The sequence below is a fragment of the Schistocerca nitens genome, chromosome 6 (genome assembly GCF_023898315.1).
Source record: "Schistocerca nitens isolate TAMUIC-IGC-003100 chromosome 6, iqSchNite1.1, whole genome shotgun sequence".
Lineage (NCBI taxonomy): Eukaryota > Metazoa > Arthropoda > Insecta > Orthoptera > Acrididae > Schistocerca > Schistocerca nitens.
Window position 1 is genome coordinate 30429518 of NC_064619.1, and position 72089 is coordinate 30501606.

The window sequence follows — 72089 nt, forward strand, 5'->3', positions numbered from 1 at the left end:
CACTGTATCACGGAATTGACGTGATCAGACAAAATGCTCACATAATTCTTGGCAGTGAAGTGACCTTGCAGAGAAAGCATAGGCCTATGGAATAACACAATATGGCGGCCCATGCCATCATGGAACCCCTGCCGTGTTTCTCACTCTTGGGACGCAGACTCCGCTAGAAGTTGGAAACATTGTGAAACAAGATTCAGCTTGCCATAGAAATTTTTTCCATTGCTCCATAGTCCAGTTTTTATACCTTCAGTACAACGTTTTGCCGTAATGGGTATTTGCATCACTGGTGAGTAATTTTGGAATTACAGGCTGCCTTGAAATTCCCTGGTTATGGAGCTCCTTCGTGTTCCTTTTTTTTCTTTCTTTTTTTTGCGCTGGCAGTGTTCTACAGTGATTTTTGGTGATGCTTTTCCCCTTTCTCTATGTGCGGTATAGATCTACGACACGGTACCTCAACAAACACCAACCACTTCGATTATTTGGGTTAAGGAAGCACTCACTAAATGATCGTTCACAATTTTCCGACGTTCTAATTCACTTGGCAATTGAATCTCAATGTAGACAAGTGTAATGTACTGCGAATACATATGAAGATAGATCCCTTATCATGTAGCTACAAAATAGCAGGTCAGCAACTGGAAGCAATTAATTCCATAAATTATCTGGGAGTACGCATTAGGAGTGATTTAAAAAGGAATGATCACATAAAGTTGATCGTCGGTAAAGCAGATGCCAGACAGATTCATTGGAAGAATCCTAAGGAAATGCAATCCGAAAACAAAGGAAGTAGGTTACAGTACGCTTGTTCGCCCACTGCTTGAATACCGCTCAGCAGTGTGGGATCCGAACCAGATAGGGTTGATAGAAGAGATAGAGAAGATCCAACGGAGAGCAGCGCGCTTCGTTACAGGATCATTTAGTAATCGCGAAAGCGTTACGGAGATGATAGGTAAACTCCAGTGCAAGACTCTGCAGGAGAGACGCTCAGTAGCTCGGTACGGGCTTTTGTTAAAGTTTCGAGAACATACCTTCACCGAAGAGTCAAGCAGTATATTGCTCCCTCCTAGGTATATATCGCGAAGAGACCATGAGGATAAAATCAGAGATATTAGAGCCCACACAGAAGCATACCGACAATCCTTCTTTCCACGAACAATACGAGACTGGAATAGAGGGGAGAACCGGTAGAGGTACTGAGGGTACCCTCCGCCACACACCGTCAGGTGGCTTGCGGAGTATGGATGTAGATGTAGATGTAACACAGACATAATTCACTCACAATTACACAAAAGATATCTTGTGATCACGACAGATACTTGTAATATATTGAGGACATTGCAGAGATGCCGTTAGTGGTCAAATACAAAAGCGCAAACTGCAGTTATGGCAACATAAGCATCTTTGGTGAAGGCTGAATTTCTCCCTGTGTTTCCATACTTTTGTCCAACCCCTGTAATAGTACTTCGTAAATGAAACTAAAGCACTCCGTCTTCAGGCCAAAAGTGACCCATCGGGACCATCCGACTACTGTGTCATCCTCAGCCGAGGATGTGGATAGGGGGGGGGGGGGGGCGTGTGGCCAGCACACCGTTCTCTTGGTCGTTATGATGGTTTTCTTCGACCGGAGCCGCTACTATTCGGTCGAGTAGCTTCTCAGTTGGCATCACGAGGCATAAAAGAACCACTCAGTGCAGAAGTATGTAGCGGGACTTAGAATTTCGCCGCGCTGCGCGCTGCACTCGTTCCCTCAGACATGAATTGTGCCGTCGCAGCGGTATGAGCGCTCGACGGCAGAGAAAATACTAAAATTGTAACTCTTTTTTGTTTTTCTATTCGTTTCTTGATTGTCTCTTGACAGCCGAAGCTTAATGCAGACGTGATCTGATGAAGACGTTAAAAAAACTTATTAGCTAGTCTTGATCTGATTGTAATGTGTAGACATTGTGGAAGTTGTTAAGAAATTCGGAGGATGGAAGTAGCAAAGTAAATTAAATTGCATACAGTATCAAGATGATTTTAATTGATATAAATTAGTGATTCCTGGACGATTGCAAGATTTCGGAGCAGACTTTTCACGCAGAATTGAAGGAGATTTTTGAAGACCTGGACGCCGCACGAAAGAAGACATGTTAACCTGGTAAAGAATGAACTCAAAGCTACGCCATTTCCCTCTGTCAGTTACATTTTGTTATTCTCTGTTCTTTTTCAAAAATGTTTGTAGTAAAAATTGGTTTAACCTTTGCTCAAAAACGCCACAAGGACCACCCCAACAATAGCTTTTCCGAATAACGAAGTCCGATAGCTTTTCTGTAATAAAAAGTCCGATCTGCATTTCTTTCTTTCTTTCCCTTTTCTCACGGTCATTTACGATTTTAAAACCCCCTTTTTATTCACGATTTCTTCCACATTTCAACCTTTTTTTCTCTTTGTTCTCTTCTTTTTTTTCTTTTTTTACTAACCAATACAAGTAGGTTGTTGCCCCTGCTGTACTGCAAAAAGTGCTGCAGTGTGCAGTCTGTGTATATTCCAACTTGTATTCACATGATGTCGATAACGCTGAACCTCAGTACATATGTGAAAAGGCTCTACTCTTGGGAGTTGTCATGAAGTCTCAAATATAACGTTGAGAAAGAAGCTGCGACTTGGCACGTCTGTCACGATGATGATCCTCTTTTATATATTCAGTATCGATTGTGACAAATTCTCCCAATGATGAATGACTTGACGGATATCTTGGTAATGTAAGACTGCGTCGTGTCTACTCGGCAAACGTTCCACTACGAAAATCTCCTCGTCACTGTTCTGAATACGCCTGCTATGGAAATGTTTCTTCGCCCAAGGAAGATAGCACTGGTTATGTTTCCAGTAGACTATCCAGTTGTATTACGTTTAAAAGACATGAATCAGAGCCACAGATGGTGACACATAAGTATCGAAACATGTCTCGTGAATAAAAAGAAGTAAACAGTCTTTTGCATGAAGTGGAGTACACAATAAAACCAAAAACAAATGGTACCTTTAGAAATCTCGCTGTTTTGAAATTGTTTAATATCATTCATGTTTTCGCGAATTATGTGGATTTCCATTATCAGAACGACTACATGTACAGACAAAAACGAAAGTTTACAGGTGCGAAAGCGGTAATGTAATTTGAATGCATGGTGTTTAATGAGTGTCATATACTGTGAGAGGTGGTAGTACTCATCGTAACAAGAATAATAAGTCCAGTAAACCTGATTTCCGAAGAGCATACATTCTGAGAAGTCCAATAAACATGGGTCCGAAAACGAATACTTTCTGCGATAAACACGTGTTTACAGGACGTGTTCCACGTGGCGTCCAATCACGGCAATGCACCACCCAGCTCTCAGGCGTAAAGAGTTGCACACCATTTGAGGCGCACCTGGCTGCAGTTGCACCTACTGGCATGCATTGAAGAGGCCACTCTGTAGTGTCCGCACCTCGTTGATTGACGTGGGATCGAACAACACGTTCAAATGTTCCCATAACCAAAAGTTTTGGGGGTCGGTGAGGTCTGGGGAACGAGCTGGCTAATGTGTTGGACCCCCTGACCAATACGGCTGTCGTGAAATGTCTGCGTCAGATGTTCGCGCACACTGTGATGAAAGTGTGCTGGTGCCTCATCAGGCATGAAATACATTTGTATTTGTAGCTGCACTGTCACACCCTCCAGCAACGTAGGCAATACATTAATGTTAACTTCTGTGGTAGCAAGAATGGCCCTAATAATCAGTGGCCATGTACGCCTGCCCATACGTCGATTCAGATTTACATCTGGCTCATATGTGACCGGTATAGGAATTCACAGCATCATCTCTTGTGAATACTGCCTCATTGTTAAATAATATCGTGGATGTGAAGTGCGGATCTTCGGCACACTTCTGCAACAGCCATTGGCAGAACCGCCATCTGTCATGATGATCCAGTGATCTTAGGGCCTGAACGCGCTGTAGATGATGTGGATACAGTAATTGTTCGTGAAGTACACGCCTTCTGCTGCTGCTAGTCGTTGCACACTGCTCCCAAGGGTTTCTTCGACCAAATGTAGCACACGCTTCTCCATGCTAGGCATATGGGCTGGAACACTGCCAGTTTTCCCAGGTGCAAAGGTATCTGTGTACCTCTGTCCCTGAGGCACGGGAGATACCTGACAAATAGCTTATCAGAGGGCACTCTGGGCTGTGGTTACTTATCAGGGTAGGGGGAGTGGTTATGTCCGTTTGATAAACCATAGAACAATATCATACGAGGTGTGGCTAGAAAAAAACCGGACTAGTACTGGTGAAACAATAAAACGAATGCAATAAGGCTGAAAGTCGCGTGGCCTGTCACGTGACTCTCGCTGCGCCTGCTGCTCGAGTTTCATCTGCCTCCTGCACTCAGTCTGCCCGTGGGGTCTGTTTTAAGTAGATGACGTTTTGTCTGTGCGTCGGAAAATGTTGAGTGTACAGAAAGAACAGCGTGTTAACATCAAATTTTGTTTCAAACTAGGAAAATCTGCAAGTGAAACGTTTGTAATGTTACAACAAGTGTACGGCGATGATTGTTTATCGCGAACACAAGTGTTTGAGTGGTTTAAACGATTTAAAGATGGCCGCGAAGACACCAGTGATGACACTCGCACTGGCAGACCATTGTCAGCAAAAACTAATGCAAACATTGAAAAAATCGGTAAACTTGTTCGACAAGTTCGCCGTTTAACAATCAGAGCAGTGTCTGAGTTAACAGGAGTTGACAAGGAAAGTGTCGAACCGGTTTACCGATTTTTTCAATGTTTGCATCAGTTTTTGCTGACAATGGTCTGCCAGTGCGAGTGTCATCACTGGTGTCTTCGCGGCCATCTTTAAATCGTTTAAACCACTCAAACACTTGTGTTCGCGATAAACAATCATCGCCGTACACTTGTTGTAACATATCAAACGTTTCACTTGCAGATTTTCCTAGTTTGAAACAAAATTTGATGTTAACACGCTGTTCTTTCTGTACACTCAACGTTTTCCGACACACAGACAAAACGTCAACTACTTAAAATAGACGCCACGGGCAGACTGAGTGCAGGAGGCAGATGAAACTCGAGCAGCAGGCGCAGCGAGAGTCACGTGACAGGCCACGCGACTTTCAGCCTTATTGCATTCGTTTTATTGTTTCACCAGTACTAGTCCGGTTTTTTGCTAGCCACACCTCGTATGCGTCATTTCACTTGCCGTGTAGTAGGCTTCCACGTGGTGGAAGAGAGAAAATATAAATAATGCACCATTTGTAGAGTGCAATAATAATAAACACATAACTGAGTCAGGATTTGGAAGAAGGTAAAACGCTATGACAGAGACTGAGAATTATTATATAACCATATGAAATAAAGGGAAAGCAAAAAGGTGGAAGCAGTATATAGAGGGTCTATACAAGGGAGCTGTATTTGAGGACAATATAATCGAAATGGAAGAGGACGTAGATGAGGGTGAAATGGGAGATATAATACTGTGTAAAGAGTTTGACAGAGCAGTGAAAGACGTAAGTCGAAACAAGGTCCCGGGAGTAGATAACATTCCATCAGATACGCTTGGGAGAGCCAGCCCTGAGAAAACTCAACAATCTGGCGAGCAAGATGTATCAGATAGACGAAATACCCTCAGATGTCAAGAAGAATATAATAATTCCAATCATAAAGAAAGCAGGTGTTGACAGATGTGAAATTACCGAACTATCAGTTTCATAAGTCACGGCTGCAAAATACTTACACGAATTCGTTACAGACGAATGAAAAACTGGTAGAAGCCGACCTCGGAGGCGATCAGTTTGGACTACGTGGAAATGTTGGAACACGTGAGGCAATTCTGACCTTACGACTTATCTTAGAAGAAAGATTAAGGAAAGGTAAACCTACGGTTCTAGCATTTGTAGACTCAGAGAAAGCTTTTGACAATGTTGTCTGGAATACTCTCTTTCCAATTCTGAAGGTGGCAGGGGTCAAATACATGGAGCGAAAGGCTATTTACAATTTCTACAGAAACCAGATGGCAGTTATAAGAGTCGAGGGGCATCTAAGGGAATCAGTGGTCGGGAAGGGAGTGAGAAAGGGTTGTAGCCTCTCCCCGATGTTATTCAATCTGCATATTGAGCAAGCAGTAAAAGAAACAAAAGAAAAATTCCGAGTAAGAATTAAAATCCGCGGAGTAGAAATAAAAACTTTGAGGTTTGCCGATGACATCGTAATTCTATCAGAGACAGCAAAGGACCTGGAAGAGCAGTTGAACGGAATGGACAGTGTCTTGAAAGGAGGATATGAGATGAACATCAACAAAAGCAAAACGAGGATAATGGAATGTAGTCGAATTAAATCGGGTGATGCTGCGGGAATTAGATTAGGAAATGAGACGCTTAAAGTAGTAAATGAATTTTGTTATTTGGGGAGCAAAATAACTGATGATGGTCGAAGTAGAGATGATATAAAATGTAGGCCGTCAATGGCAAGGAAAGCGTTTCTGAAGAAGAGAAATTTGCTAACATCGAGTTAGATTTAAGTGTCAGGAAGCCGTTTCTGAAAGTATTTTTATGGAGTGTAGCCCTGTATGGGAGCGAAACATCGACGATAAATAGTTTGGACAAGAAAATAGAAGCTTTCGAAATGTGGTGCTACAGAAGAATGCTGCAGATTAGATAGGTAGATCACGTAACCAATGAGGAGGTACGGAATAGAACTTGGGAGAAGAAAAATTTGTGGCACAACTTGACTAGAAGAAGGGATCAGTTGGTAGGACATGTTTTGAGGTATCAATGGATCACTCCTTACAGAAAAAAATACATTCACCAGAAGGAAGCCTTTCATTTTTGATCTGAAAATATGGGGTTTAGCATCCACATTTTCCTGCTCTGAAGGAAGTATACTGGTAATGAAATAAACAGAAAAGTGCCGCTTTTCTGTACAGTGATTAGACGAATGGTATGCAAGTGTGCATCGTTTTTCCAGCTAGCGTTCATTGAGTGCCGAAGGAAGTTTTTTTTCGAATGGGTCCATACTAATAGCAAGATATTCTATGGGGAAATATGAATGTAGAATAAAGGAACTTAGAAATCCTGGATGCTTAAACAACGCTTTGCACCAAGTTCTAAAATTATATAAAGATACGTTTATGGTCTAGACTCATAGACAGTGGAGATTGCTTTTGGAATAAAATTGGGAGCATTTAATTACTCCACAACATCCGAAGCAAGTGCTTACAAGCCACCTTTTCATCTTATCTTCAGTCCTAATAATTTACGATGTTCGGCATTACGAATTATTTGATCATATCGACACCATAAAATTTTGCTTCTACACGAATTTCATGCCAGAAACTGCTTGCACTAACATTTGAATACACCGAATGCAGGATATTTTGTTAGAGATAAGCGTCAATACATTTCCTGTAAGACATACTTCCTAAATCATTTATGCCACATGACATAGAAGGAAGCTGCGTATGGGAACTGCAACTGAAGGGGCATCAGTGTGTGACATCACTTACGACAGCGGCTAATTACCGAACTGCAGTAACAGAAGAAGAGAATGAATAACAACACCGAGACGAAAGGGCAGTAGTTACGGGGCGCCGAAGTTTCTGATGTGGTGTCACACAGACACTGCAAAATACACTCCTGGAAATTGAAATAAGAACACCGTGAATTCATTGTCCCAGGAAGGGGAAACTTTATTGACACATTCCTGGGGTCAGATACAGCACATGATCACACTGACAGAACCACAGGCACATAGACACAGGCAACAGAGCTTGCACAATGTCGGCACTAGTACAGTGTATATCCACCTTTCGCAGCAATGCAGGCTGCTATTCTCCCATGGAGACGATCGTAGAGATGCTGGATGTAGTCCTGTGGAACGGCTTGCCATGCCATTTCCACCTGGCGCCTCAGTTGGACCAGCGTTCGTGCTGGACGTGCAGACCGCGTGAGACGACGCTTCATCCAGTCCCAAACATGCTCAATGGGGGACAGATCCGGAGATCTTGCTGGCCAGGGTAGTTGACTTACACCTTCTAGAGCACGTTGGGTGGCACGGGATACATGCGGACGTGCATTGTCCTGTTGGAACAGCAAGTTCCCTTGCCGGTCTAGGAATGGTAGAACGATGGGTTCGATGACGGTTTGGATGTACCGTGCACCATTCAGTGTCCCCTCGACGATCACCAGTGGTGTACGGCCAGTGTAGGAGATCGCTCCCCATACCATGATGCCGGGTGTTGGCCCTGTGTGCCTCGGGCGTATGCAGTCCTGATTGTGGCGCTCACCTGCACGGCGCCAAACACGCATACGACCATCATTGGCACCAAGACAGAAGCGACTCTCATCGCTGAAGACGACACGTCTCCATTCGTCCCTCCATTCACGCCTGTCGCGACACCACTGGAGGCGGGCTGCACGATGTTGGGGCGTGAGCGGAAGACGGCCTAACGGTGTGCGGGACCGTAGCCCAGCTTCATGGAGACGGTTGCGAATGGTCCTCGCCGATACCCCGGGAGCAACAGTGTCCCTAATTTGCTGGGAAGTGGCGGTGCGGTCCCCTACGGCACTGCGTAGGATCCTACGGTCTTGGCGTGCATCCGTGCGTCGCTGCGGTCCGGTCCCAGGTCGACGGGCACGTGCACCTTCCGCCGACCACTGGCGACAACATCGATGTACTGTGGAGACCTCACGCCCCACGTGTTGAGCAATTCGGCGGTACGTCCACCCGGCCTCCCGCATGCCCACTATACGCCCTCGCTCAAAGTCCGTCAACTGCACATACGGTTCACGTCCACGCTGTCGCGGCATGCTACCAGTGTTAAAGACTGCGATGGAGCTCCGTATGCCACGGCAAACTGGCTGACACTGACGGCGGCGGTGCACAAATGCTGCGCAGCTAGCGCCATTCGACGGCCAACACCGCGGTTCCTGGTGTGTCCGCTGTGCCGTGCGTGTGATCACTGCTTGTACAGCCCTCTCGCAGTGTCCGGAGCAAGTATGGTGGGTCTGACACACCGGTGTCAATGTGTTCTTTTTTCCATTTCCAGGAGTGTATTTCGAGTGGAGAAGCAGAATCGGGCGCAGGAGAGCATGAATTATGAGAGATATTAATGACCTTCAGCTTTCCGCAGCGCGACGGCAAACACTACAAGGTACAGCTTTCTGTCGTAAGGGAGACCCAATGGCCGCTGCAGCATTTCGTCTTCCACATCGTATCGGGATTTCTGGAACTGTCTGCGCCATCGTGCAGCCATGCTGTTCGTTGAGCATGAGGAACGGCCCCGACCACACGCGCAGCCTTCACAGTACCTCGGTCACGGAGGGTGCCCTACTGGGTAACGTCATGAAGGTCGCCAGCTCCAGAAGGTCATCTCGGATGTCGCTTCTGGCACTGTTCCCGAACTACTGGAAGTAGAGACTCAAGAGGATTACACGCCGAAACCGAGTAACGTGGAAAGCCATTGTTTCGTGGCATGAAGACGTACTGTCGGTAACCTGCTAACAGATTAACGAAACGTTTAAACCTTCGTGTGTATCGTAAGTCATGAAGCGTCAACAATCGGCTATTTAATTTGCCATATATCACAGTATCAAGCAGTATCATGCTATAGGATCGTGAAAATGCTGACTTTCTTCCGCTTCGTAATCTACGTACGGCATGAAAACTCAGTTAAGACATAGCTGATTCAATCGTGTTGTAGGTACATTTTCCCTCAACTGCCTGGAACCTGAGCTTCTTCAGCCAGTTAGATTTTCAAATACTTTATGGGAATGCATCTGGCTTACATCTTCACTAATAGCCGATATTTTGACTGGTGCACTAATGCAACAAGAGAACACTGTGCTAGGAAATTTACAATTTCATTACGTAGAGCACAAGACGAAATCAAGCGCGCGCGCACACACACACACACACGCACACACACACACACACACACACACGCGCGCGCGCGCGCGCGCGCACATACACACACCATAAACACTAGTGCCATAACACATCAAAAAATGACCAAAATCACAACATATCGGTAGTTGGTATTAATAACCAACGGAGAGGTAGCATTAACTCTGTCTCGCTGTTGTTAGACCAGGTAGAGAAAGAGAGATAGAGAGCAAGACTCCAACCAAAATATGAGCAAAAGCTTCAAACTCTGTTTATAAGGTCGCCTGCTTCCTTAATAACGCTATTATAATTGCTGGATCTGCGTTCCAGAACCATTGCGTTGTTGAATGCCATATGTCACTGAAATGTTCTGCAAGAGCAGATTTGTTCGACTGCTATGTGACACTTATGCTTACTACACTGGACAACCACGGTTCTGATAGACTGACTATTGTATGAAATGCCACGAGTCCAATTGATACTGTAGACACCGGCTTCTAGCAGATCAATATCATCCTTTGTTTAACGTGAAAATGTCTTGCATTAAATATTAAACGGAAAACGGATCATCCTTCCGCAGAAAACAACCTATCTTGCCGGCCGCGGTGGCCGATTGGTTCTAGGCGCTTCAGTCCGGAACCATGCGACTGCTACGATCGAAGGTTCGAATCCTGCCTTGGGCATAGATGTGTGTGATGTCCGTAGCTTAGTAAGGTAAAACTTTAGAGTATTGCACTGTAACTAATCATACATAATTTTAATAGACTTCTCTTCTGGTTTTTCAATTTTTTACTAGCTTTCCATACAATACCTAGTTACTGACTCACTGTCAGTCCTTGGGTTTGCTCCCGTCGTGCCTCAAACCTGATGAACTAAAAAATAAAATTTCTTGTTTGAATCTAAACGAAAGGCAGTTTTTTTTTTTTTTTGCCATACCCTTTTCGGTCCTAGTATTTGTGAAGCGTCTTTAGTGTACTATTATACACGTTTCTTAATTGTACATGACAAATGCGTTATGAAGTAGCTACAAGTATATTGTTGTATTACGTTGTCTCTTGGTATTCTCTTGTTTTCCACGATAAAATCAACTTAAGCAGTTTCGTGATATTAAATTATCGTTTGGTGTTTCAATTTCCGACATTTTCAGTCCATTTGCGTCGTCCTGGAAATGTAGTTACTCAGCCTGCGTTCTCCAGATGGCTAAAATTCGGCGTTTTTACGAATACATTTCCTTACACACTTCAGATTCCCACTGTGTACTGAATATTCTTGTGTACAATGTTTAGAGTTGCCAGCTGTCGCTGTTAACTTATCAAAAATGGCTCAAATGGCTCTGAGCACTATGGGACTCCACATTTTAGGTCATAAGTCCCCTAGAACGTAGAACTACTTAAACCTAACTAACCTAAGGACATCACACACACCCATGCCGGAGGCAGGATTCGAATCTGCGACCGTAGCAGCCCCGCGGTTCCGGACTGCAGCGCCAGAACCGCACGGCCACCGCGGCCGGCTGTTAACTTATCCTTCGGTTTTTGTGTTCTTGTGTGTATGTCCTGTTTTATATTTGATCATTTGTTGTGTGTGTTTATGTGTGTGTGTATGTGTGTGCGTGTGCGTGTGCGTGTGCGTGTGTGTGTGTGTGTGTCAGTGTGTCTGTGTGTGTGTGTGTGTGTGTGTGTGTGTGTGTGTGCGAGAGACTGAGACAGACACAGAGACAGAGAGAGAGAGCAAGAGAGACAGAGACAGAAAGAGAATAATTTTTTATTTCGTCTGGCTACGATATTTCATACCTTTTTGTTGTTGATTTTGAGGCTAACATGATGAGTGAGTTATTACGTAAATTAATTTGGTTATTAATCAGTTTCCTTTTCTTTGACAGGACTCTATGCATGAAAAAAAAATTTTCCTGTAGTATCAGGAGACTATTGTTGTAATTGTTCACTCAAATAAATATCATCTCTTCTTCGATGTTGGGTTGTTCATGTTCATATTAATCAGGTATTCAGCGAAAGTAGAATGAATATTTTCATATTTGTAGCTTCTTGTATGTTCTTTATATACAGTTTTGAAACTCATTCCTGTCATTCACAGATAGGCAGAATCCCCAACTTGACGTTCTAATTGGTAAACACCTGCATCTTGTTATTTATCTGATTTGCCTATTGCTGTTTGTGCGTATGACTCTAGTGTGTTCTTTGTTCTGTAAGAAATCTGCAAATGATGTTTCTTTAGTATACTGAAATTCTGAGTGTTATGTTTGTTCGTTAGGTTCGATTTCTTTCTCTTAGTAACGTCGCGATTGTTATTGAAGGGACTAAGAAACGACGGAAAACGAAAATGAAGGTCCCCCGAAAACCTTTCGTCAAATGCAGGATAGCTAAGCCGTTAAACCTGTCCTAGCGTTTGAGTTAATACGTGCACTTCGATTACAGATGTACCTTTTAATTTGTGACCTTATATGTTTGTGATCTCATATGTTTTTGTTCTTTTATATTTGTCTCCTTTCTCGGAAGAAATAAATCTTTGGAAAATAGTAAATTGTAGATATATTGATTGTAACCGTAATTTAATTACTTAAATCACCTTAAATGACAGGCGAGAATTATCGTATAAATGTTAAGTGGGTCTGACTAGAGTTTAACCCTTTCCTACGTCTTTAATAGATCTTAGTGCCTCAACATTTATATGTTTAGTTATATCCATATGTTAGTCATTCTATGAAGGATTCTGCCAGTTCACAATAATTTTGGAGTGTTCTCCACAGTCTTTTTATTTAAACAAGTGGATCCTTTTTCGGAATAAATACACACAGTGTGAGTCTCTAGGTACGACTAGAACAAGTTTTCTACAATTTTATTCGACATCGAAACATCTATTTGAGACAGACCTTGCATAAAATTACTATGTTAGGAAAATATGACACGACACCCAGTATAATACAAAAATTTTATGTAACTTTCAGTTTGTTTATCCCTGAGTAATTATCATAGTTGCTACCAGCTCGTTCTACTGAAATGAATACAGCTGAAAAGTTTCAAATTATCTGTATGTATTTTCCCATACTGATGAGACAGGTTAAGGAGTTTGAGCATAGGAAATTATCTCCATATTTTAAGAAGCACTTAAGACTGTCTGTTAACTGGACTGTTTTTTGACAACTATAGGATAATTTTATTATTTCCTTCTTGTTCCTCTTCTTCGTCTACTGTTTCCTGTTGAATAATTCAAAAATTATGGCAGATTAAATTTAAATAAATTACACCTTTCTGTAGTCCAAACTTCATTCATCAGTCATTATCTCAGGTACGATATTCCTCTGTTTTTCCACCACCGTTTTTACTAGGTTCTGTCATCACCACGGTTGCTCTATATGCACGACCATTATTTAGTAAACGTCAGGTAGTCGTCATAAGATACCTCAGCTGAAATCGTATACTCCTCACTCTTGTAGCCGCTTAATGTCAACGCCCATACAGTTGTATTACTTTTCTGAGGCACTATTAATGTGATCACGTACAGGACGTAAAGGAAATATTACGCATACAGCTATTTTTCGTAAGTTCAGAGGAGATTAAAACAAATTTTTTATCTGATAAAGAGGTTCCGACAGGGGTCCATAGAGGTTTTGACATTGGAGAGTTTCAGAGACGGTATTCAAAATGCTGGGTGCTAAATATTATTTTGGTGAAAATGCCGTTTCTTATCATTAATTGCCAAACCCCATATTTTCAGATTGTAAATCAAAGGCTTTCTTCTGGTGGAAGCATTTTTTCATGTAGAGAGTCTCTAGCAATACCTCTATTGTACCATAACTAATCTTATATACATACGAATTACATTTAAATAAATAACACCTAATTCTAGTCAAAATGTGAATTGCATGCTAATGATTGTCTAACACCGTCGAAACTAGCTAGATCGGCATCACCTCTTCCAGAGTAGCTAATGGTGTCTCATGTACCAAATGCTTCATCTCCCCTCCGAGAAGAAAACGCAATCAAATCCTTAGGACACCAGCAATATCAACAAAACAATATACATCTTACGGCAGTTTCAACACCGTCTCTGAACATCAGTAGTACCGTAGCGTTCATGGACCCCTAATGGGGAAACAGTGCCCCTGTAACATTTTTGTCACACATCAATGGTTTCATTTTATATCCGTTAAAGCTTCTGTAGTTCTGCATGAGTAGTTTTTCCATCACATTCGTAACGTTACCTTACTACACTTCCGCACGTAACAGAAAATACCTTTTAGATCAAAGAAGGATGTTACACACAGAGTAAAGTAACTCAAGACGTTCGGAATCAAGTATCGTACATGTCAATCCAGCAGGAGACGGCATAGTGTATGTGCTCAGATCCATGGTGACAGAGGTCTTCCATATAACGGTTCAGACCGTGTGTTGTTTGTGTTCGCCACAAAGTATCCCGTCGCAGAAAAGTGGAACGGCACGGAGATAGCGTTCCGTTTGCATTACGCTTGGCTGTGTGTGCGGCACATTACAGGCTACTCAAAAGCATAAGGTAGGGACACAGCTCTAGTTACGGGGGACATCTGGGTAAAGCGCTGTTCCTCACCAGCCTGGAACACACACAAACCCCTTGACCAAAGGGGACTGAACTGACCGTGAACGCTCCATGAACGACTGCTGTAGCTATTCGCCTCGCTGTACAGAGCGATATTGAACAATGGGGAGTAATTCCCGCACTCAGTTCCGAGGGTCAACTGTAGCTCGGCAATACAAATGTTCTATTGTCACAAACTTTGATCATAAGTCAGTTGAGTTTCTTAGAGATTTGTAAGTCGTGGGCAAAATAATACACTCCTGGAAATGGAAAAAAGAACACATTGACACCGGTGTGTCAGACCCACCATACTTGCTCCGGACACTGCGAGAGGGCTGTACAAGCAATGATCACACGCACGGCACAGCGGACACACCAGGAACCGCGGTGTTGGCCGTCGAATGGCGCTAGCTGCGCAGCATTTGTGCACCGCCGCCGTCAGTGTCAGCCAGTTTGCCGTGGCATACGGAGCTCCATCGCAGTCTTTAACACTGGTAGCATGCCGCGACAGCGTGGACGTGAACCGTATGTGCAGTTGACGGACTTTGAGCGAGGGCGTATAGTGGGCATGCGGGTGGCCGGGTGGACGTACCGCCGAATTGCTCAAGACGTGGGGCGTGAGGTCTCCACAGTACATCGATGTTGTCGCCAGTGGTCGGCGGAAGGTGCACGTGCCCGTCGACCTGGGACCGGACCGCAGCGACGCACGGATGCACGCCAAGACCGTAGGATCCTACGCAGTGCCGTAGGGGACCGCACCGCCACTTCCCAGCAAATTAGGGACACTGTTGCTCCTGGGGTATCGGCGAGGACCATTCGCAACCGTCTCCATGAAGCTGGGCTACGGTCCCGCACACCGTTAGGCCGTCTTCCGCTCACGCCCCAACATCGTGCAGCCCGCCTCCAGTGGTGTCGCGACAGGCGTGAATGGAGGGACGAATGAAGACGTGTCGTCTTCAGAGATGAGAGTCGCTTCTGCCTTGGTACCAATGATGGTCGTATGCGTGTTTGGCGTCGTGCAGGTGAGCGCCACAATCAGGACTGCATACGTCCGAGGCACACAGGGCCAACACCCGGCATCATGGTGTGGGGAGCGATCTCCTACACTGGCCGTACACCACTAGTGATCGTCGAAGGGACACTGAATAGTGCACGGTACATCCAAACCGTCATCGAACCCATCGTTCTACCATTCCTAGACCGGCTGTTCCAACGGGACAATGCACGTCCGCATGTATCCTGTGCCACCCAACGTGCTCTAGAAGGTGTAAGTCAACTACCCTGGCCAGCAAGATCTCCGGATCTGTCCCCCATTGAGCATGTTTGGGACTGGATGAAGCGTCGTCTCACGCGTTCTGCACGTCCAGCACGAACGCTGGTCCAACTGAGGCGCCAGGTGGAAATGGCATGGCAAGCCGTTCCACAGGACTACATCCAGCATCTCTACGATCGTCTCCATGGGAGAATAGCAGCCTGCATTGCTGCGAAAGGTGGATATACACTGTACTAGTGCCGACATTGTGCATGCTCTGTTGCCTGTGTCTATGTGCCTGTGGTCCTGTCAGTGTGATCATGTGATGTATCCGACCCCAGGAATGTGTCAATAAAGTTTCCCCTTCCTGGGACAATGAATTCACGGTGTTCTTATTTCAATTTCCAGGAGTGTATATCTTGTGAAAAACTGCTAAATACTACCGCTGAACATATTTTGGAACAAATTGTTCTGAACCCCACTCACGACCGAAAGACATAGGACTAAATGACAACAAGTACAGCTGACCTCTTTGAATTCGTCCATATTGAAGCTAGTACCTGTGACGTGTCAGTCGTCGCATTGGTGATTACTAACGTAAGGAGATCAGGTAAATGTAAAGAAGGCTTTCCATGTAAGGTAACGCGGCAGTAGTTTCACATTTCAAAGTGGAACTTAAATCATTTCGCTCAGTACAAAGGCATATAGAACAATTTTGGCACGAGTTTAGAAGAATAGTTGACCATACAGTGGAACGTACTGTATGTAGGCAGCGAAATAGTTCATGATGGGATGGATCCTGCGCGGTATACACGGACTGTTAAGTAACTTAGAAAGAAACGGCGACTGTTGTATAACAAATGTAAACGAAGTATATGGATGTAGAAGCGCGACCCTTTCAACGACTGCCGGAGCAAAATTTTATCCATGTATCTCTTACGTAACACAAAGAAATTCTAGTCATATATGAAGGTTGTCGGTGGCACCAACGTTACCTTCTAGACCTTCACGGATGATAAAAGAAGTTGCTGAAGTCTGTTTGCAAATATTCCGTACTAGGAAAGATTCATAAATTCTCTCACACATAGTGCAAAGTTGAGTGATATGTGTATTACTGTTAGTGTGGTTTTGAAACAGCTGAATTAACTATAGTTAAATGTGGCCCTAAGGTCTTAGTAATACTGTCTAATCTGAACTGATTTTACAGCTGTTTTAGTACCTGTTTTAACGATAGTACTCTATACCACAGACACCTCGAATCAATAAAATTGTGCCCATTAGGCGAAAAAAATAGAGGTCACTCTCATATACAAGAAGGGAATCAGAAGTGATGCACAGAGCTATCGTCCTATATAATTACAAATCCAGCTGTAGTAGAATTTTAGAACATATTTTGAGCTCCAACACAATGAGGTATCTGGAACAGAATGACCTCCTCCATACCAGTTAACAGGGATTTCAAAAACCTCGGTCATGAGAAACCTAACTCGTGCTTTTCCTGTACGTCACGAATGCCTTATAATGTGGAGGCTGCCCTTTGCGTAATTCTGAGGAGAGTGTAAATCTGCAGCAGATGACTCTGCGGACTGAGGACACAAACAACAACAAGAACATATTGAATTTATTTAAATATTATTTCAGACTGACTCAGTCCCAAGCGCTGCATTTCTATCTAAGAAAATGTTCGTTCATCATCTACTCGCTTGAACTAACGCAATAAGGTACCTAAAGAAAAGTTCGCTTCAAGAATTAAGTTTCCACAATAAAACCTCCAGCTTAGTCCCTGCGTATAGCATTCTACTGCAATAAAATGTTTCACCACTACAGACGCCACTAAAAGAACAATTGAACACGAATCGTTCATCCTCGAAATAAATAACTATAGCTCGGCGTACCATTCATAAGCCGCAAACTAATCTGAATTATTGGAAATTAAATTGAGTTCAGTTTCATGCAAAATATTCTATCAGTCACATATTCGCTTAATAACATTACAAACGCAGCACCTATATGCCCTAACAGCTTGAAAAACATTCACTCTGTCATAGCGCGTTTACAAAAAAGTGATACCAAAAGGAATACAGTACAAAGTTGTCATATTTGTCCTGATTTTGGCTAAGCAAAGGCAGGTTTTGGAAATCGCTCTTCTTGTTCACTGCTCGTGCTCCGGTCTTCCACTGCAGTCACACCTCTACCCTGAATGCTTCATCCTTCGGAACCAGACACTTCTTGGCGACTCGGACGTTCTTCACAGTACACATGCATCACATCTTTCACAAAATTCTTAATGAAATGTTTCCATCGCACCTGTTATCTTTCTCTAATCAACAGCCACAGTTTAGCATTCTTTATCTCTGGTACGGCATGGATTGTGCTCTTTTTTCATGGAAAAATTTCAATTAATCATTTATTAATAAAATACCATGTCTAAACATTACACGTGATCATAGAAGCGGCTAGCTCATCATAACAGTTTGATCGCAAAGTACATTTTATCACATTTTGCCACAAAACAAGACTATTAACAACATGACTTCCAGTCAAGAAATTCTTAGTGATATTTAAACGTAGTAAAAAGAATTTAGATTTATAATTTGTAATAAAATGTGTGGCTGTAATGTATCATGTAGAAAACATAACAAAACACAGGCATGCATCCTATTAAGGAACAATGATTCACCAAAAGCGATGACTAAACTGAATACCACTGATTAGTATAAGACAAATATTTAAGTTTACAGTTACTGCAGCTTCGCAACCAGTGATACTTTCTGCTTGTCAATCGAGAAAGTCATTTACAAGCAGTCACCAAATCTTTGAAATAAATCTTCATGTAGGAACTTCACAGAATTTTGAAAGCGTGTAAAACACAAGTACATCAGTTAGATAAATCAGAGCGTAACTGGTGCAATAGACGTCAATAGTAAAATGTTGACACATTTACAGCGAAAGAAGAAATTCTTTAAAATAAATATCCAACATAAAATCCTGCAAAAAAGGAATATGCATGACATCTCCATCAATTAGCTTAAGACACATCGGTGCCTTGACCACCTTCACAATTCCCTGGTCGGGCGGAAGCGTTCTCGCTTCCCGCACCCGGGTTCCTGGGTTCGATTCCCGGCGGGGTCAGGGATTTTCTCTGCCTCCTGATGACTGGGTATTGTGTGATGTCCTTAGGTTAGTTAGGTTTAAGTAGTTCTTTCTAGGGGACTGATGACCATAGATGTTAAGTCCCATAGTGCTCAGAGCTATTTCAACCATTTGAACCACAATTCCCTATTTTTCCAATCTCATATATTGCGCGGAGAAAACCAACTCCTATATCTTTCCTTGCGAGCTCTGATTTCCTTTATTTTATTATGGGTATCGTTTCTCGATTTGTAGCTCGGCGTTAACAAAATACTTTCGCATTCGGAGGAGAAAGTTGGAGTTAGAAATTTTGTGGGAAGATTTCTCCGGTACAAAAAACACCTTAATTTTAATGATATCCACCACAAATCCTGTGTCATTTCAGTGACACTCTCTCCCCTATTTCGCGATAGTAGAAACCGTGCTGCGCTTCTTTGAACTTTTTCGAAGTACTCCGTCAGTCCTATCTGGTAAGGATCCCACACCGCGCAGAAGTGTTGGTACAGAGGACGGACAAGCATAGTGTAGGCAGTCATTTCAGTTTATCTGTTACATTTTCTAAGTGTCCTGCCAATAAAAGTCTTTGGTTAACCTTCCCAACAACATTTTCTATCTGTTTCTTCCAAATTAACTTCTTCGTAATTGTAATTCATAGATATTTAATTTATGGTTTTTATATTTGACTGATTTATCGTGTAAAGGAAGTGTAACGGATTACAATGGCATGCACATACTTTACTAAACTTGTAAACGTCGCTACAGGTATTAGGTTATGACATGTTCGACATGCCTGCCGTCATTGGCCATAATGTGACGTAGGCGAATAGCGAAATTCTGCATGACCCGCTGAAGTGTCGGAACATCGATGCTGTCGATCCCCTCCTGGATGGCTGCTTTCAGCTCAGCAATGGTTTTGGGGTTATTGCTGTACACCGTGTCTTGAAGATGACCCCACACAAAGGAGTCCCGTGTGTTCATATCCGGAGAATATGACGCCCAATAGAGGCCCATCCCAGTGGCCTCTAGGACTCTAGGTGCCCCAGAGCCAGAATGCGATCCCCAGAGTGTTCCTTCAGGACGTCAAACACTCGACTGCTTCAATTGGGTCGAGCTCCGTCTTGCATTAACTACATCTTGTCAAAATCAGGATCACTTTCAATAATATGGATGAAATCATCTTCCAAAACCGTTCGGTGCATCAAGGATTATCGCACCGTCCTTTCCGTGATTGGATATTGCACACCACAAAGTCACCCGTTGAGGGGGAAGAGACTTTTCGATCGTGAAATGCGGTTTCTCAATGCCCCAAATGCGCCAATTTTGCTTAATGACGAACCCGTCCAAATGAAAGTGGGCTTCGTCGCTAAGCCAAATTAAACAGCGCACACAAATTACCACCATGTCGCGCGGCCAGCCAAACACCTTGAGCGTCCGTAACGCAAACCGTTCAGATGCAATGACGATTTTATTTCATATAGTTCAATAATTGTCACCCAATATTTGGAAAGAGTTACTAGATAACCTCAGTAGTTTCTGAGCAATAAATATTTAACGATATCGGAATTGCAGGAAGCTTCACAATTGAACCTGTAAGTGAAACGTGACTCTTTTACAGCACGCAAAACACAGTTACGGATACAGGTAGACAGACGACAAGCCAGGCTAAACGCTAACTTCAATCAGCACTGTAAATGAGAAGAAAGTTTCAAATTCAAATACAGGCCACAAACTTGTAAGACAGCCGCTCGCACTAACAAGGGGAGGCCGCCAATTGTGAAATTCAGATTCGATTCATACTGCGCATAATAAAAGCTCATGGCCAGAGGTGTAATGTGGCAAAGCACCAAGATGCACTTCTCAGCCGTTGTCGAGAAAATCGACAGTTAAAAGAAACCGTTGCGGTGAAATACTCTCTACGATTACTAATTTTCTACAGCGTCGTGGCGCAGCGGTAAGCGCTGGGGTCCGTAATGTGAAGGTCATCGGATCGAATCTCGCGTCATGCAACCTTTTTTTTAGTATTTGTTTTTTGTAATTCATATATATATATATATATATATATATATATATATATATATATATATAGGTAAAAAGACGATGGCTGGTAGAAATCCTTGGGTAACAGAGGAAATGTTGAATTTAATTTATGGAAAGAAATAATATAAAATTGCAGTAAAAGAGCAGGCAAAAAGGAATACAAACGTCTCAAAAATGAGATCTACAGGAAGTGCAAAATGGCTAATCAGGGATGGCTAGAGGACAAATGTAAGGATTTGAAGCTTATCTCACTAGCGGTAAGATACATACTGCCTACAAGAAAATTAAAGAGACCTTTACAGAAAAGAGAACCACCTGTATAATTAAGAAGAGCTCAGATGGAAACCCAGTTCTAAGCAAAGCAGGGAAAGCAGAAAGGTGGAAGGAGTGTATAGAGGGTCTATACAAGGGCGATGTACTTGAGGGCAATATTATGGAAATGGAAGAGGATGTAGATGAAGATGAAATGGGAGATATGATACAGCGTGAAGAGTTTGACAGAGCACTGAACGACCTGACTCGAAACAAGGCCCCGGGAATAGACTACAAATGGTTCAAATGGCTCTGAGCACTATGCGACTTAACTTCTAAGGTCATCAGTCGCCTAGAACTAAGAACTAATTAAACCTAACAAACCTAAGAACATCACACACATCTATGCCCGAGGCGGATTCGAACCTGCGACCGTAGCGGTCGCTCGGCTCCAGACTGTAGCGCCTAGAACCGCACGGCCACTCCGGTCGGCAGTAGACAACATTACATTAGAACTACTGGCAGCCTTGGGAGAGCCATTCCTGACAAAACTCTACTATCTGGTGAGCAAGATGTATGAGACAGGTGAAATACCCTCAGACTTCAAGAAGAATATAATAATTCCAGTCCCAAAGAAAGCAGGTGTTGTCAGATGTGAAAATTATCGAACTATCAGTTTACTAAGTCACGGCTGCCAAATACTAAAGCGAATTCCTTACAGACGAATGGAAAAACTGGTAGCAGTTAACTCCGGGGAAGATCAGTTAGGATTACGTGGAAATGTTGGACACGTGAGGCAATACTGACCCTAGGACTTACCTTACAAGATAAATTAAGGATAGGCAAACCTACGTTTCTAACATTTGTAGACCTTAGAGAAAGCTTTTGACAACGTTGACTGGAATTCTCTCTTTCAAATTCTGAAGGCGGCAGGGGTAAAACACAGGGAGTGAAAGACTATTTACAATTTGTACAGAAACCAGATGGCAGTTATAAGAGTCGAGGGGCATGTAAGGGAAGCAGTGGTTGGGAAGAGAGTGAGACAGGGTTGTAGTTCCTACCCGATGTTATTCAATCTGTACATTGAGCAAGCAGTAAAGGAAACAAATGAAAAATTCGTAGTAGATATTAAATTCTATGGAGAAGAAGTAAAAACTTTGATGTTTGCCGATGATACTGTAATTCTGTCAGAGACAGCATAGGACCTGGAAGAGCAGCTGAACGGAATGGACAGTGTCTTGAAAGGACGGTACATGGTGAACATCAACAAAAGCAAAACGAGGATAATGGAATGGATAAAATATTCCGGAGGTAAAATAGTCCCCCGGAATATTTTATCCAAGAGGACGCCATCATCATTTAACCATACAGTAAAGCTGCATGCCCTCGGGAAAAATTACGGCTCTAGTTTCCTCTTACCTTCAGCCATTCGCAGTACCAGCACAGCAAGGCCGTTTTCGTTAGTGCTACAAGGCCAGATCAGTCATTCATCCAGACTGTTGCCGCTGCAACTACTGAAAAGGCTGATGCTCCTCTTCAGGAACGACACGTTTGTCTTGCCTCTCAACAAATACCTCTCTGTTGTGGTTACACCTACGGACAGCTATCTGTATCGCTGAGGCACGCAAGCCTCCCCACCAACGGCAAGGTCCGTGGCTCCTGGGTTGGGGAGGGTATTATATCTCTTAAAAAAAATAATGAAACTATTTATTTTAGAGGTAACACTCTCCCAGTAATTTGTGTGTCCTTTGATTTATCGTGATCTGTTACTGATTTTTAGTGAAGTTAGTTTATACTTTTAGCTTTCAAAAATATACAAAAGAGATATAATAAGCAAAATAATGAATTTCGTAGGTTTCCAATTCCGTATTATATTAGCGTTTATCGAGCGCCAGGCTCCCTACAAATTACTGTAAATGCAATAGTGTAGTATTACTCAGCTCCATATTACTATCACAGAAAATAGACAAGTTTTAATAAAATTATTTCACTGGATTCCTTCAATTAACCTCACTGAATATTTTTACATAATTTCTTTCGCTCCGGCTATCAGACATTGTGCTGTGGAAAAATATTTTAAAATGTACCGCGTAATGGGGGCTAATTGCTAACAGTCAGAGATCACTGTTACTCGCTCCGCAGCAGCTGGAATCATGCTAAATAATTTTTATTAAATATTCTTTTCATAAGATAAATGTGGCGTAGGTTCTTGAAATAACACAAGGAGATCACTTTATACTAATATATTCTTACTCGGACACAGTTTACACTACTAAATATTTGCAATTACGTTACTACAGAAACAAATGCTAGCGCAGCACAATAGCTTGCTTACCTTATTCCAGCTAACACCAGAACGAACAGAACAGGACAGACTAGACAGAAGAATGAACATTGCATTGTGTTTTATACTCTTACAAAGATGATAATACTTCTTTTAATTACTTACACATTATAATCTCATACAATAAAAATAATATCTTTTCTGCATCTATCGATCTATATTGTATATTTTTACAGTTAATGTTATTACCTTTCGCAGATAAATCGATGTTTTGCAATTCATTTTGAGTCACATACAGTCATTTTTATTTATGTTTCACCTCGATAACGGTGAATATTGCAAAATGGACACTACACAGCCCCCTGGGCTACAAGGAACACACTACTTAATGTTTCGTCCTTGTAGACCACGAGCGTCACTTTTCTTTCGTTCGTTGGTCACTTTCAGTTCACTTTACCGTGTATTAGGTCATGGGTACACATTCATTTTGGGTCTTTTTACATAACATGGCTGGGGACAGTTACAATATAACAAGCTCTTCCATTTGGACGAGGGCCGCAGGGAAACCCCAGAAAAACCGCGGCAGAGCTGATAGATTTAGCCCCTTGTGTTACTTACATACGTTGGTTCTACATGTTTTGGTATTACAAGTATTTACATCAAATATAAAATTTTCTGAAGAAGAAACAAATATATAGTTTTTATATGAAAGTGTTCATCAAATTTTTTATATTGTGTTGGTAATATTTTGAGTTTCTTTTATTTTTGTCGGTGAATTTCTCGTCGTGTGGTGTGGATGACGCTGTATGTCGCTACCGCGATGCCTCGTGCCCCTTGTCGTGGAGCGTCGGCTGGAAACTGTTGTCCTCTTTCTTGTCCGTAGCCGGCGGTCAGGATGTGGAGTACGGATCGACGTTATTTTGTCTGCGAGGTGCGTCTGCATATTGTTGTGCACCGCTAGTTGAAATTTTCAGCACTGGAGAGGATGTTGACTCGTGCAAATCACGATCAAATGCACATATGTTACAGAACGGATATTGTAAGATGTTATGGCTGTGGGTAAGAATTGATTAGTGAACATTATTGCATCATCGAGGCACAGGCTCAGTTACTTGGTATTTTCGTGTTCGTTTGGACGTAGTGGTGCTGAATGATGCAGGATATATGATGCTGAAGTAAGCACTGCACATCCCTGTTGTCATCACTTCGTATGGAATATTTATGTTTCACAGTTTTTGTTTGACAGCGTTCCACCGTAGTTGCCGTTTCAGTAAGGTCCTACGATGTGGTCCATGACGTTATATTAATTGTTGGCGCACAGGTGGTAGCGTCCAATCTAAAAATGTTGTCTGTACAGTTTAGAAAACACACTGATCACAGTTTTGTGTTTTCGGTCACTGCACACAGATATGTTTTGTTAATGGTTCTACCTCGCGTTTCTTCAGTTCTACAGCACGTAAGTGTTCATTGTCCAAGTTGATCACTAATACAGTTCTCAAAGTTCACACTTCCTACGCGAATACCAACACACTATTATAGTTCCTGTTAGTATTGCTTACAGCATGACTTTGATACAATTGTATTACATGATTACTGGTTTTTTTATATCACATAGTGACACAGATGTCTGTTCGTTTACACAATATGTTACAATGAAATTTCACAGATCAAAATCACTTTTGTTCTGTTATTCCATACAATTAAGTGTTACATTATACATGCAACGGATTCTGGCCTGACTTGCAATACTTTTATATTTGAGCATTAATAAATTTGTCATAGGGTATATTCATTCGGGGATTAGGACCGCTGCGCATGCGCTTGCTCCATAAGCTGTTAGCGTAATTGCGTATCCTATAAAAGGTTTGTAACTGTCAAAAACAGGCTCTAAAGTGGAGCTCTCATTTAATCTCAAATATTGTGGCTAGATGCTTATACTTTCTCTTTTATGGTCAAAGCACAGCATCACAGATGTGACATGGTATGTGCACAGTCTTTTGCATATACCATTTCTATTCATTTTTCATGTGACAGATTAGAATATTTAGTGCATTCTTTAAATAAACATTTATCACACAGCATAATAAAATTTATAGTTACTAACTCTCACCAGATGGGAGAACTGTAAATCAAATAGACCATGTTGCCATTGATATCAGAGCCAAGAGATGGGTGTTAGACGTTAAGACAGCGCAGGGTGCCGAAGGTGGGAGTGATCACTTCCTGGTCAGAGGCCTTTAAAACATACAGAGTAAAGGAAGAACGGAGCCTAAGTTAAAGAGAGTGTAAAGGTACCATGTGGAGAAACTGAAAGATGAGGCAACGAAGACCAGATACCAGTTGCAACTTAGTAACCGCTTTGAAGCACTCAGTGAAGTGGACGCGAATCAGGACCTCGAACTAATGTGGGGAAACATCCAGAGCTCAGTTAGGGATACAGCAAAGGAAACACTCATGGGAAACCCAGTGGGCAAGAAGATCTGGTTTGGAAAGGAATGTGCAGATGCCCTGGAAAGGAGAAAGGAAGTCAGGAACAAATGGCTGAAGGGTACAAATCTGGCATAGGCCAAAGCACAATTTGAGGAGGTCCGAAAGACTACACAAGCAATTCTGAGAAGAGCAAAGAGGAAATACATAAGGAATATCATCACTGAAGCAGAAACAGACTTCAGAGGACAAAAGACTAGGGAAATGTTTCTGAGGGTGAAGTACCTATGCAAAGGTCACCAGGCCAAGCAGAAATTTGTCAAAGATTCCCGTGATAAGATCCTGACGAACGATATGGACATAGCTGAGAGATGGAAAGAGTACTTTCGACAGCTGCTAAATTGTGATGAACCCGAACTGCAGTTTGATTTCCAGTACCTTACAGCCGGTGCAGACTATCCCCCACCTACCCTGGATGAGATAAAAACCAGAATCAGACACCTTAAACAGAATAAGAGTCCAGGTGAAGATGGAATACAGGCTGAAATGATCCTGGCAGGAGGAGAGAAACTTGCAGAAAAAATACACTGTCTGATAAAGGTAATATGGACCAAAGAAGAACTATCAGGAGAATGGAAAACAGCTCTGATTTGTCCAATACACAAGAAGGGTGACAAACTGAAATGTGACAACTATCGAGGCATCGCCCTGCTTAACGTCTGCTTTAAGATACTGTCCAATTGCCTCATACATAGAATTCAGCCAGTGGCAGAATCGGTGATTGTGGAGTACCAGGGAGGTTTCCGGCCAGGACGGTCAACAGTAGATCACATCTTCAGTCTCCGGCAGCTCACTGAGAAACTGGGTGAATATGGTAAAGATTTGCATATTTTATTCTTTGATTTTAAGAAGGCGTATGATTGCATACATCGCAAGAGCCTGCTCAACTGTTTAAGGGAGTTTGGCATAGCAGAGACACTCATCGATCTGATAAAGATCTGTCTCAACGAAACACGTGCAAAGGTGAAGACGGGAAATCGCGTAACTGAGGAGTTTGAAATTGTGACAGGACTCAGGCAAGGAGATGGGTTGTCCCCTATCCTGTTCAACTTTGCCCTCGAGAAGATCGTACGCGAGACCTTCCAAGAGAATGAAGGGATTGAAATCGAAGGAGAGAGACTGGCATACTTAGCCCATGCAGACGACATCTGTTTACTCTCTAGGTCGGAAGAGGAGTTGGAGCAAATGACCAAAGCACTAAAGGAGGCTGCCAGCAATTTTGGGCTAAACATAAACGAAGCCAAGACAGAGTACCTCGTTATGACGCGTGGTCATTTTCAGACTGCTGATCATCTACAATCACTGCAGGTTGGGGACCATTCCTACAAGAGAGTGCAAGAATTCAAATACCTAGGGGTACTTTTCACTGAGAACTCGTCATGTGAAGCAGAGATCAATGCCAGCATACAAGCAGGAAACCGATCTTACCACAGCCTAGCACAACTGCTTCGGTCCAAATATCTCTCCAGACAGTTCAAGATTCGACTGTACAAACTGTACAAAACCCTGATCCAGCCTGTTGTTCTACATGGCTGTGAGACATGGCGTATACGGAAACAGGACATCCATCAGCTCCTTGTTTTTGAGAGAAAAATGCTTCGGCATATCTTCGGTCCGGTTCTGGATGCAGATACAGGGGAATGGAGGATCAGATAAAACCAAGAGCTTGAGGAACTATAGCAGCAGCCCAACATAGCAGGAACTGTCAAAGCCAAACGAATGCAGTGGGCCGGCCATGTGGCCCGGATGGAGGATCACAGATGGCCTCGGAAGCTCCTGGATTTCACACGTACAGGAAAGAGACCGCCAGGGAGACCCAAGAAGCGTTGAAGGGATGGACTCCATGAAGATTTAAACCAAGTGTCAGTAGATGTGAACGGATGGCGGATAGCAGCAATGGACGGAATACAGTGGAGGAGGAAACTTGTAGATGCGTGCGGTCCACTGGGCCTGATCACGTAGCAGTAGTAGTAACTCTAATAACCACTGAAAGACATCTTACACTTCATGTTTCTAAACAAATTCTATCATTGGACTGATGGTCCTTTAGCTTCTTTTTACTCATTTTTGAAGGCTGATGTGTAAATCATTCCTTGACATAAAGACAAAACATCTTACATACTAAGCACAAACAAAAATATATATTGAAGTCTGTGCAAAAGCTACATATTACACAAAAATACGGTAAAGCATTCATGTCATATTGTCAGGTACCACAAATTTCTTTAAGTCCTTGTAGGGATACAATCCTTTGATCTTTTCATAAGCCTGCTGACACTCTGCGGACCAGTTCCATGTGACATTTTTTCACAATAAGGTGAGCAAGGCTTCATTGTTGAGCAGCTGATACGTCACAAAACGTCGGAAAAAGGAGACTAATCTGATAAATGATTTTAACTGTTTTTTGTTTGTGGGCTGTGGGAATTCTTTGATCGCTTGTATCTTCTTGGTATCAGGCATTATTCCGGAAGGTGATATGATGTGTCCAAGGAATTTAAGATGATCCCTCCAAATTTTGATTTTTCAAGATTTGCAGTTATTCCTGCTTCTGCGAGCTTATTTAACACTCTTTCCAGGATTTCTACTGCCCATGTGCTTGTGGCCACTAGAAGGTCATCCACGTAAAGAGTAGCTTTTTCTAGCAAGTCTGCGCCTAGCGCTTGGTCCAATGACGTAATGAATACGCCTGCGCTTACGTTGAGTCCTAAAGGTAACACTTTGAATTGATAACTCCTTCCATTGAAAATGAAGGCGGTGAATTTCCTAAATTCCTTGGTTAGCGGGATTTTCCAGTAACTACTTCGCATATCTATCGAGGTGAGATATTTGACTCCACAGAATTTCTGTATTTGTTCTTCTAAATTCACCGGTCTCGTCCTAACGGGTACTATAATTTTATTAATGTTCCTGGCGTCTAGGACAAGTCTGATTTTTCCATCTGGCTTGGCTACAACTACCAGCGGACTGCTTTACGGCGAAAAGGATGGTTCTATTATACCCGATTGCTGCATTTTTTGTATTTCTTTGTTAACTGCCTCCCTTTTCGTCCACGGTACTGAATATGATGCTTTGCAGAATATCGCATGGGGAAACACATCTATATTACACATACACCCTTTGATGATTCCAGGTTTTTCAGAGAAAACATCACTGTAGTTGTTCAATAAATGTGCGAGCTGCTTTCGTTGGGATTCAGTTACATAACGTGATTCTTCTGCTTTGTTGTTAAGGGTTTCGGTCCAGCGAAGCGTTTCGTTGTGAGCTACGTCCGAATAATATTCTCCCTGGCCCCTTAAATTGCTGCTTAATTGGAATATGGGCATCTCTTCGCTTTTTACTCGTACGCTCGGGTAATCTTTACCGGGTGTACTTACTGTTCGTGTTAAATCCAGTACAATCTGCTTATTTTCGTTCAGTAGGGAGATCTTCCCGCTGAAGAAATCAATTTTTGCTTTCTTCTCGCTCAGGAAACCTCCCCCCAGGATGCCGGTTACTCTCAATCCTTTGACTACGAGAAAGATACATTTTACGTTATCTTCTCCTAGGCATAAATCTACCAGCACCTGATGCTGAACGTTTTGTGCTTGTGCTCCCATGGCTCCAATGACACAGCAGTTTTGTACAGGAAATGTCGGTAAGTTGGGGTTATGGCTCAGGGTTTTCAATGGATCATAGCTCATAACATTAGTAGTAGATCTCTACTGGCAATTCAATAATCCTAGCTTTTATAATGGTTTGTACTTCAATTATTTCTTTTTTGTTACAATGCTTTGATTCCATAACTAAATCATGTTGTGTACTGTTTCCATCTTGGTACCTCAGTAATTATATATTATCTTGTGTATTGTTTATAGGTGTGCCCCCTGTTTTTTCGCCGACCATCAATTGGGAGCTTATTGTGGCCGTTGTTCGTTTGACGGTCTTGAACTATGGTGGTTTCCGTCAGTGGGCATTTCTACTATCCTTACGCTGCTATTCGAGTCTGTCCATGTTTGTGGTATTGCATTAGTATTCTGCATAGAATTCCAATTGTCACACTGGTACTGGTTACCGTTAGGAGGCGGTGGTGGTGGCATAGCAGTCTGCATCCATTGCACCGGGTAAGTGCGGTTGTTGGCACTACTGCTTGCCATTAACCTTCATTTCATTTGTTATTGTAATTGTTATTACTGGTACTTCCTACCTACGTTTTTGATTGTAAGATGGTTGACCGTTTCCGTTCTTCCTGTTTTGTTCTGCGGATTGATCTTCCTTTCCATTTCCGTGGCTTCCAAAATTGGAATTGTTGTTGCCATTTTTAAACTTGCGTGGTGAACCATTACTGTTCTCCCGGTCTTCATTTATCCTATTTTCTTCCTGGGAGTAATCGATTTCGTCCAGCACAGACAAGTACCGTTCCAGGTCATTTTCGGGTACATTTATTAATTTGTCTCGTATACAACCGGGCAATCGTAATTTTAAGATTCTGATAACATCACGGCTGATAGAGGGTCATCCCAAAATCTAGTTTTGTTGAAATATTTTTCAAAATATTTACCCTGTTTGTGATTGTACATTTGCGGGCTGTATACTTCAGTCTTCAGGCGTTCTTGAATAGCCTTAGACCAGTATCTGTCTAGGAAAGATTTTTCAAATTGTGCCAGGCTATGGCAATTTTCTATGACTTCATTTGCCCATAAGACAGCGTCGCCTTGTAGGTGTGCGATTATGAACAGAATTTTTTGGCGTTCATTCCAAGCACTCGGTAATACATTTCGGAATCCTTGTATGAAGATTACCGAATGCACTGTCTTCTTTTCCGCGTTAAATACTAGGAATTGTCTGTGTTTTATTAAGCTTTCATAAATGTTATTGCTTGTGTAAGTAGAAGCTGCCCCCACGGGGTCATGAATAGGAATGCTTCCTGTAAATTGTATACTTTCTCTTTCCGAATCGCTTTTTTGTTGGTATGAACTGTACGTAATGATCTCATTAGCGAACACATTCCTAACATACGTGCCACAGCCGTTCGTTGTTAAGCACTTGTGAATTTGGACACTGTAGTTCAGCACTGCAGTATGTCATTTCTTGCTGCCACAGCGGCACTGGCAATTTGTATCTCGCTTCGCTTTTTTCACCTGCGAGTGATAGCGTGTCTACTGTGGGTTGTTTACGTACAGCTGCTCCGTTAGTTACTTTTTGCAGAGCAGACTGCACTTTGCTTTCTACACGTTCTGTGATCTGGCTTTCTTTTTCAGTGAGTCAGTCATGGAACTCTTTTTCTACTTTCTGGGCTTGATCATTGGTTTCCGTTTTCAATTACGGAGTGGAATAGAGTGTGTCCCGACATGTCAGCCCAATGGATGTTCAATGTGGTGGCCATCATTTGCTGCACACAATTGCAATCTCTGGCGCAATGAATGTCGTACACGCCGCAGTACATCTGGTGTAATGTCGCCGCAGGCTGCCACAATACGTTGTTTCATATCCTCTGGGGTTATAGGCACATCACGGTACACATTCTCCTTTAACGTACCCCACAGAAAGAAGTCCAGAAGTGTAAGATCAGGCCGGCCGAAGTGGCCGTGCGGTTAAAGGCGCTGCAGTCTGGAACCGCAAGACCGCTACAGTCGCAGGTTCGAATCCTGCCTAGGGCATGGATGTTTGTGATGTCCTTAGGTTAGTTAGGTTTAACTAGTTCTAAGTTCTAGGGGACTAATGACCTCAGCAGTTGAGTCCCATAGTGCTCAGAGCCATTTGAAACATTTTTTTTGTAGGATCAGGAGAACGAGCTGGCCAATTTATGCGTCCTCCACGTCCTATGAAACTCCCGTCGAACATCCTGTCAAGGGTCAGCCTAGTGTTAATTGCGCAATGTGCAGGTGCACCATCATGCTGATACCACATACGTCGACGCGTTTCCAGTGGGACACACTCTGTTCCACGAGTGGGACACACTCTATTCCAGTTCGTAATTGAAAACGGAAACCACGTGTGTACGTGTACCTCACCCCTCATGGTAATGTACATGTGCGTCAGTGAAAAAGACCAATAAAAAGGTGTTAGCATGTGGACGTAATGTGTTGTTCCAATCTCTTCTGTACCTAAGGTCCATCACCGTTCCCTTTAGATCCCTACGTAATTCGGTGCTCTCCGATACACACGATCGAACAGCGGAGGAGTGGTACTCAAGCGTCAACTTTAGGTTATAATATTTCCGGATGTAATTAACATTTTACAATGCAACAAACGGCACTGATTGCATATTTGTTTATATGTTCAGATGTGCTAACAAAACTAACTGGGTTCCATTTTAAAAAAAAACGTAGGTTTGTGTTAAAAAACATAGTTCCGTGCATTTTCTTATGGTTTGTATTAACCAATTACACTAGCCCCTCTCCTCACGTTCTGACTGTGGAATCGATTCGTCAGTATTTGATGTGGTTTACGAAATATATCCAGCGGTAGCGTTAGGTGACTCACCCTATCTATCTATCTATCTATCTATCTATCTATATATATATATATATATATATATATATATATATATATATATATATATATGTTGAAAGGTGGCTACACTGAGTCACAGCGCCAGAGATTGCGCCAAAGAGTATTATTCAGCCGCCTCCACTGGGGCAGTGCTTGTTCAGAAGTTGTGGTGGTTAGTGCTTGCTGAGAGGATGTTGATAGCTGTACTATTTGAGGCCATGTCGTGTGCAGTTGTTTTGATGGGTTAGACAGCAGATGTTGTTCGAATGGAGATGTTGTAATGATCAGAGTGCATTTTTAGTCAATATATATGAAGGTAAAAAACATTTTTTAATTATTTTTTTTAATTTCCTAACTAACAATGCCTCTTGGTCACAGGTTCAGTCAACAAAGCATCTGGCTTGTGTTCATGTATTGACTGTAATTCGGGTTTCTATGTGCAATTATAGTATTTCAGTTTTATGTAATTAATTCAGTGCAAATGGTATTGAAAATATCTTGTCTTATTGAGGAAGAACCGTGCTAGCTGTGTACGTTGAATCACACTTCCACACACAGAACAGTTACACCTGTGCTTTGTTGTTCCGTAGTTTTTGTTTGGTAGCTTTTATAGTTGCTGGGGACTTAATTAATTAATTGTGGTAACGGAATTTTCCTTTCATTATTTGTTGTTATTCTAAGCAGTCAGATTGCGTACTAATAATAGTCAGGGCCAACCGGTTGCGAGACTGTGTAACCGACAGACAGCGACTAAAATTAAAATTATTTGCATTTATATAATTAAGCCCCCATGCACGTGGCGACCGCTGCTTCGGATCGTCCCTTGGAATTCTTTTGATAGTAAAAATAGCAGACAGTAGTATTGTTGTAGTAATTTGTAGTTTAGTAATTGTAGTCTATATTGCATGTGTAGATTTGGTAATTGAACATTTGTAGTTGTCTCGTCATTCTTCTAATGGTATTTTTGCGGAATTTAATTTTTGATGTCCTGTATACGTGTTTGACCATTTTGTGCAATTATGAAGATTTCAATGGTTCGTTAATCGTGTTTGTCGGGAAGCATTTCGTGTGAATGATATTGTTGGAGATAAAGTGTCAGTGTGTGTAATATTCGTATAGTGACGAGGTTTGTATGTTTTGTAAATGATTACGCGATCGATGAAAAAGGCAAAAATGATGGATAGGGAGAATGACAGGAGAACAGTATGATGAATAATGAACTAGAAAATAATTTAATAAGCAGGGAAAATAGTCCGGATTCAGTTCACAACATTTCACAATCAAAAAATTTTCAGAATACGAGATTAACGACAGAAGATTCTGGAATAGTATTGAGCACAGATAGCTTTACAGCTTTGACGGAAGAAGTTGGTTTTGCGGGAAATGTTAGGAGCGAAAAGAATTTCGAACCCGTTAATATGGAGCAGTTTATGAGTGCAATATTAAATTCGGGATCTGAATTAAAAACAGATATGGGAACATTGGCAACACGGTTAGAAACTGATATGGGAGCAATGGAAACACGGTTAGACTCACAAATAGGAACAATTAAAACTGAGATGGAAACAATGGAAGCACGGTAAGACTCACGAATAGGGACATGTTTCAAAAACATGAAAGATGAATTAAAGAAAGAAATTAGAGAAGAAATACAACCGATTTTGAATTCTCACAATAATAGATTAATTGCAGTAGAGATTAGACAAATGGAACAGGATAGAGAACAGAAAGAAAGAGATCGCGTGATAGTACAAAAATTTACAGAGTTAAATTTACAACGTGCACACGATAAGGAAGAAATATTTGAGAGAATCGAGGAATCCGTACCAAATGACAGAATAAATAACCTAACACAACAATATGAACAGTTAACTACTAAATGTGTCAATACTGAAACCCGAGTCGCGACACTCACGGTAGACGTAAATAAACAGAAAGAAAAAATAGGTGACTTATCGGAAAGAGTTGAGGAGATTTCAGATAAATTGACAAATCTTAGCTAACATGGGGACAGAGATTCAGATGATACAGCTCCATTGCCATTTGCAGAAACAGAAGACTACCAGAACATAAATAAACATGTTGAAAGTCAGGGAAAATTTAATGAACGCGTTAAAAGGGAATTTGAGGCATTACGAAAGCAAGTCAAACAAATTGAAGGCGAAATCGTAGGAAAAGACAGCAAAAGAAATTTAGAATCACAGATAGCAGAGGGCTTTGAAGAAAATAATTTATTTCATTTACGAGATGCAAGAAGAGAGCGCAAGGCGCGCGAACTTGACAATAATTGACATTCGGACTGGGACAGACGCGGAAGGTCTTTGTCGCCACGAGGCGAAAACTTTGACTATAAACACTTTTTAACTGTTCGGAAATATAAGATCTTTCGCAATTCTAAGAATGACATACATCCATGTTCATGGTTAGATCAATTTATGTACGCACTTCCACCAAATTAGCCACTAAGACACAAACTGGAATTTATGTGCGGCTATTTATGTCCTCAGGCGATTCGCTACACTAAGTGAATATGTGCCGTAGCGTGCACACGGCCACGAGCTGTAGTGGTGCTATTTCCCTCTTAGTTTTCTGCACGGCTGCCTACTCTTCTACTATTCTTTGTATCTATCACAACAACTCTTCAACTATCAATCTATCTAGAGTCGGAAAAGAATAACCGGATATGACTATTTTACCCAAAAGTGATTTCGGAAATTACCGTTCGGACTTACTGTATCTTCAGCAGCATTCATTAGTAGTTTAAACGAAATTTTACCTGTTTATCTTCGTGATAATATTACTTCATATGTTGACGATATTCTTATTGCTAAACGTTCTTGGAGTGAGCATAACAAAATTTTGGATTCATTATTACGTATTTTTGCAAGAGTTGGCATTACAGTGAACTTGGAAAAATCTGAATTTGGTCGTTCTCAGGTGAAATTTCTTGGTCATATTATTTCTACAGAAGGTATTCTTCCTGATCCAGAGAAACTAGACGCTATTCGTAATTATGCTGTTCCTACTACAAAACGTGATGTTCGTAGTTTCCTTGGTGTCTGTAATTTTCTTAGACGCTTTGTTACATTGGACGATTTGGCCATACCTCGTTTATGTGAACTATCTTGAAAGAATTGAAATTGGTGTTGGGATGAGGAAGCTCAATCAGAATTTGAACAACTTCGTGATGCTTTAGTTGCTGCTCCACTTCTTTCACATCCGGATTTATCTAAAGATTTTTGTTTGGCGACGGACTCATCATACAAAGGCCTAGGTGCACACTTATTTCAAGAGATTGAAGAAAACGGCGTTGTAGTACAGAAAACTATTGCATTTGGAAGTCGTGTTCTCTCTAAATCAGAAAAGAATTATTCGATTACGGAACTTGAAGCTTTGGCTGTTGTTTGGGCTTTCACCAAATTTCGTATCTTTTTGTATGGCAGACGTACTAAGGTTTACACCGATCATCGAGCTTTGGAATTTCTTATGTCAACAAAATTAACACCTGGAAGATTGTCATGATGGGCGCTGTATCTACAGGAATTTGATTTTAGTATTGTTTACATACAGGGTTCTTCAAATATTATTGCTGATGCTTTATCACGTGAACCTATGGGTTTGAAAAAAAGTGCTGAAGAGGACTGCAAAGAAAACAATTATTGTTTGGGTATATTCAAGGTGTTGCGTTTGAAAATTTTATTTCGTCTTCGCTCCAGGACATCGCTAAGGAGCAAAACAAGGATCCAATCTGGAAGGACATTAAGGAGAAGTGGAGGAGAAAGGAAAGCGTAGCGATTAGACAGCATTATTTAGTTCTCAATGATATTCTTTTTAAACGAAAATCGGTCGACAACTCTGTTTGGTTAGTTTGCATTCCTGATGAGTGGTTTCATAAATTGATTTGGTATACACATTTCAGTTATGCACACTTTGGTCCCAGAAAATGCTTTCATAAATTACGAGAAAATTGCTACTTCAGTAATATGGAGAAACGTATTCGATCTGTTCTTGCCAAATGTAAATTATGTCAAAAGGCTAAGCCGCCAACTATTTCTCACAGAGCACCGTTGTTTCCTATCATTCCAGCGAAATTAAAGGACATGGCTGCAGTCGATTTGTTCGGTCCAGTGGTTCGTTCTACTAATGGTTTTGCGTACATTTTGGTAGCAGTGGAATTGACATCAAAATATGTGCGTTTTACACCTTTACGCAAAGCAACAGCTCGTTCAGTATCTAACGCTTTCATCAAACATTTTCTTAAAGAAGTGGGACATGTTGATAAGGTTATATCAGATAATGGATCACAGTTTCGCTCTAAAATTTGGCTTCGTACTCTACGGCGTCGTAAGATTAAACCAATTTTCATTTCACTTTTTCACCCTCAATCTAACGCTTCAGAGAAATGGGTGAAGGAAATCAATAAATTGTGTCGACTTTATTGTCATCAGAATGACAGAACGTGGGATCAGTATCTTCATATTTTTCAAAACATTCTGAATGAACTCCCTAATGATTCAACTTCTTTACCGCCTATATTGATATTAAAAAATAAAGCACCGACAAATCGCATTTCTGAAATCGTTCCTTTTCCGCCTTCACGGAAACTGCGGCATTCTGAAGTTGTCAACCTGGCTCTACAAAATATTGCATCTGCGGCTGCTAGAAGAGAGAAATCAGCTAAACGTCCTGGTCGTTTAAAAACCTTGTCAGTTGGTCAAAAGGTGTTAATTAAGTCTCATCGTTTGTCTCACAAAGGAAAGGGCTTGTGTCGCAAATTTTTTCTGCTTTATAACGGTCCATATAGAGTTCGCAAAATTATTCATGATAACACTGTCGAAGTAGAAACTCTTAAATCTCGGCGCTCTAAGGGAATACATCATATACCGAACGTTAAAATTTTTGTGGAATGACATACTTTTGAGACATCAACAGTTATACGTAAACACACGGAGAGTACAAGGATACCGCGCCGTGTTCCGGCGGCGGCACATACTCAAAGCAACAGTCAAGTCTGCGCGCCGCACAAGGCAGTCGTTGACCACAAACAATTACTTCCTACGTCACGCGTACCTACAGCTGATCGAGCGCTCAGTGCGAATGCACTGACAGCCGTAAACAAATACACAGTCTAATTTCTCTGATTAAATTCAGTATAAAGCTATAGTGACTTGATAAATTATGTATTAACGTTCAGTGTTTTTCAGGATACGGTTGTATAAAATATTTAAGAACTTCAGGTAAATTCTGTGTGTGTCCGACGTTAAGACGACTTGCTACCGAGAAAATTTTCAGGAAGAATGTAATTTCGAAGAAGAAACTAATAAACTAAAAAGGTAACTATTAATGGAGTTTATTTTTCAGGTAACATATTTCCACTTAGGTACGTACTTTAGACGTAATTTGCTGCTCGCGATTACGTGATTCATACTTTGTGCTAAATTTCATGTTCTATGAATTAACTTGTGAAGCGACGTGCTTGCGTACAATTGCTGATTTTGACAATGATTGATTAATGAACAGGGTTGTTACTTATGTATATTATGCATCACTTGGCTGCACTGCTTTTTCACTGATGTCACATTTTTTTCTATTATGTGCCTGCTGTGCTTACTTATTTAAATTATAATTGTCACATGATTAATTGTGCTGACTGTGGTTATGTATGTAAGTTATACGTTGTGATTTATCTGCTTGCGCCTTCATGTTTATTTATTAAGATTACATATGAACATTTATTTGCTTATGCTGATATGATGCTAATGACCTGTTTATTATGTAAGACATATATTTGCTGCTTTGCGTATGGATTGCATATTTACACATTTCTGTTTTGTTGTCATAACTACTCTTTAATTTGGTATATAGAAATGCTTATATACTGTGTACAAACATAGGGTTTAGGTTACACAATGGTATTAATTATAGATGGTTTGCTTGGCAGAGCCTCGTTGTAGGGATTGTGTTACATCCATTTGTTGACATTCTGTTCTCTGCTGGTATATTTACTCGCTATTGCATGTTTTGCTTACGCTCAGTGTTTTATATGTTAAGATATGACAATGAACTGCTATAATTCTACGAACGACATTAGAACAAGAAACTTCATTGAAGTCACATGAGCTGGAGGTTTTATGGAAGCTGTATAAATTTATGCTAATAGGAAGGAAGCTAACGACATGACATACCAACACTAGGTTTAGACCATTGACAGTTATTACACTGCATTCTTCGTGAGCAATTTAAATAGCAAGTGACACTTGACACAAGAAATACTTCACATGTTTGCTTCTGTTTTGCCATGATTCTTAAAGTGGTGTACACACTGTGAATTATTACTATCATTAACACTCCGTACTCGTACTTACTTACTGAAAGTTATTCAAACTAAAGGCTATTAGAGGTCATGTATGCATTTCTTTTATTTAATGATGGACAAGGTAACCAAAATGTATTTTATAATTCATAATGAGTAGAAGATTTGGGTCAGATGGATTACATAGAGGTTATGTGTGGACATTGTGTCTTCGGATTGTATGGGATGAAGAATTGAAGTTTGCACTAGGATTTTATCTGTACTTGTTCGAGGAGACTGACTAGAGGAAAGAGTTGTTATGGAGTGAAATGATATTGGCGATAAGGTTTACATGTATCGACGTATTGAAGAGGTATTATTGAGGTATTGTGAGTGTGTGAAGTTGATGATTATTGGAGTTTTGGTGGACAAGAGGTAAAGTAAATGATATTGATGATAAGGTTTATATGTATCGACGTAAGAGGTATTATTGAAGTATTAAAATTATGTGATGCTGATGATTATTGGAGTTTTGGTGGATAAGAGGTAAAGTAAGTGAGGAGCATATTTTTTTGTTGGTTTATATGGAACAAGGAGGATGAAGATTGGAGACTAGTACACTCAAGTGGAAGGAAGATTGTCTGCACACACACTTTGTTAAATCACTAAGCAGTATACACTTTTTTTGGAGAGAGGAAGCATTTGCATATCTTGACACACTGACAGTTGTTCAGAAACCGTACATTTTGATTTGGCTTGGCAAACATTGGTCTTGACATGATGACTATGACGTTGACTAACTATTATTGAGTGTTATACATTGCTGCCATTACTACTTGATACACATGTTGAACATCAAAATTTGACAGAATTGCATTTACACAGTTAACACTATTCAATTACACAGTAGTACTTAATGTGGATGAAAGATGAGTCAGTGTGTATTGTGTGTTTTCCTTTCCTATCCCAAATAATTGGTACCGACCTATCTCCTAAATATTATTTTACTTCGTTGTTGTGGCTTGCACTGACACCCATAAATATTATAGGTTTACTGTTATTTGTGTATTTGTAATATTTAATATGACAGTTATCTGATATCATTTGTGTGTTTATTATCATTTGTATGTTAAGTGTAAGAGCATTGATGATAATTTTGTAAAAGCAATTGTGTGTGCATACAAACTGTAGTTCGTGCTTGCACCTGTTTAACATTGGTGGGTGCCACTTGAAAATGTTTAATTTCTGCTAGTTAACTCTGATGAACTGTCTGATTAGTGATAGTGAATATTATGGACTGTTACCTGCACTTGTTCAACATTGATGGGTGCCACTTGGAAATGTTTAATTTCTGCTGATGAACTCTGATGAACTGTCTTATTAGTGATAGTGAATATTATGGACTGTTACCTGCACTTGTTCAACATGATGGGTGCCACTTGGAAATGTTTAATTTCTGCTGATGAACTCTGAGGATCTGTCTAATTAGTGATAGTGAATATTATGGACAGTTACCTGCACCTGTTCAACATTGCTGGGTGCCCCTGATGGAACCGCTTCTATTGAAATTATGTCACTTGTTGGTGTCTGCACCTGTTCAACATTGCTGGGTGCCACTGATGCAACTGCTTCTACTGACATAATGTCACTTGTTGGTGTCTGCACCTGCTCAACATTGCTGGGTGCCACTGATGGAACTGCTTCTACTGAAATAATGTCACTTGTTGCTGTCTGCACCAGTTCAACATTGCTGGGTGCCACTGATGGAACTACTACTATTGAAATGATGTCACTTGTTGGTGTCTGCACCTGCTCAACATTGCTGGGTGCCACTGATGGAACTGTTTCTACTGACATAATGTCACTTGTTGGTGTCTGCACCTGTTCAACATTGCTGGGTGCCACTGATGGAACTGCTTCTACTGACATAATGTCACTTGTTGGTCTCTGCACCTGTTCAACATTGCTGGGTGCCACTGTTGGAGCTGTTTAAATACTGCTTATGAAATTTTATGAGACTGCTATTTGCACCTGTTGACCATTGCTGGGTGCTACTGTTGGAACTGTCAACTACTCTGAGGAGTGCTACTTGTTTATTGAACTATTGAAAGGATTTTATGTGAATATTTGTATAAACTGATTTTTTGTGTATTTACTGTTTATGAAATGAAATGTTATGAGACTCTTACCTACACTATTCGTTATTGCTGGTGCCATTGACTGAATGATATTTGTGTAAACTATTATGTAAAATCACATGCATGCAAGCATTTGTATTCCGTACTGTATTTTATATTAGGTTATTGAAGGGTCAGTGCAAAGCCAAAATTTATTTAGTAATGTGATATTTACTTATTAATATTATCTTTTATTTTTGTCTGTATTTTCTTGGACGAATTTGGTGGTACTTTCACCACCAATGCTGGCAAAAATACCATCAAATGTTATCCCGTGGAAGAGGGGCGTATGAAAGGTGGCTACACTGAGTCACAGCGCCAGAGATTGCGCCAAAGAGTATTATTCAGCCGCCTCCACTGGGGCAGTGCCTGTTCAGAAGTTGTGGTGGTTAGTGCTTGCTGAGAGGATGTTGATAGCTGTACTATTTGAGACCATGTCGTGTGCAGTTGTTTTGATGGCCTAGACAGCAGATGTTGTTCGAATGGAGATGTTGTAATGATCAGAGTGCATTTATAGTCAATATATATGAAGGTAAAAAACATTTTGTAATTATTTTTTTTTAATTTCCTAACTAACAATGCCTCTTGGTCACAGGTTCAGTCAACAAAGCATCTGGCTTGTGTTCATGTATTGACTGTAATTCGCATTTCTATGTGCAATTATAGTATTTCAGTTTTATTTAATTAATTCAGTGTAAATGATATTTAAAATACCTTGTCTTATTGAGGAAGAACCGTGCCAGATGTGTACGTTGAATCACACTTCCACACACAGAACAGTTACACTTGTGCTTTGTTGTTCCATGGTTTTTGTTTGGTAGCTTTTATAGTTGCTGGGGACTTAATTAATTAATTGTGGTAACGGAATTTTCCTTTCATTCTTTGTTGTTATTCTAAGCAGTCAGATTGCGTACTAATATTAGTCAGGGCCATCCGGTTACGAGACTGTGTAACCTGACAGACAGCGACTAAAATTAAAAATATTTGCATTATATATAATTAAGCCCCCATGCACTTTATATATAAAATAAATTTGTGCATATACTAATCCATATATTGTGTGTGTGTTTCATGTACAATATAATTGGTCGTGTGAGCTGAGCAGTCCTGACCCCCAAAACAGAATTTCACACCGCTGCTAGCTGGATAAGGCAAATACACAGCAATCTCACCTCAATCTGGTCTCTTAAGCTGAATAGTTCAATATTCATAGTGTAATACAGTTCTATATTTTCACTTCATTTCCGTATTTTCTTCAGAAGTAGTCACAGACACTTATTTGGTGCATTCTTTTCAGGAGGAATTTTTATATGAGATAGTGTAATTAAGTGTGTACAAACATATAGGTAATTTGTGTTTTCTTAGTTTGTTATGGTCAAAACAAATCACAATTTAAAATGGATAAAGAGAAAGTGTTAGGTGTTCAGGAAATTGGTGAAAATTCGAGTGTAGAGAAGATAGCAGCTTCGTGTCAACCAGGAGACAAATCCTATGGCTCAAATTTTAGAACAACTAAGACTTTTGTCCGTATTGGTAACGACTATGTCAGGTGTGGCACAAGCAGTATCGGGAAAGCAGGAAGACATGTCACAGAAGCAAACTGATATGTCATTGGCGTACCAACAGTATCACAAAAGCAAGCAGACTTGTGTCAAAAGCAAACAGACAGGTAAGCTTCAATTCAGGCATTTGTTAGCCATCAACAACAAATCTCAAATGAGATAACCGAGTTACGAGATGCGCAAAAGCAGTTTCCTTTGGATATTAAAAGGATTACCGAAGAATTGCAAACCATGAAATCGAAGCAGGAGGAAGTAGAAACTTCCATAGTGGAATTAACAGAAACTGTGACTACCATAGCTTCTAGATGTGATCATTGGATACGACAGAATTTCAGTAAACATCAACAGAATTTCCCAAATAAATTAGATGAATGGGCATCCGCTAAGGAAAACCAGGTAATGCTATGTCTAGATGCAAGTATAAAAGAAGCTTTGCGCGAATTGCCTATTGACAGCTTGAAAACTGCAGAAATTATTAAAGAAGACATTAAAGAGGTAAAAGAACAATCAGGGGCGAATTTTTCAAACAACGGAAGGACGAGATAGTCCATTCTGTTGACAATATATCTAGAGATGTGGAACAGATTCGAGGGGCAGTAAAAGACTGTAGAAACAAGCTGCGTGAAGTAGAACGAACGCAGGGCTCAAGCCATGAGTCATGTTATGGTAACGGACATGCTTCGCGGGGGAAAATATAAATTGTAACTGAATGCATCCAGATCTGCAAGCTTATAATGTGTACGCTGCAATGCTAATGGAGGAAAAATTGTTGAAATATACGCAGTTTCAGACGTTCTCACCTGATCTAAAATCCATAAACACGGTGGTAATTATACAAGGATTTCGTGGAGTACTACCAAGGGCATGGATTGAAAAGCATAAGATCAGTGACGTTTCAGAATATATTCAATGTGATGGTGTGTTATGGGCCACGGATATGATGGATACATGCGAAACGGACGAGGAATTTGAGAAGGTGTTTCTTGCTAAGTATTGGTAACGGGGTGTGCAAGAACGATTAAGCCGTTTCGTGTAAAAACAGGAAGTCTACGACGATACTTTGAGAAGTATTTGAATAAAGCAAGATAATGGGAAGAACCTATAACGCACAACGATATTCTGCGGATTTTGAAGGTGAAACTTCCGGCTGAGACGAGAGAGAAGTTAATACACGCATCGGACGAGAAATAAGACGAATTCATGTCAGTCTTGGACTCCACTGATTTGATCCAAGAAGATATTAAGGCAAGATCAGACAGACACAGCGCGTACTCGCAGTCGAATAATGCTTACGACAGCCGAGCGAGCAATCAGCTGATTCAGGAGACAAATTCAAATCGCGCCCCGCCGCACTACAATAATTACGACCAACATCGAAATCCACGTAGCGGTAATGGAAACAATTTCAGATACGGAAAAACAGACAGAATCGACACGACAGAAGGTACAATTCAGGTTATAAAGTGAACTCGAATTCTAAGAACTGGCAAAACAATAATAGGCAGACACAATCTTCTGTGCCGATGTATAATGATTGGACGCTACGAACACCAGTTATTACAGAAGTGAGAGAGGGTGCGGTTTATGCAAATGAATCGCGCCGGGAAAACTTATTCCTACCGAATCGTGCCGCGGAGGAGCGGTCGAAGAAACGTATAGGGGCTATGGGCAGAATGTAAATAAGACGAGATACAACGATGGACGATTAATAGAAGATGAGCTTTGTGCTGACACAACTAAATGTATGGAGAAATACTCATCGGAACCCATTTCGGCAATGAAAGTTGAAATAGAGTGTATTACAGTAATGGTAGTTTTGGATACGGGCGCATCAGCAAACGCAATATCAAAGAGTTTAGTTAGTAATATAATGAAGAGGATCCCTTTACCGACAATTCCAGCGAGACATTGCAAAATACTAGGAGGGTTTGGCACGCGATCACAACCTGTGACAACACAAACGATGCTATAATTGGATCTAGGAAATACAGCTATAACATGCGGAATCCTAGTAGTGGATAAATTAATAGTCGACTGTGTTCTCGGATTAGAAACTATACGGGAGAAGGACGCAAAATTAGACTTCTCTACTGGGAAAGTAAATTTTTGGATCGACAGAACCCTATTGGTTCAATTGGCTCTAAGCAGTATGGGACTTACCATCTGAGGTCATCAGTCCCCTAGACATAGAACTATTTAAACCTAACTAACCTAAGGACATCACACACATCCATGCCCGAGGCAGGATTCGAACCTGCGACCGTAGCAGCAGCGCGGTTCCAGACTGAAGCACCTAGAAGTGCTCGGCCACAGCGTCCGGCGACAGAGCCCTAGCCCAGGTAGATTTAATGAGGAAAGAAAGAAAACATGAAAGATACTGCTGAGGGGCAAAGTTACAATTGACAATGAAAGAGCGCCGGCAATGCAAAACAACTTCCATTAAAGTCATCCAAGTAGTAGAAATATCCGAGCAGATAAAACAGAAGTTGAGCGAGGGAGAGCACCTTAAGGATGAGCAGAGGACACAATTGTCTATCCTATTAAGCAAGTATATGAGAGAGTTTGAAGAACAACCCGGTATCATTAAGCGTTATAGATGTCATTTGAATGTCAGGCCACACAGAACATACTGCCACAGTTTCTATCCCGTTCCTTGGAAACAACGCAATGCAGTGGACCAAGAAATACAGAGGATGTTAGATAGGAGTCTAATTGAACCTTCAAACAGTCCTTACCACAGTACGCTTCTCGTTGTGCCGACACTAGGTGGAAAGGCATGTCTTGTACTCGATGCTCGTGCAATTAACACAATTATTGTACCATTATGTACTCTCCCAGGAAAGATAGATGACTTGATCCAAAAGTTAAGTGGAGTGAAGTATTTTACAACAACAAATTTGCGTGCTTCATACTGGCAGGTCAAGTCAGATGAAGAGTCGTGAAAGTATACTGCATTTGTATCTTCCAGAAGAAGTTATCATTTCAAGGTTCTTCCATTTGGTTTGAATATAAGTGCAGGAGTATTCATATCTGCATTTTATGCAGTAATAGGACCTGAACTATGGAGTCAAGTAACACTGTTTGTAGATGACATCTTGATAGCTGCAAGTACCTGGGAAGAGCATGTGACTCTACTGACACGAATATTAGAGAGATTTTCTAGTGTGGGAGTAACAACTAATCTCCAAAAGTCACATTTCTGCTTGGAGAAAATATCATTCTTAGGGCATGTAATACATTCAAGAGGCATCTTACCAGATGAAAAGAAGGCAAGTGCGATAAAAAATTTTCTGTTCCTAGAACGGAAAGGCAGTTAAAAGGATTTTTAGGTCTTGCATCGTTTTCTCGTCGGTTCATAGACGATTAGTCGATGAATTCTGTGTCGTTACTAAATTTATTAAGGAAGAACATGCAATGGCATTGAACTGAGGAATGTCAACGAACATTTGAAGCAATCAAGAAAGCTTTGTCGAATGCAATGATTATCTATCATCCTGATATGTACTTGGAATTTGGATTAATGGTGGATACCTGATCTGTTGGTTTGAGCACTTGTTTGTTCCAAATTCGAAAAGTAAACGGCAAGTACACATTTTGCCCAATAGCTTTCACTAGTAGGACACTGTGAAGTTGCGAAAGATCGTTTACTACCACGGAAAAAGAGGCTCTTGCAGTGGTGTGGGCATTCAAAAAGTTTAATTATTATTTGTATGGAGCAAGAACCACTGTATATTGTGACCATCAAGCTCTTAACTTTTTACAAACATGCAAGCTATTACATGCAAGATTAGAAAGAGTATCAATTTCACATTGTGTACAAACAAGGGAAGGAGAATATAATAGCAGATGCCGTATCCCGTCTACCAGAATTATTAGAAGAAGGCATCATCTTGGATGAAAATGAAGATGAATTTCCAATTTATTGATGAGAGAAAAAATAAACCGAAGAAACTATTTAGAGTTAGGTGGTGAAATGACGAGATTCCAACAAAGTGATCCTAGATGGATCAAGATTCGACAGAAATTAGAGGATCCAAAAGAAGATGAAATAAACCAGTACTATAAGGCAGTGAATGACGTACTATTCCATCGGCAGAGTTATATGAGTCACGTATACTCACAACACTTGGGTACACTTTGGTGTCGAAAAATGTGCGAACAAACTGAGAATGTACTGTCACTTCCCAGATTTACGTAGAAAAGTATGGAGACTACTGAGAAAATGTGTGATTTGTCACAAAACACAACCAAATATCAGAGGCAAAAAGACGTGTTACATTCCATTATTTCGGGAAAGCCGCTAGATATTTTATCAGTGGATGTATGTGGACCATTACGGAGGGCTATAGGAGGTTGCAAATACATTGTAGCTTTCTTGGGTATATTTACAAAATATGTCAAATTCTGAAACTTCCTGGCAGATTAAAACTGTGTGCCGGACCGAGACTCGAATTCAGGACCTTTGCCTTTCGCGGGCAAGAGCTCTACCGGCTGAGCTACCCAAGCACGACTCACGCCCCGTCCTCACAGCTTTACTTCTGCCAATACCTCGTCTCCTACCTTCCAAACTTAACAGAAGCTCTCCTGCGAACCTTGCAGAACTAGCACTCCTGAAAGAGCTGTTGCCCGCGAAAGGCAAAGTTCCCGAGTTCGAGTCTCGGTCCGACATACAGTTTTAATCTGCCAGGAAGTTTCATATCAGCGCACACTCCGCTGCATAGTGAAAATCTCATTCTATGTCAAATTCTATCCAATGAAAACTGCTACAGCAGCGCCAATTCTGAACCGTTTATTCAATGACTACATTCCGCGCCTCGGAAAGCCGAAAGCTGTGTTATCTGACAATGCTACAAATTTCACTGTATATAGGTGAAGGCATGCATTAGCTCGAGCCAACATCACACAAATATTAACATTCAGAAATAACAAGGGCGCGAACCCGATCGTGAGAGGTTTTCGCGAATTACATAGGCACGAGAGACCGATGGACAGAGTGTTTATTGATTATGTAGGTCCACTGTCTCGTACCCAGAAGGGTAATGGATATGTATTTGTCGTCTTTGATGTCTTGGTGCGTTTTATGTGGATCAAGTCTGGTGCACGAATAACACCTAGACTGGCGATTAGGCATCTTATTGAAAAGGTGACCATATTTTGACCACATAAGCCTCTAATGAGTGAGAATGCACCAGCATTTGGGTGGAGGAAATTTGATAGATCCTGCTTTAAAGATGGTACATCTCACACGACGGCCATATCTCATTAGCCTTAGCTTTTTATCGATCACATGAACCGTAATAAGAATTGTGCTCTAATAATATCCCATTCTTTAGCTCGGAAAGGGGCAGTTCAGTCCACTGGTTGAGTCTAGCGTTTAACACCACCACTCGTAGGACGACCCCAGCAGCTCAAAACGTTTGCTTACACAGTCAATTCGTCCCTGTCGAATGTGCAGTCAGCGAATGACCATATCTCAGAGCAGGTAACCAACGGAGTCATCCAAGTTAATTGGAGGCAGGCAAAGATTAATATTGATCACGGGCATCGGAGGGAGGCGGAGTGATACAACCGCGGTAGCACCCCACCAAACACTGAAGATATAATTTTGTGAAGAATTTCAGTGTCCATCAGAAGGTTGATAACAAAATGACTAATATGTTGCTACTCCAATTTATGTGACCTTGTAGGATTACAAGAATCATCAGCCCAGTTAAGTTTCTGGTTGAGAACTAGTCAGTAAGTATGATCCACCAATGTACCATGTTCACTTAACCCATTTTAAGACTGGTTGGTACCTACAATTTTGGAAACCCCACCCTTCGGCCTTTTTTGGTCTACTTTTGGTAAAGGGGAGGGGGGGGGGGAGAATGAGAGAGAGAGAGAGAGAGTTAGCTGTGTTGGGTCTAATCGATATTGTGTATGTTTCTGCTCTTTGATTGTTACAAAGCAATGGCTTAATGCATGTCGCCACAAAGTGCGTATTTGGTGAGTTATGAGCCTTTTACAGTCATACTAGGGTCACGATGTGAATATTGATCTGGTACTGAAGAGGCAAAATTCCGGCCGACATCCGGAGCACGATGTCCTCTTGGAGCATAGGAAATGAGCTGGCGCTCAGAGGGTAGTGCATGGCCAGGTGCCTATGTCGGAGCCTATGTGAGTGTACAGGCAGGAGGCGAAGCGAGCAGCTGTAAGTCAGGTGAAGGAATCGCTGGGTTACTGATTGCAGCATGAGGAAGACTGGTGTACCAGTGGCCATGTGGGACAGACCCTGCTCAGCCAAAAGATCTAAATCTGATGAGCACGCATAAGAACGTTGCTCTTGCTGTGAATTTGTGACCCGAAGCTGACATTAACATACATATCAGTCTGTTCAGCGCTATTCGTCGCATCTTGTACCCTACTGAGCTGCAGCTGGTCTCCACTTGGTGTATATTAGTGTTCCCAACAGACGTGAAAGGATAGTTTATTTATGGTTGCGTGATATATGTCTTCAGACCATTAACTTGCTTTTGTGATCGTCGGTCGGGATTAAAAGTTTTTTGTTTGAAGGCCTGAAATGTTCATTTAATGGGTTTTGAACGTCTTTGCAAAATTCATCTGTTGTGCTCTTTATTACTTGACTGATTACGTGCATAATTTATTGTTACAAGTACTCTCTTGTTTCTCAGTTGTTTCCTTCATCTTATCTTTCTGCTTCTTGCTTTCATTAATGATCTTTTTGTCCATCTCTACCTTCTTTTTTTCACACACTTGTATGTGACCATTAACTGTGGCTCTGAGTTCTCAAAATGTTCCTTATTTTGATTCAACTGTTCTCTGTCCTGCTAAACTGTGCGTCGCCCTTCCCGCTTGTTATTTATTAATTAACGTTTGTGGCGCGAAACTTTCATTTGTCTTTTGAATAACTCTTCCATCTTTTTAGAACGCTATTTGTCTTTTTGTAATGCTCTTCCATCCTTTCGTGCCGTTCTTCTTTTCCTTTCTAGTGCTCTGAAATTTGGGGACACTGGTAATTTTTCTCGCACCAAACCTTGTTTTCCAAAGCCATCTCAATTACGAAGGACTGGAGATCAAACGGTAGCAGTGATGAAGGAATGCACACGAACAGTAACACCATGTTACTCTCTCACATGGAGTTTTCCGTTGCCTGTGACATCGTCACATTCCCTGCACGTAACGACTCTCTTCAGACAGTTCTCTATTAACCTGCATGTTATTTCATTCACTATCTGTCACTACTGCCCCTTAAAAATAACAATTACGACTTTCCCTAACCTCAGTGCTCTCCGAATTGTCTCGCTCGACTTCCACAGTACATTCATTGTTTGGAATTATGGACAGCATAGCTACTTGCATATCAGTTTCCCCTATCTTTCCAAACTACTTGCGCAATCATGATGAACCTCGACATACCAAAATACTGATACAAAAAAGTAGTTCCTCATGTTGTAAACTTTTTAATCTATACGCGCCACAAAACATAATAACATCCTACCACAAACAGGTTAACATGAAATACATACCCCAAAAGTGCAAGCCGCGACTCAGGACAACGCTTGACTCCACTTACCTGACTTCATCTTTTGATACAAGAGATGCACAGATTGGAATAGCGTATCCACATTAAGTCTAATTTAAATGCTTCATGTTAGTTATTGTTGTAGCGTTCATAAGTAATTTTCAGGATAAAAGTGTGATCAGGGGGCAAATGATTCAAATAGCATGCAGCAAATTCTTATGGGCCGACCTATAGAAATGACCGACAATCATAGGACTGCCAGCGATGTGATAAATCGTGACTAAGAGACGACACATGCCCGTGTGAGGTGTCACGTGAGCTGTTCAGAATGCCTCTGAGATGACAAAGATCCAGTCAATTTAAAAGAGACAAGGCTGCACAATGTCCTGTTGTGTGAAAATATCTAGGCGTACCACAACTAAGCATGAAAGTATGACTACCGCACCTCACACAGACATGCCAATGAAACAGAAACTCGTCCTTGGAGCAGAAGGAGTTGTCCAAAAGAAATGATTTTAAGCTATATTTAAATCTCGATCTGCTACCTGCCAGACAAGTTATGTTGTTGGGAAAAATGATTAAAGATATTTGTTGCTGAATGACTACATTATTGAGCAACAAAAATCTTTGATAATTTTACAAACAACATAAAGAGTCTGGCAGGTAGCAGATCAAGTTTTAAATCTAGCTTAAAATCATTTATTTTGGACAACTCCTTCTACTCCATAGACGAGTTTCTGTTTCAGAAATGGTAAATAATATTGTATCTCTAAATGTAGTTGTATGTGTAGAACCAAAAATTTCAGTAATATTATTATTAGCACTATTCATTTGTGTATATATATCTTGTAATCTGACTTTTTCCCTATAATATCGATAAAATAATCGGGAAAACGATCTGCGGAACAGTACATAGCTAAAACTAAAACCAACACACTAGAAATGGAAACTAATGATCACTATAATAGCCTGGTTAATTGCCAACAGATGACACTAAATAGATTTACCCACTGATAAAATTCTTATCAGCGGACAAGTCATTACAAATATCGACTATAGCCTTCGCACTGATGTGCGACACTCAGAATTATGTTACAACACTGTTTAACGAATAGGGCCAATGATTATGGAAACTGTAAGTTCTTTAAAGAGGGGTCCTAGGAAAAATGTGAGCAAACACCAAAGCTATCGCCTAAGCACATGATGGGCGCAACTAGCTGGCAGTGAAAATTTCAACTGTCACCTCGTCTCGGTGAATGCAACCATGACACCTGGTTACTGGGCTGGCCGGTTTGGCCGAGCGGTTCTAGGCGCTACAGTCTGGAACCGTGCGACCGCTACGGTCAAAGGTTCGAATCCTGCCTCGTGCATGGATGTGTGTGATTTCCTTAGGTTAGTTACGTTTAAGTCATTCTAGTTCGACGGGACTGATGACCTCAGCAGTTAAGTCCCATAGCGCTCAGAGCCATCTGAACCATTTGAAATTGCTCACCACTCTGAAGCTGTGCTAAGACAGAAGACAGCTGGAGCTCTGGCTACAAATTTTAATTTCAGATCGGCCTCTGTACTCTTAAGTGAGATACATCTCGCTCTGAGGCTCTAAGACTCTGCGTACTGTCATAGACAGAGTCCCGGAAGCGAGTCTCTTGTAACTTTTCGTTATAAAGGTTAGCTCGTTCTGCCAGAGTCGGAACTCGCCAGCCATTTGCAACACACCATGCATGTCCCGACCAATGATAATTTAATCAATTTCAACAAATACGTGCCCGTTTGATTGTATCATGGATAGGCAGTAAGACGTGTTTCTCCTATGGTGCGGGGAGGAAGGCAGAAAATTTCTTGCTTTACGAAACAGATTTTCAGTGCTGGCAAATCAAAATGCTTGCGTATGCACGCTTTTGAAATCGCCCATGTAACCATAGAAATTACTATGAGCCAACCAGAGGACCACTCACTACAAATCCAACAAACATTTCAACAGGCTATGTCTGAGCTTAGTGGCTGCTCTGACGGTTTGTGGGCTCATGTTTTCTCCTCCGTTTCAGAGTCCTGTCTTAGCTAAAAGGATAACTCGGACTTCTTGCACGGCCCACTTTTGTGGTGTGCCGCCCGACCTCCTAGACACTCAAGCTAGGCTGGGATCGCAGGCGTTCCTCCACTGCTTTCCCCCTGCTCACAGAATGACTTGCAATGGAAAACTGCTTCACAATTAATCCAACTCCCTAAGTGAAAACTTCCCTTTCGCAAGCTAGCTAAAAAAAAAAATGGTTCAAATGGCTCTGAGCACTATCGGACTTAACATCTGAGGTTATCAGTCCCCTACAACTTAGAACTACCTAAACCTAACTAACCTAAGGACATCACACACACATCCATGCCCGAGGCAGGATTCGAACCTGCGATCGTAGCGGTAGCGCGTTCCAGACTGAAGCGCCTAGAACCGCTCGGCCACTTCGGCCCTCGCTAGCTAAAAAACCAAGCCTACTGAAGTAAGAATAGATCCTCACTGTACTAAGAGTAAAGCCGCGCGGAATTAGCCGAGCGGTCTAGGGCGCTGCAGTCATGGTCTGTGCGGCTCGTCCCGGCGGAGGTTCGAGTCCTCCCTCGGGCATGGGTGTGTGTGTTTGTCCTTAGGATAATTTAGGTTAAGTAGTGTGTAAGCTTCGTGACTAATGACCTTAGCAGTTAAGTCCCATAAGATTTCACACACACTTGAAGAGGAAAGAAGATATGAGGATAATTATTCGTAGAAACGCAGTCATGGGCAGTAGCGTAAGTTGCTTGCACTTTTCGTGCTTTGTGAGGGATAAAACTTGACTGGCTATTGGGATCTGCATATTCAATTATGAAACACATAACAGGTCAGTTTTGCAAAAAAAAAGAAAAAAAAATTGCACGTAGCTACATCGCCATTGGGGGCAATATAGTGTCACATTAACGAGAGTGCACTTTGTGATTAAAGTTTATCATTTCTTGGAGCTGACGAATACAATGTACCTATTCTGCATTGATTATTTAGCTCTTCCTGCTATTATCAGCTCCACTCGGCAGTTATCACGAAGGAATAAAACATCCTTATTCTCTAGCATTTACTATGTCATTGACCTCTGATGTGTGCTAATCGGACTAAAAGAAAGGTAATATCTTACGTAATAAAGTGCTTGTGAAGAGTATTCTTGGTGCCATATTGCCTATCCCCATAATCCTAATCAATGACATATTTAAGGACTTTATAGGAAGGCTGAATACAAGTAGGCTGTTTAGGTTTTAATGTTGGTAACGCCACATAGCGCTCTCTATGAAAATCACTGACTGTGCTGTGTGCAGTCTGTGGCTGATTTGCATTGTTGGAATATACGCTATTGTAGTGTTGGGCAGTTGGATGTGAACAGCGTGTAGCGTTGCGCAGTTGGAGGTGAGCCGCCAGCAGTGGTGGATGTGGGAAGAAAGATGGCAGAGTTTTGAGAGCGGATGATCTGGACGTGTGTCCATTAGAAACAGTAAATTTGTAAGACTGGATGTCATGAACTGATATATATATATATATATATATATATATATATATATATATATATATATATATATATATATATATAGTGACTTTTGAACACTATTAAGGTAAATACATTGTTTGTTCTCTATCAAAATGTTTCGTTTCCTAACTATGTCTATCAGTAGTTAGTACCTTCAGTAGTTAGTACCTTTAGTAGTTAGAATCTTTTATCTAGCTGGCAGTATTGGCGCACGCTGTATTGCAGTAGTTTGAGTAACGAATGTTTTTGTGAGGTAAGTGATTCATGAAAGGTAGAGGTTATTGTTAATCAAGGCCAGCCGGCCGCGGTGGTCTCGCGGTTCTAGGCGCGCAGTCAGGAACCGTGCGACTGCTACGGTCGCAGGTTCGAATCCTGCCTCGGGCATGGATGTGTGTGATGTCCTTAGGTTAGTTAGGTTTAAGTAGTTCTAAGTTCTAGGGGACTGATGACCACAGCAGTTGAGTCCCATAGTGCTCAGAGCCATTTGAACCATTTTAATCAAGGCCATTCTTTTGTAGGGATTTTTGAAAGTCAGATTGCGTTGCGCTAAAAATATTGTGTGTCAGTTTAGTGTTGATCAGAATAAGCAGAGAGCGAAATGTGGGAATATGTTCATTTCTGCTCAGCTGTTTGAAAATCAAATAATGTAAGAGGTTTATCAGCACAGTAATTCATTAATTTTTCTAATGGGATGTTTCATACCATTACCACTGACCTTAAAACAAAGTTAAAATAATAGCGCACCGTACATTAGTTTCCTATTTGGCATTAGTTAGCTTTCATGACCATTAACTATTCTTCCATTTAGTGACAATAGAAACTGCACCTCAGATACGAGTTCGTTTCAAAGATTCACTTTGACATCATTTGCATTAAAATCCAGATTTATTAACATTTAGTTAACATGATCCGACCTAGGCTGTGTATACCATTACATAATTATATTCTGTTCGCTTACCGCACGGTGTGCTATACTCTCCTGCAGACGTTGTGTCTCACAGCGTCAGGATTCACCGACCTCTTAGACTCAAAGCTGCCACTATCTTTTAGTGAAGCTATGTAACTCGTGCAACCGTTCCAGAGCTCAGCTTACCGTCACTGGCACGTCTCCATTGCTGTCAAAACACAAGCGCCATAGTCGCATCTGCGTCGTCCGTCACAACATAATATGCACGCCGGGTCGCGTCTGCTTCTGAAGTCTGCATTAACTTGTATAGCACCGTACCCTCATACACCCTAACCTTAGAGATGTACTTAATTTTTATTTATTTAGTAAGGCGAGTAATAATTTTGTTTTGAAACATAGGATTTTAATACTCCTAGAATACTTTTTTCGTCATGCCTATACTTATTCAGCGCAAGTGCTTCACAGAAAGCGCTAACAAATTTGAATAATCGATAACAGGTATATCCGTTGATGGAATAAACAGAAATCCGCTGTTCTTCTTGTCAACATGCACAGTGTCTGTACGGCATTGACAGTTATGGGCGTAAAATGCGTCGTTTTGTCAGAGTATTGTCTTCGATCTTTGAAGAAATACAGCGATTCTCTTTCGCTCTGGCTTTTTCTAAGATAACTGTTTCAACGCCCGTTTTTTAGAACAGAAAGCTACGAATAACTCGAAAAAATTAATAAAATTTCTTTTCCTTAGCTATCTTACAATATATATGACGGTAGTATATGTTGCCGAAAGAACAGTTACCGTGGATGACCATGCAGCTTGCTAGAAATGAAATGAAAATTAAATAGACACCCTAGCTGCAAGCAGGCGTTGATACACTTCATTGGGGACATGCTGAAAATGTGTGCCCCGACCAGGACTCGAACCCGGGATCTCCTGCTTACATGGCAGACGCTCTATCCATCTGATCCACGCTCCCCGTGAGATCCACATTCCCAACATGTCAACACCAGTACGTTCGCAGTGCGCCTAATAGATGTTTGCCCATCATACTCAGTACTTCAAAATGGTTCAAATGGCTCTGAGCACTATGGGACTCAACTGCTGAGGTCATTAGTCCCCTAGAACTTAGAACTAGTTAAACCTAACTAACCTAAGGACATCACAAACATCCATGCCCGAGGCAGGATTCGAACCTGCGACCGTAGCGGTCTTGCGGTTCCAGACTGCAGCGCCTTTAACCGCACGGCCACTTCGGCCGGCTACTCAGTACTCGTGGCAGATTAATCTACCAAGTCCCGTACGAGTTCGGGCATAGCGTGTGCGTTCGCACAAGAAGGTCAATGGCCGGGAAGCCATATTTTAACTATATATGACGGTTGTATCTGTTCCCGAAAGAACAGTTACCGTGGATGACCATGCAGCTTGCTAGAAATGAAATGATAATTAAATCGACACCCTAGCTGCAAACAGGCGTTGATGTACTTCATTGGGGACATGTTGAAAATATTTTCAACATGTCCCCAATGAAGTACATCAACGCCTGTTTGCAGCTAGGGTGTCCATTTAATTATCATTTTATCTTACAATATACTCAGCGCTTTTGGTCAAATACAAATGAATTGTCACGAGCATTACCCACTGCTTAAAGGAGTTAATTCACCAGTCTGTTTCTTTCTAACGAACCTCTCCCGATAACAGTAGAAAAACATTACAGTAAATATTAAAAAAAAAAAAGAAAAGGACATTGCCTAGAGGCGTCGTGGAACTTGTCCTCACAACGTCCTTGGTCCGAGTGGCAGACTCAACAGCGGCCAATCTGCGATAACTGGGAGACGAATCCCAGTCGGATGCGACCCTCGCACGTCTCATATGAAATAATAACAAACAACAACTATAATCAAATCCTTGTGAAGGAAATACTAAAGATATTAAATAATAGGTCAGTAAACACTAGTATCCACCAACTGTACCACACAGATACATAACAAAGCTAAATGTGACGTTACTTTTGAAAGCTCCAACAGTACGAGTATAAGTGTTTGAGTCAATACCTTTATGACACTATTAGTAGTTACTGTCACGTTTTATCATGAGCTCCATATTTCACAGTTCGTCACCGCTTTTGTCGAAAATACAGGGGGTGGTCAAAAACATGGAATCATCAAGAGAAATGAATCCATGAACGTAAACACAGATAGTAGCCAAGTCTTTTAATGTCAATGCTAATATTTTGTACCACCAGTGTATACGACAGTGACCGAGATTTATGAAGTGATGAATATTTTTCCAGAAATGACTTTCAAGCCTGTATGTGCAAACTGAGAAAAGACTTGTTATTATTGTAGTGGCGTGGCAACACAGCCAAGCCACTCGGAGGTAGCCGAAAGGCACGCGTTAAGCTCACGCAGATTGGCGTGAGGTCTGGAACAAGGTAAAGTAATTATCCTATAAAGAAAAGAACGTAGTTCTTGGAATACTTAACTTTAATCCACAATTGGAGAACATCGCTCTTGTTTAGACATTATTACACTGAATATGAACTGTTATGGCGCCTTGCTAGGTCGTAGCAAATGACGTAGCTGAAGGCTAAGCTAACTATCGTCTCGGCAAATGAGAGCGTATTGGTCAGTGTAGCTTCGCTAAAAAAGTCGGCTGTACAACTGGGGCGAGTGCTAGAACGTCTCTCTAGACCTGCCGTGTGGTGGCGCTCGGTCTGCAATCACTGACAGTGGCGACACGCGGGTCCGCGTATACTAATGGACCGCTGCCGATTTAAAGGTAAGCAAGTGTGGTGTCTGGCGGTGACACCACAATTATATTGTGACTTGTTATTATTCTGTGAAATGTAAATAACTTCCAACAACAGTACGTTTTATTATTTTTATAAAGTTTATTGCAAAGAAGGATGAAATAACAAAAGATAATACCACTAAAATCATAAATTGGCTTCGTATTGTCTGTGAAATTTTCTTTCTTCTATTGTTCTCAATGCTGTATGAAGCGGCTGAGATCGAAGATAAGCTGAGGTCTGTTCTTTTAAATATTGTAAAAAGCAATCGTGTTGTGTGAAGTGCGGGTTATCAAAAAAGTATAACGTACAATTTACTAAATGGAATTCTAGTGTACGGACTTTTATTTGTAGCTGGATAACCTACTATAGATGTTTTAAGTTTTGTGTCCGCAGCAAATAGGAATGCGGCCATTGGCGCCTGGTACGGTGATACTGAATTATTGGTAACTAGTGAATAATATTGATTTTGTGGACAGTCAGAGCGGTGTAGGATTCTGACATTTATTTAATCCAACATAAAGGGAAAGGTTTATGTCAGTGATTTTCCACGAAATATTACGTTGGTGAGATTACCCAGTCCAGACTGTGTTTTGTCTGTCGCCATTACGTGAGCGTATGGAGCGACCGTTTCAACTTGAGGGAGGGATGTGCCGTCCCCCTTCATGCTGTTACCTCCCTTTTGCGTTTTCGTGTTATGCGTCAATGGGATGAGGAGTGGCTGGCAGTCGGTGAAAATAAGCTGCGTTTGGTCAAGGCCGCCACGCGGCCATGGCGTACGTCCTACCAGTCTTGCAGGCGGGATGAGGTTCTCCTCACTCGCCTCCGCATCGGGCACAGTCCCTTAACGCATGGTTTTTTACTCCGGCGGGAGGATCCCCCAATCTGCAGTGCTTGTGGCGTACAGATTACTGTCCGCCACATTTTACTTGACTGTCTTTTATTCTCTGACCAGAGGGCGGTGGTTTCCTTGCCACCGAATTTGCCCTCTATTTTGCAAGACGACGCAACGACTGTGGTTAAGGTCTTACGGTTTTGTGTCCTGTCCAATTTGTTGCCTCGGATTTTAGGGAGAGGATTTTAATGGCGTGCTGGGTGACTGGCTCACCCAGGTTTTAGGTAAGAGGTCCGCCAGTCACGATTGCCTACTTTTTTCACTTCGATTTCTGTTCTCTTTTCCTTGTGTTTCCTTTCCTTTTTAGTGCGTTTCTTTTCCTCTTGTTTTGCCTCTGCATAAGAGGATTTGGAACTGCGTCAGGCCTGTGTCTTTAAGCTGTTGTCCTTGTTCGCTGTCCATCTTCGTCCCTTCACCGCATGTGTTCCTGTTTCTATGGGTTTTGGCGCTAATGACCACGCTGTTTAGCGCCAGAAAACCTCAAACCACACACACACAGTTTCAAACTGCAGGAATAATTAGACAATTCTTTTGATAGATGTTACAATATTTGAACTCCGAGGGCAAGAACCCAAAGTAACTTATTATTTTTCTGTTCTAACAGTGAAAATAACATTTAGTAGAATAATGTTAGACTTTTCGTAAATGAATTAATTTTGTGGCTGGTGTGTAAGATTAATTTTTCTCAGAGTCATTTATCAGTGTATTTAAATGAAAATATTTACGACACCAGTGTTGTTATGGGACGAGGTTGTGGTGTGATATATTAATTTTTTGGTGCGTATATTTTTCTGTCACTGAATTCATGAAAGAGCATTTCAGTATTTATTTTTAGAGATAAGGTATGACAAAATAATTCATTATAGTCGTGCTCAGCAAAACATAAATAAGAATTATCTGCGATTATTTATTTCTTTCAAATAATTCTGTTATTCATGATACTACATCTTCATATGATTTACAATAACACGTACGCACCACCACAACTACTATAAACAGAACAAAACCCATCGCAGACTGCAGGTTGAGTTGCTGTATTTGACCACGAGCTGTACCTGTGCAATATCCTCGATCCCTTGCAAAGCCGGCCGAAGTGGCCGTGCGGTTATAGGCGCTGCAGTCTGGAACCGCAGGACCGCTACGGTCGCAGGTTCGAATCCTGCCTCGGGCATGGATGTTTGTGATGTCCTTAGGTTAGTTAGGTTTAACTAGTTCTAAGTTCTAGGGGACTAATGACCTCAGCAGTTGAGTCCCATAGTGCTCAGAGCCATTTGAACCATTTGATCCCTTGCAACTTTCAGTCCTCGTCAGAACAGTGTTTTGTGTATTTGTGAGTGTATTATGAGATGGCAAAGTGGGTTCGAACATGAGCAGACTGTTTATGTCAGCATGGCGGGTACCTTCGAAACCGAGGAAGGTGAAGTGTTCAGAGTTTCAAGGGTACTGAACAGCGGAAAATTATCATACGCTAAGTTACAAAGCAGACGAAAGCGTGACTTGAGATGGACACCGAAGAGGACATTCACGAAGAATAAGAGGTCAACAGCTGCAAAAGTCATTACCGGAATGTTTGACGCAATCGCGAACAATGTCTACACCAAAACCACACGAATGGAGCCCTATAAGCAGAAAACAGTAGGGCGACTGGAATTCCAGAATCACTCATTAGTGATGCAAATGGCCCTAAAAGTTAACAGGGTGCAGAAGCCTTAAAACTTGGACACTACAGCAGTGGAAGAATGTCTTTAGGTCTGACGAGTCTTTTTTCATACAGTTTCCAACTTCTGGCCGCGTTTGCGTACCAAAAGTGAAACATGACGGATGTTCGGTGATCATATGGCCAGACATATCGTATTCCATGAGCCTCATGGTTACTCTGCAAGACTGCATTACTGCCAAAGACTTTGTGACCAATTTGTCTAGTCACTTCCATCCCATGGTACAATGGTGACAATGTTAGAAGACGACAATTCTCCGTTTCACACATCTCGCATAGGCCAGGACTGGTTTCATGAGCACGAGGATGAACTGCTGCATTTCCCCTGGTCACTACACTTACCAACTGTCAGTACTATAAAGCGTTCGTGGTTTACTGTGGAGAGAAGAGACCGTGATCGCTATCAACCTACGTCACCCTAACCTGAACATGCCACTGTTTAGGCTCACTGGCATGGTGCAGGTCTTTCAATTGGACATGCCACTTCGGTGAATTACTTGTCCCTAACCTACCCCAGTTACTCAGCAGAGCAAAGGGGACGTACATTTTAACGGGGAATCTGAACCACGCGTCGCTTCTCGCGACTCCTCGCATCGTTGAGAGGTGAAGGCCAGGTTAAAACGCAAGCTCAGAAGTCCAAGGTCCGAACGGGAATCGATTTCGCTTTGCTGCTGCCCGCCCCTTCCCCCTCCTACTCATTTGTTCGTCATTGTTCTCGACATTTGGTGTGGGCGGGCGTCACGTGATATACCTTCTAGCTCGTCGTCGAATAATTAGGTTCCTAAATTGCTACCGGCCGCAGGCTATACTTCATTATTGACTAAATAGTGTCATGTACGTCAGATGTTCTGAATGGAGACTCACTGATTCCTGACGATGATCTATGCAAGCGAAACATTTAGTAAGTGTTTTGTTCAATCAGCGTCTCATACTACAAATATTATTTTTACGTCACTGGTATTATTTCCCTGTTCCGACTTGATTTGACAACTAGGAACGGCAAAGGACATGCAAGGAAAGGCAAAGGTCCCGAGTTCGAGTCTCTGTCCGGCACACAGTTTTAATCTGCCAGGAAGTTTCATATCAGCGCACACTCCGCTGCAGAGTGAAAATCTCATTCTGGTAACCAGGAACGAGATTCTCTGATTCCTGTCTACGTCCTAGATGGTGTTAGCACTACTAGAATTTTAGAGGTCCATATTACAAATGCGATAGGGTTGCATTATGGTAGACAGTATTGTAATGCCTTCTGGCAGTAGTTTTTTTTTAAGCTGATATTTTGAAAGAGTCATTATAGTGTAGTTACTTTGTAAGCTGATAATTGAGATAATTTAGGATAACAGAAACAATTAATTCCAGGAACCGATTTCAGCAAAGACCTAACTGCAATATTTACATCTTTCCGTTGGCACAACATATATTAGAAAGATAATTCGCTACTCTTGGCCAATGCTGGTTGCTTCATTAGCGTACAAAAGAGGCACTACTTGATGTGTATGCTCGCGATATTTTTTCCCGTAAAGTTTAATAAACGTCGACCTGTCTCCAATTCAGGTAAGAGACCTTTAGCTTCTTCATCCCGTTTGACATATCGGTAGGTTTCTTCTGTCGTCAGTCAACTGTCTATTCTAATTCGAGACGACATGATACGACGTCCTTTGACAGCTCTTTCCTTCAGATTGGCATTTAAGCACAACATACTCAATTCTTTCTTCTTTTCATTCCAATACTGGCAGACGCCGACTTCGGAGACGAAAAGTTTGCGTTCTGGATAAATGTAAGAAAATGCGAGGCATATTTTTTAAACGACTAATCTTACTACACAGACTGAAGAATGGAAAACTCACATTTATAGGTTTCATTAACTAGAGAAAGTTTTAGACATTGCTGACTAGAATAGGCTTTTTCAAATTATGCTCTAAGTTGGGATGGAATGCGTGACTGTAAGAGTATTTACAATTTCCACAGAAACCATGCCCCAGTTATCAGAGTCGAAGAACATGAAAGGGAAGCAGTAGTTAAGAAAGGAATGAAACTGGCTGTTTTTCACTCTGTAAACTCAGAAAGCTGAGAAGGAATCCAAGGCGAGACTTGGAAAGGAAACTGAAGTTCAGGAAAGGGGATAAATATTTTCAAATATGCCAGTGGCTTTGGAATTGTGTCAGAGACGCGGAGCGTTTGAAAAATTATTTGAACGTAGTGAATGGTCTTGAAAACACGGATGACTATGAGCACAACTGAATCAATGGTAATGAAATTTAGTAGAATTAATGAGACGACGTTGAGGGAATTAGATTAGAAAATGAGGCACCTGAAGTAGTACATAGGTTTTGTTCTTTAGGCAGCAAAATAACTGTTGATGGCCACAGTAGAGAGCTGTAAAATGTAGACTGGCAGCAGCAAGAAGAATAGAAAGAGTAATTTGATAACATTGAATACAAATAGGAATGTTAAGAAGTCTATTCTGAAGTATTTGTCAAGATAATAGCATTACGTGGCAAGGATACGTGAGCAGTAATTAGTACAGACTAGAAGACAGCAGATACATTAGAAATGTACTGTTACAAGGTAGCAGTGAAGATTAAAAATATGAATCGAGTAACGAGTGTAGAAAGGAAGAAAGATTAGAGTTGAACGTACGGTCGAGAGAAGGATTGTTAGAGACGAAACACAAGCTCGACTTTTGGAAGGACGGGAAGAATGATCGGCCGCGCACTTTTTCGAAATAAATGTCCCGGCATTCGCCTGGAGCGATTTAGGGAAATCACAGAAATCCTAAATCTGCATGGCCATACGCAGAATGTGATAGTTATCTTCCCGATTGCAAGTCCGTAGTGCTTCAAAATTACGTCACCTCGCTCTATGATAACCGGTGAATATGAATGGAAGAGAGATGGAGAGAAAAGAGCTTTGTCGCTCAATTTCACTAGAGGAGAGGATAAACTCATGAAATACAGCATGAGATATCAGGCAAAAGCTAATTTGCACGTAAAGGTAAATGTGAGGATAGGAGGAAAAAGTTAAAACCTTATTAGTGACCATAAAAATTGTTGATTATTCTAGCTGTTATAACGTAAACGGTGATTAACCAATGTGTCAAAACCCAACGCCACACCCAGAGATAGTGTACATGTGTTTGAAGCGTTGAAACTGAAAAAGTCAATATTTATAACTCATATGAAGTTAAATACGTAACTATGACATATTTGATTCGAGATTTCTACAGAACTCAGTCCTAAATTTCTAAATAGTCTGCTATAGTATGCTATACAATACTACCATGTAATACTAAGAGAAAAGACAAATATAGTAAGCACATTAGTATATTCAAATTTATTTCTAACGTCTGCAATAGGTCCAAACTGACGGCTGCCGGAAACAGTTTATATTGTTGTAAGTTGAAAAATTGTGACTGAATGAAGTGTTTATTCTATGATTTAATGAAAAATGAAGTTACTTTCGCTGTCAGCATGAAAACGAGATTTGTTTTATCCAAAGTAGGTTGTGGAACGCAGAGCAACGAGATTGAGTCACTTTTCGACTGTTTCCTCAAAGAAATTTTTATTCGTAAATGCGAAGAGTATGACAATAGGACTTCATTAACTCAGTCACTTTCGTGGTTTAACGACTGATGAGGTCATAGAGACGTCAGGTGAGATTACTAGTAGAAGCTGGAAAGTTCTTGGACGGAGTGATACAATGCGCCCAGTTCTGATTACATAATGATCGCAGCAAGGAATTTTCCGTGGACTAGCTGAAGAACTGGTGTCACCATTGACCATCTGTGATATCAGAACAGCATAAAAAACCTCTTTCAATCAACGAATACGCAAAGTTTGCTCACACTGCTTCAAATGGCGTGAGTTTTCCTAATGCCCGTGACACAGCGATTTAAGATGTGCAATAATATTATTCAGTGCTGTTGAAACCGACGCATGTTTTCGACTGAAACGTTACATGTACAGGGAGACCGCTGATGTTCTAAATTACATATATACTCCGCAAACCACTGTACAGTACATGGTGGATGGTATATGTCGCCTGTTATGGTTATTTCCTGTCTTACTTAAGCCGGCCGGTGTGGCCGAGCGGTTCTAGGTGCTTCAGTCAGGAATCGCGAGGCTGAAGCGCCTAGAACCGCGAGACCACTACGGTCGTAGGTTCGAATCCTGCCGCGGGCATGGATGTGTGTGATGTCTTTAGGTTAGTTAGGTTTAAGTAGTTCTAAGTTCTAGGGGACTGATGACCTCAGATGTTAAGTCCCATAGTGCTCAGAGCCATTTGAACCACTTGTCTTACTTAGTTCACCTATTGAGCGAGGGTAAATGACTGTCTTCATAAAGCGTCCCCAACATCTGTCATCTCGTTCTCGTCATCCCTGCGCTAGATACCCGATGTTTGCAGCAGTAGTGTAGCACATTTCGCCTCGCAATGTAATACTGCTAAACACTTTGTGGTCGTTGCAAGGCGTCTCTGAATTTGTTCATCTTATGTCACGCCTACTCCAGTGGAACTCTAAAAGTTGATGCAGTGTTTGAGAATTGGTCGCAATAACGTTTTATATATGATTTTATTTATACATAATATGTTCTATCCCAGAGCTCTCTGTATAAACTTGCCCCAGTCACCATCAACAGAACAGATTTCCGAGTCTGTTCTATTTTATACTGCTTCTTAGTACTACAGGCAAATATTTAAAGAATATGGAAGTCTCAGAAAATTGGTCACAAACTTTTTAATCAGCTCTTTCCGATTGTTATGGAGCAGACTCGCAGCTCGCGTAGTTTTCGATACATTCAAGGTTTTCGTCAAGAAATAATGTAAAAGAGATTATTCTGTTCTTGCATTCGCCGAATAGCTGCGCTAAAGACACAAAGATTCAACTGGACGAGAAAACGCTAAAATGCATAGGAGCTGAGGAACTGTTTCAGGAACTAACACCGAAATAAATTACATTGGCCTACCAGACGATAATGCTGCACTATTATAGGGACAGCTGCTCTGAAACCGAAGACTAGTTTCAACACGACATTGGTTTACCAAGAATACACGACATGCCTTACTAAACACCGTTATTTTACCTCAGTTAACCAGTAATGGGGACTGTATGGATTAACGTGGACTCTGATCCTCATTGTAACTCTTCGTTCTTGACATTATTGCCAGCATTTAAAGAAGCGACACATAACAGAAGCGAATCGGTTGGCCGACTGACGAATGAAGCTTAGAGCCTAGGGTTTGCAGCAAGCAACTTTGCGACTAAGATGGCGAATCACATGTGCCTTAGCACGTGTGATAAAAACAGAAATGACCTCCAGTTCTACATTACTGCCCAGTAAACTCTGTGATACTTTGGTGATTCCGGAAGGCAGACGTATTTTCAGATGTGAATACCGAGCCTTTATAGTGGTAGCGCACTAAATTTAAAATAAATGAAATGTAGAAAATTACAATTATTGGGGATGTCTAACTTACATATACCTCTGATTCATTTGTTGTAGATGTAATTTTTTTGTGACCTAATATTCCTTTCTTTTCCCGTTTCTCCATCAACGTGATTACTCTGCAGTTTACACTTAATTGTTTGACAGAGGGTTCAGAGAACTATTTTGATACTACTACTCGATAGTTCCACTTTCGAACAGCGCATGAGGAGATCTGATTCCTCCCTACGTAACCAGGATTCAGCTAAGTATTTTTGCATTCGAAGGAATAGACTGGAGCGACAGAAATTTCGACTCAGCAAAATTCGCCGTTCTTTTTGTTTCTGGATTGTTACAATTTTTACTTGACAAGCCCCGCTCATAAATGCCAGCATATTTTATAATGTATAAAATGATATTCTCTGACAGGGTGTTTTCAGAGAAGTAATGTCAGATAGCTTCATTATTTGGATTTCCGATATGAAATTTTGTTACAAGTATTTTTGAAGGAGATGGTTTACAAACATCGGACACATGGTAAATTACTGAATAAAAACCACCTTTAGTGGCAACTGGTTTTTCTGCGTTGATTCATTTAATGATTTCTAATCATTGCTGAAACGTAGCCATGTTCAAAATATTGAAGCGGTGTTAAAAATATCAAAATACGTCTTTGTTTTAATGTCTGACTCTACAACTCTGTTAACGTGCTCCTGACATTCTCTGCGCCATTTCACGATAATACAAAACTGCTCTTCTTGAACATTTTCAGGTCCTCTATCAACCTTACCTGGCAAGGCCCCAGTGCTCCAGAAGAGGTTGGACAAGCTTAGTGTAGAAGTGTGCTCTTTGATTCTCCTTCCCCACATTTTATAAGCTATGGGATGGTTTCAAATTAAATTAGTTGTGATTTTAATCTCTAGACACTTAGTCGAATCTAGAGCATTTACATTTGTGTTATTCATCATGTAAGCCAAATTTAGAGTAATTCTGTTAGTAATCGTGTGGAGAAATTCACATTTTTATTGTTCGTCATTGCCAATTTTGTATTATGTAGAAATCTTGCTGAATTCACATTGCAATTTATTTTGATTTTTCCGTAGTTTTTCAGTTTTATATGATAGTCACATCAATCTCGGGAGAGATGTCACTGAGAATACCATATTGCAAATATCTCACGATCCTGTAACCTCTACTAATATGAAATTATAACGTTAAATACAGACCTTTGTACAGACACAAATGTTCCAGATCAAAGACGTTCATTACGAAAAAAAAGAAAAAAGAAAGGTCATGGCGGTACCAGTAACTAAGGTATAACGTCTACATTGAAATGATACATTTTAGTGGTATGTTAGGTTACATTTCTCTTATTGGAATGAGTGGATTAATGAATTGACTCATATGCATTAGTTCTTCATCATTGACTTCCTTTTAATGTATTCAGTGAGTTCCATACCATTCTTCCAGTTTCTCCTCACTTGTGTTTCGTATCGTTGTGAATGATGTTGGTTCAGTAACTTGTTTCAATTTGTTACTTTATAGTGATGACGATACAGTGTTATGCAAATGTAAATCCTTTCTACCTTTCCCACCATTCACTATTTATAAACAATGGAGTTACCTTTCATGTTTCTGATTGGCAATGCGTATTTTCTTTCCTGTTACTTGAACTGTACACACAAAGAAGAGTTATACGGTATTATTATTCGTTTTTAACACAATTTTAGTATTGTTTTATGCCTATATTATTATGTCTAAGAGCAATGTCATGTCACCTAGACTTATATAAAACACCATTTTTATTCTAATGTCTGGTATTGATATATAATCGAAATAACCGTGCATATTTTAACATCATTTGTACTTGTTTGTACCATAAAAATTATTAATGTCAATGTAAAATGGATCTTAGTGAAAATGAATGAAATGTAACTACTTTTATTAACTTCATCCTGTATATATATATATTATGTTTATAATATATTTATTTTGTACACTAGCTCACAGACCGCTGATGTCTCACATTGTTTGTTTTATGTATAGTGTTGTTATATTGGGCCTGAAGATGGCGTTGACGCAACGTCGAAACTAGTAGCCAAACTAATATAAAATCTTAAGTACAGTGGGAGAAGTTACATTTTCAACAAAAATTATACCAGCTGCGTCCCACCTTCATCTAATTTAAATATGGATGTACGAAGATTAATATATATATCCGCTAAATTATGGCTAATATGCTACAATACTTTCTCCATGATCTCAAAGACTTTGGTAACTAATAACTGTTTAGAAAACGAAACAGGAACGGAAGAGGAATCCACCGATGCATGATATCTTTGGCTGGTGAGTGTTTTGTCACAAATACGTTTGTTGGTGGCGTCCGGAAAGTGTGTCTGACGGACAGAAGTCAGAAAACCCGGATTATAGGAGCCCTCGAGCACAGTTCGATAGCCTATTTTAAGCGATATGGGGAGTGGGGGGTTTGTACGATACAAAATGTACAGGGGGGACCTTGGGTAGGGTACAAACAGTTTCCGAAAGTGCAGCAAAGGAATTTCAAACTTTTGACACAGATGGTCACCCCTTCATCCAGTGTTAATAACGACAAAAGAAGTGAGAAAAATTAAACGTCGAAGCAGATCTGAAAGAGAGCCCTTGGACGAAAAACGACGCAAAGGATTTTCCTAGTAAGGGATAAAATTGCTGCGCTGTACTCTACTCTACCTGTATTTCCCTGTCCGGGTGAATGAACAGGTACCCCGCATGGAGGAGTAGGGAAAGGTAGCAGTAACAGTAACAATGACACAACTGTTCGCCCGGAGGAGCTCTCCGGCAGATTTGAGTCGCCACGTTTCGAAGAAGTCGCCGCGGCGCAGCAGGTGAGCGCTTGCCTCAAGCGGCGCCCGTCCCTGGTACTTTTTCTCTTAGCGGGATTTGCGTTCCTCACCTCGCGTCTCAGACCCTCCCTGTCAAGACGCTGGCGCTGTGAATACAAACGCGCTGGCCCGGCGGGCTGCGAGAGGGGGGTGGCTGAGGTTGGGCAGAAGACTCGCAACAACGGCTGTAGCAGAAATTCCTTCCGCGTGACTTCTGGGAAGCGAACTCGGATGAAGCCCAGCTCGCTTCGTCGGATGCGAAGAAGAAAGGAGAAAGCAACAACACGAGGCAGCGACGTTCTTACGGAAAGGAAACACGCTCTGTCATGAAAAGCGAAGGATTTATGAGAAGGGACGAAATTCGGTAGATGCGATGTACATGTACAGACAAACAAGCGATTACAGTTTCAGAATAACTGTACGATCTATCCAAGAGAAAGAGCTTCATAAACTGTGCAAGTCCTTAAAGCGTTGGTCCACCTTTGGTTCGTATGCAATCACATATTCGGCTTGGCAATAATTAACAGAGTTGTTGGATGACCTTGTGACGGTACGTCGCATAAATATTGACATTTTTATCGGTTGTAAACCTTAATTAAGTATTTTATGAATATAATTAGTGTAAAAGATATATATAATGTTCTTGAAACAACTGATATGCAGCGATAGCATCTTTATTTAATGTCTATGAAAATATAAAAGGATCGAAAGAGACGCGATTGTACGGCCGAGGAGGGAGGACCTATTTTGTGGGACACACACTGTTTTGTTTCGCTTTAGGGAAGGCAGCCATTGAGCGGCTAAACATATTTCATGTACGTTATTCGTATTTATTGCTAAAATAAACTTGTTATTATTATTACAAAATGAATTTCTTTGTAATAGTTGTCACCTCAAATGCTCGCAGTGGCTAATTATTTTTAATGAGCAATTTTTCAGTAATTTGCGCTGCGAGAAGCTCATCTTCCGATGCAGCCTCTCGTCGGCCATTACGCGCCGAAGTATTAATTTATTTTTCATTGTTAACAGTAACAGTAAGTGCGAGAGATTTCGTTATAAGAACCTTTTTAAATTGCAACTGATAATTTACGTTAACGTTCATGTTTTTAAACTATACAGATTCCATGAGTTCAGTAAGTTTTATCACGGCCGCTCCACGGCAACAATCGAAATTCTCTCAAGCGTTGCTTTGCAATCAATAAATAGAAATTAACAAAATTACATTCAATTCAGTTAACGGCAACTATATTTTAGTCACCACGTTCAAAATCTAATGTTGGTACAAGAATAAGTGAGGCCCTTCAAGAACCCGTTTCATATTTACTTATGCACGTAAGTAAAAGTGATAAGAGAGAAAGAATCATGCTGATAATTTTTATATATATACAGCTTGTCTTCTTCCTTCCCATTCCTGGCCAGTAAGGGTCTCGAACCTCACACCAGTTGTGAAAATTTAGGGCATTATTGGCAGGACCCTCCGACCGTCTCGGGCTTTTGAGGATCTATATCGCCAATTGGACAGAATTTGGCACGATATCTCTGAGGGGGCTGTGTTGTCGTTGGCATTCGTTACGTCATATACAAAAAATTATATATATAATTCTGTCCAATTGGCGATATAGATCCTCAAAAGCCCGAGACGGTCGGAGGGTCCTGCCAATAATGCCCTAAATTTTCACAACTGGTGTGAGGTTCGAGACCCTTACTGGCCACACTGAGGAATGGGAAGGAAGAAGACAAGCTGTGCACGGCCGGCCGTTATCTTGATGATATGTAAGCCTAGGATACTTCCCATTAACGGCAACAACACGGGGCATAGAATATCGCCGACGTACGATTATGATGTAACAGTGCCGCTGACGACAACCAAAGGGGTCCTGCTGGTAAAGAAATGGAACACCAGACCATCATTCATGGTTGTCTGGCCATATGGCGGGTAGCAGCAAGGCTGGTAGCACACCTCCATCAGGAGCGTACGCAGACAGGACTTCGTCGCTCATCGGTGTTCAGTTAGAAGTGGAACCCATCAATAAAGACGATTCTACTCCAGTAAAAGAGATTCCAGACCCAATTCGTGTCTGGAGAGGTGCCGGGCCAACATGGTTGTCGCCCGCCATACAGCCGGGCAGCCGAAGTCGATGGTCTGTCATATCATTTTGTAACTTCTTTATTAAAATTTTTACTTAAATTGCAATAACTGGGAAGGTGAAATTTCTAAATTTAATGCTGAAACTGCTGACTGAAGTTAAACATCCTGGCGCCTTTCCTATCTTTATCGTTTCATTTCTGACCTACAGAATTATTCCTGGCAAATGAAAGTCAAACGCAACCTGACTGCTCGAATAATTAACACAAAACAATATCCCTGAATTAGAAAAAATACTAACAATAACCTGTACATTTCACGAGACACTTACCTCACAAAAATCTTTATTACACGAACTACAGCGAGACAGTAAGTATCAATAAAGGCAGCTAAATGAAAGATTCTAACTACTGTAGGCTCTAACCACTAATAGGCATGTGATTAGCAAAGGAAAGATTTTGTTGCAAACAATGTACTTAGCAACCTTTACCTTAATAATGTGACATCACAGTTCAAAAAATTATATAATCATCTGTGATATGCAGTTCCAAAAGATCATATAATCATCAACAATATTACATTTCCGTGACGGACATGTCAAGACCGTCCGCTCGCGCTAACACTTCAAACCTCTAACCTCCATCATGGCTAACTAACGTATTAACTTCCAACCTCCATCACCTCTGGCTATTCACATCCAACTACGAGTCCGACCAGCCACAGAGTCTCTTACACAGAGCGCACAGCGCTGTCAGATTTATTAACGCCAACATACAGACACATAAACAGGCTACGTACAATTTCTCTTCATAGCAGGACTCCTTTGGTTGTCATCCGTGGCACAGTTACAGCACAGCAATACGTCGACAATATTCTGCGTACCATTTTGTTGCTGTTCATGGCAAGCTATCGTGAGCTTCCTTTCCAGTGAAATTACTTGCCCTCTCCGGGCGAGAATTTCTACTGCTTGTCTTCGGTCTCGCCAAACCATATCTTAGCCACCAAAGTCTCCGGATCTCTCCCCATTTAAGAACGTTTACAGCGTAATAGACATAGCCCTCCAAACACCTCGGCATATGACGATACCGCGCCAATTGGACACAATTTGGCACTATATTCCTCAGCATGGCATGCAACAACTCTAGTAGTTAGTGCTAAGCGTAATAACTATTTGCATAAGGACCACAGGTGTGACACGCATTATTGACTTGTCCAATTTGTGAAGCTCTATCCGTTGAATAAATGATCCAATGTTTCTGAAACTGTAATAACTTGTTTTTCTGTGTTTCTACCGCATATGTACCGATATCGTTCAATTTCGGACAATTCCTTGGTGGTGTGTCCTTTTTTGTGTTAGTGTATTCCGCTGTGGTTATTGCATTTTTAAGACACTGAAGGAATTTTTTGAACTACACGTTATGTTGATGAGTTACAGTTTGTTATATTTACAAGTCATCTCCAACCCCCGCCCAGTCCTACTCACATCAGTGGTAGAGTTTCATTATCCTCAAGGCACATCCTCCTGCATAGTAAATCGGATATGTAGGCCGACTAACTTCGGTTGAAATTTTTACATGCAATTTAGGTGCCTTTACATGTCACCGTCATTCTTGGGAGTAGGGGCCTCCTAGTCCCAAATACGTGTACCAAGCAGCGTTATAATTGCTCCTATGTTACCCTTTGATAGTGTCAGCCACACCTCTAAAAGATTCAGTGTTATCAGAACTTTGACCAAACAATCTATCAACTCATTACACTGGTTCCTCCAGTTCTTTTAAACTTACATGAGCTTTGGGGTGGCTTAAACTACTAATAACATATGTACTGCAGATGTTTGCTCGTCAGTGCTCTGAATTTGGTGGACGTTGATATTGGCACTAGTGAGTTATGTTTACTTGTTCTCACTATCCGCACCCCCA